We start from the raw sequence: 72,089 nt of genomic DNA, 5'->3' as shown, positions 1-72,089 counted from the left end.
GGCTATGCGTTTCTTGTTGACATGTCCAAGACGACAATGCCACAAGGATTCTTTATCCATACTAGTGGAAGAATCAATATTCAAAACATTATTTCCTAAGTTATCAACAATCATAACAGTTTCATATATTCCATTACATGGTATAGCTTCAAAGTAAAAGACACCATTTAGATAAGCCAAAATAGAACCATTCTCATTATTAAAAGAAAATCTAAATCCTTGTCTATATAGACCATGAAATGAAATGATGTTTCTAGCCATTTCTGGCGAATAGCAACAATTGTTCAAATCTAAAACTAAATTATTCCTAAGCTCTAATGAATACACTCCAATCTTGGTCACAGGCGATGATCTTTTGTTCCCCATGATTAGATTGATCCTTCCTTGCTCCACATCCCTACTTCTTCTTAGTCCCTGCACATTAGAACAAATGTGATAACCACAACCGGTATCAAGAACCCAATAAATAGCATGATTAGAATCATTAGATTTGATTGTGTATATACCTGCGAAAGATGGCTTGATCTTTCCTTCTTTGATTGCTTTCAGGTAATCTGGGCAGCTTCTATTCCAATGACCTATCTTGTGGCAGTGGTGGCACTCTGCCTCCTTCGGGTTAGGGAAGGGCTTAGCGGGATCAACTTTGGTCCCACTAGAAGAGGCACCATCTCGGGCTTTAACCTTGCGATGGTTCTTGGATGAGGCCTTCCTCTTCTTTCTCTTTCCTTGACCAATAGCCAAGACAGGAGCAGCAGGCAGATTGGGAGTTGGTGCAACAGACTTGTCTTTGAAGTTGCTCTCAGCGACCCTCAAGAGACCTTGGAGTTTGCTTAGGGTGACCTCCTCTTTGTTCATGTGGTAGGTCATCCTAAATTGGTTGCACATCGGAGGCAATGAGTGAATCACCATGTCGATCGCCAAGTGTTCTCCAAAGTCAACATTTAACTTGCGAAGGCGGTCGACATACCTTTGCATCTTTTGCAGGTGCACGGTAAGAGATTCTCCATGACCCATTTTAGCGGAAATCATGTTAGTGAAAATCTCATAACTCTCTTGTCTCGCGTTTTGGTGGTATCTCTCCAATAAGTCTTGGTGTATCTCGTACGGGTACATGTCCTCATAGGACTTTTGGAATTCGGAGTTCATTGTCGCGATCATGATGCAATGCGCTTTCGTTGCATCACGCTCGTGAGTTTCGAAAGCGGTGATTTTGGCGGGAGTAGCGATTTCGGGGTTGATTTTCTCGAGCTTCTCATCGAGGACATACTCCTTATCCTCATAGCGAGCAATGGTGCGAATGTATCTTATCCATTCGCTAAAGTTCGTTCCATCGAAGGTGACCTTTTGGCAAAGGCTCATTAACGTGAATGAACTAGCAGCAACGTTGTTAGCGTTCGATATCTACAAATAGAAAGGATAACGATATATTAGAATAAGAATCCCTAATTATCACCCAATAATAAAAATTAGGGCTAGGATCCAACAATAACATTTACATACTAGAAAAGGGATGCCGTAATCTAACATGCAAATAAATTGAGCTAGATGAAATGACTTATATTCTATTTTCTTGACAAATGAATCCATCATTTATGTCATATCATGAGATACAAAATTGAATACATGGTTAAGTCACTAGATGACTGTGAGAACATTCTAAGAGTACTTAAGAAGAGCTATGAGAATGTATATGAGATAATTAGTTTAGAACAAAATATTAATATAAAGAGTTGCATATGATTTTGATTTCTAAATAAATATAGATAATTATGAATTATATTTGGATTATGAGTTCATTTTGGAATGAAGAGTAAGTTTAGTTGGAATGAGATCCAAGCAAAACAAAATAGCTCTATCTACTAAATAAGAATACACTACTTTTTAGAAGTTGAAATCAAATATAATTGGATGAACTAGATCATTGAAAAACTAGGTTGAATCTTTCCATTTAGGGATAACCTAGAAATCTTTTATGAGTAATAGAGTATACTTAATCAAGCTAAGAAACTCTATTACATAAGAGCACCAATTATACTCTCCAAAATATTTAACTATACTTAGAGTAATGTCAAATATGGAGATGATTGTATTTGCAAAATTCATATAAATTAAATTTAGTCAAACCCAGTAATAAAGTCCATCTTTGAGCTAAGTAAGATTAGTCACACTTCAGCTATAGGACTTCATTATTCTAGAAATGGGATTTTGATTTGAATTTAGTATTTGGATATTGGAACATTGTAACAACTATTAGATAATGTTTTTATATACTGGGATATGATCATTACATTAATACTTGTTGTGTTTTATATTAAAATGTTTAATCCATGAATAATCTTATTATTCTAAAGGTTCATAGTCGGTCATGATTGTAGGATCAATTATGAAGTAAGACTAATATGAAATGGATTGATTGACTCTCATTAAATGAAAGTAGGCAAGTGGTTGTAACCAAGTTTCATAGGTACTTGTTAGAGAACTTGTACTTAACAGACCTGCATCAAGATCATCTCATAGATCACAGTTATGAGTGATACTTGATTAAAAGGTACTATCTGTGTGTCCTTAACACCTGAGACACATAGTGAGACTTAAGTGTAGGGAGTGTTGTGCTTTGATATGACCAAATATTGTTCCTTGATCGGACAGTTATAAAAGTCATATTCGGGTATAGTGTGAAACTATGCAAGAAGCTTATGTAGTTAAGATGGGATTTGTTCCTCTTATGTGTTGAGAGTTAGACATCTAACACGCGTTACCGAAAGTTGAATTATAAATGAGATTATTTACGATCCAAGGCTCATGTTCAACAGGATGTTTGTAACAAAGGGATAATTGATAAACTTACCTTAATACATCAATTGAAGTTTAGATCTTTTGGAAATTGGATGTTGATGAATGGCATTATTCGTCATATGTTATTGGGGGGAGTGAAATGTTGGTAGATGTTCACCACCGTCTATATCAATCTATGACGAGTCTTGTGCAAGTGGGAGATTGAAAGATCTTGTATGCCATAAAGTCATTATAGAATGATATTGCTAATAATATATGATCCCATAGGGTCACACCATATAGCAAGTTACCATTAATTGATTATTTATTAGTATAATTTGATTATTAATAAATATATCAACACTTGTATTTAATTGAAAAATTATTATTTCATGGAAATAATATTTTACTAATTGAGAATTTATTATTTGTGGAAATAATATTTATTGGAGAAATAACAACTTATGAAATATATCATAAAGTATGATTATTTATAATTTATATTTATATCTTAATAAACTAGTTCACTTTATATAAAATATAGTTTTATATAAAATAAGATATTTATATATGGCTAGTTATATATATATATATATATATATATATATATATATATATATATTGGGAAGATAAAAAATGATTGATTTTTCTAAAGATAAAATATATATATGTATATATATATATATATATATATATATATATAAGTAGTAACTAGCCATGAGACAACTTTTGTCTCATGGGAGACATCTTTTTTCGAAAATTTAAGGAAGGAGACAAGGTATACATGCCTTGTCTATTTTACATACCATGCTTGGAACAATATTGTTGAAACATCCCAAAAAATACAGTCTAAAAATTTTGTTTTTAAATCATTATTAAAACCATAAATATCATCACCATAATATAAAATCATAAAACATGTATCTCAAAATATCATAATATCTGTCAACATATCAAAATCTCATATCAAATATGAGAGTAAATTTCCTAGGCTAGATAATTGTGGTGTGTGCCATGCGATCATCCGGAGCCCTTTCTTGAAGTACCTGAAGCCAAACTGAAAACAGTAAGAACGAAGCTTAGTGAGCTCCCCCAAACTCCCACATACCATACATTAACATATAATAACACATACTTGGCCTTGCCCACTGTATCGGGCCCCGGCAGGCATCAGACGAATTCGGCATCGGGCCCCGCCCGACATCAGACCGAAATCCGGCATCCGGCCCCGCCCGTCACTGATGTCCGGTATACATATATCATAACAACAAAATGTAACACATAAACATATAACATATAACATGTAAAGCTTCCTTGGTCTTGCCTCGACATCAGACCGAAGTCCGGAACACATAACACATAACATATAAGCTAAATCTTCATTGGGCTTGCCTTGGCATCGGACTGAAGTTCGTCACCCTGGGATGGATGAAGAACCTGGACTTGTGGGCCTCACCCATAAGTATTTGTCGTACTCCTCCCCAATACGACATCCAGACCCTCCCATGCAAGGTCAATAACCCACGACTGTCGTAATCAAAGGAGGCCACCTGGCCTATAATCCACTCGCACTTCCGGCGCTCCTCCTTCAGGCTATCGACTTGCGCCTCTCGGATCTGCTCCAACAATGGAGTAATCACTGTCATCCTCAGACAGATGTCTTGGATCGGGGCCGCTACCGCTTTGCGGCTCATGGCGTCGGCCACTACGTTGGCCTTGCCTGGGTGGTAAAGGATCTCACAATCATAGTCCTTCACCACATCTAACCACCCGGCGTTGCCTCATGTTCAGATTTGGTTGATCCATGAGGTACCTCAATCTCTTGTGGTTCGTGTAAATGGTACAACGGACCCCTTAGAGGTAATGTCACCAAATCTTGAGGGCGAACACCACAACCCCCAACTTTAAATCGTGTGTAGGATAGTTAGACTCGTGAGGCTTCAACTGTCTTGAAGCATAAGCTATCACATGACCTCACTACATCAAAACTGCTCCCATGCCTGTGATCGAAGCATCACAGTAAACTACAAAATCATCTACACCCTCTGGCAGAGTGAGAATCAGAGCCTCGCACAACCGCTGCTTGAGCGTCTCAAAGGCTGTCTGCTGCTCACGTCCCCAATGAAAAACCACTGACTTCTTGGTCAGTCGAGTCAAAGGAACTGCAATCTTGGAGAAATCCTGAATAAATTTCCTATAATACCCTGCCAAAGCCAGGAAACTCCGAATCTCTGTTGGAGACCTCGAAATCTCTCACTGCATCATGACCATTATCTTAGCCGGATCGACCAGAATAACCTTTTGGTTGACAAGATGCCCAAGAAACTGCACCTCGCGTAACGAGAACTCACAATTGGAGAACTTTGCAAAAAGTCTCTCCCTTGTCAATGTCTCCAGCACCTCCCTCCGGTGCTCCTCATGCTGCTCCTGAGTCTTGAAGTAAACCAATATGTCATCAATGAAGACTATTATAGACCGACCAAACATCGGTCTACACACGTGGTTCATGAGGTCCACGAATGCAGCTGGAGCATTGGTGAGACCAAACGACATCACCACAAACTCATAATAACCATAGTGAGTCCTAAAAGCGGTCTTCTGCACATCATCGTCCCTGAATCGCATCTGGTGATACCTTGACCGTAAACCAATATTGGAGAAACCGTATGCTCCTTGAAGCTGGTTAAACAAATAATCTATCCTCAGAAGTGGGTGATGGTTCTTCATCGTTACCTTGTTCAACTCCCGGTAGTCTATGCACATGCGCTGTGACCCATCCTTCTTCTTTACAAACAGGATTAGGGCTCCCCATGGTGAACTGCTCGGCCTAATAAAACTCTTGTCTAGCAGCTCTTGTAGTTGCATAGAGAACTTCTGCATCTCTGGAGGAGCCAACAGATATGGTGCCTTGGCTATCAGATCCACACCGGGGACCAAGTCAATCCTAAACTCAACCTGTCTCTCCGGAGGTATCCCAGTTAAATCCTCTGGGAATACGTCTGGGTACTCTCGCACTACTGTTACATCATCAATTGTCGCCTTACTCTTATCCCCGGGTATCCATGACATAGGCGACGTATCCTGTGCAACCCTGCTGAAGGTGGCGCATCGCCCTCGTTGCTGAATAGAGAACCGGTCCGTGCTGTGGCCTCTCGCCATGGATCACTAACCCTACCCTACTAGGATTGCGAACCCTCACTAGTTGCTGCTCAAAATCAGTCACTGCCCCATTGGGGTTCAACCAATTCATGCCCACTATAACCTTATTCCCATGCAGGGGAATTGGTACAAGATCTACTGAAAACTGCTGATCGAATAACTAAAGAGTACATTCTCGGTGAACCCTAGAAACCCTGACGGTCCTATCATATGCTATCTCTACATCAAGTGGTCAATCCAGCTCCCCTGGAGCTCCTATAAATCACATGTTGAGCACGAGCGACACAAAAGATCGGGTGGCACCCGAATCAAACAATACCAAAGGTGATATACTGTTCACTAAGAATGATCCTATAACAAAACATATAAACACAAGTAACAATCAATATCAAATAATGGATAAGAGAAAGATACATACCCATCACCACGTCGAGAGCTGCTTGCGCCTCTTCGACCGTCGACTGAAAGACCATGCTCTTCACCACAGGCGTCTCACCCCGGCCTTGACGGTTATCCGCAATCCTCAATGTTGTAGGGGCGAGTGCTGCCACCTTCCCTGCCGATCAGCATAACTTTTTTGACGGCTTTGCGCGACTCGCAACCTGTTATGCACCCACTGAATCAACTTGGTGGTCTTAAGCACCACCTCAGTGCTTCCCATAACTCGATGTCCAACCTCCCTCCCCCTAAACAAAATGGAGTCCTACACCTTCGACCATACATTATCTCAAACGGGGGTCAATCGATACTAGCACGGTAACTATTATTATAGGAGAAATCTGCTAGAGGGAGGTAAGTATCCAAACTTCCCTCGAAATCCAATACACATGCTCGAAGCATATCCTCAAGCGTCTGGATTGTCCGCTCGCTCTACCTATCGGTTTGGGGGTGGTAAGCAGTATTGAAATACAATTGAGTACTCGACTCCTCATGAAACTTCTTCCAAAATCTGTAGGTGATACGAACATCATGGTCCGAGTCCACATATACCGACACCCTGCGCATGACCACCACCGCACATAAATGTCTGTTAATTTCTCGGTGGAGATACTCTCGAAAATCGGTATAAAATGTGCACTCTTGGTCAACCTGTCCTCAATAACTTAATTGGAATCCACAACCTGTGTCGTCTTATGTAGCTTCATGATAAAATCCATCGTGATCTCTTCTCATTTCCACATGGGAATAGGTAGCGGCCGCATCTTGCCGTGAGGCCTCTGATGTTCGGCCATGACCTTCCTGTAAGTTGAACACCACTCGACAAACCACACAACCTCCCGCTTCATGCAAGGCCATCAACAGCTTAATCTCAGGTCTCGGTACATCTTTTTCACCCCCGGATGAATAGAAAACTTGGACTTGTGCGCCTCCTACAAGACTCTTTGCCTCACACCTCCAGATGTTAGAACCCAAACTCTGCAACACTGAGTCAATAACCCTCGACTATCTAGAAAAAACAACAATTTGCCCCAAAATCTGCTCAATCATCCAGTTTTCCCTTTTTAAACCCTCCATATATGCCTCCTTAATCATATCCAATAAAGGCGAAATCACTATCATCCTCAAGAAAATATCTCGAATTGGGGCACTTGTTGTCTTACAGATCAAAGCATCAACTACCACATTGGCCTTCTCGGGATGGTACAAGATCTCAAAGTCATAATCTTTCACCACATCTAACCATCATCTCCAACACGTATTAAAATTCTGTTGATCCATCAAATACATCAAACTCTTGTAATCGGTGAAGATGGTATATCGTACCCCATAAAGGTAATGCCTCCAAATCTTCAGGGCAAAACCACTACCCTTAATTCCAAATCATGAGTGGGGTAATTTGCCTCATGAGGCTTCAGTTGCCTCGAGGCATAAGCGATCACATGCCCCCTCTGCCTCAACACAACTCCTAAACCTGAAATAGAAGCATTGCAATACACTACAAAATCATTCAGTCCCTCGAGTAGAGCTAGAATCGGGGCCTCACATAATTTTTGCCTCAATGTCTCGAAATCCGACTGCTGATCCTGATCCCACCAAAAGTTCACACTCTTCGTGATCAAATGGGTCAATGGTATAGCAACTTTGGAGAAATACTGGATGAAAATCTGATAATACCCTGCTAATCCCAAGAAACTCCTGATCTCAGATGCATTTTTTGGAACCTCCCAACGCATTATTGCCTCAATCTTGGCGAGATCCACCAAAATACCCTCTTGGTTGACTATGTGCCCCAGATACTGCACCTCACACAACCAAAACTCGCATTTGGAGAATTTGGCATAAAGCCTCTCCCTCCTCAAGGTCTCCAACACCTCTCTCAAATGTTGCTCGTGCTTCTCCTTGGTCTTAGAATAGACCTAAATATCATCAATGAAAACAATCACATACTGATCCAACATCGGTCTGTAAACCCGGTTCATGAGATCCATGAACGTTGCTGGAGCATTGGTGAGCCGAAATGGCATCACCACAAACTCGTAATGACCATAACGAGTTCTGAACGTCATCTTCGGTATGTATTCATCATGGATCCTCATCTGATGATATCCTGACCGGAGATCAATCTTGGAAAACCATGAGGTACCCTGAAGCTGATTGAACAAATCATCAATCCTTGGAAGCAGATAACAGTACTTCACCATTAGCTTGTTCAACTCCGGATAATCAATACACATCATGTACGACCCATCCTTCTTTTTCACGAACTGAATCGGTGCTCCCCAGGGGGAACTGCTCGGACGAATGAATCCCCGGTCTAGTAAATCCTGAACCTGCGTAAACAACTCCTGCATCTCAGGCGGAGCTAGACGATAAGGTGCCTTAGCTATCAGAGCCACACCATACACTAAATACATATGGAACTCCGCTTGCCTCTCAGGAGGCACCCCAGGTAACTCCTCTGGAAACACATCAGGAAAATCTCTCATAATCGGTACCCTGCTCATATTTGGCGTGGCTTCTACCCTCGTATCCGAAACGTAAGCCAAAAACCCAATACCACCCTACTGAAGAAGTCTCCTAGCCCTCACAGCGAAACAAAGAGATGTGCCATGTGAGGTTCTCTCTCCATGAATAACTAGTTCTCCCTTACTTGGGGTTCAAATCCTCACTAACTGCCGCTCAGAATCTATCATGTCCCCATTGGTCCCCAACCAATCCATCCTGACGAATACCTTCAACCCTCGCAAAGGAATCAAAACCATATCGAAAAGAAACCTATCCCCAAACATATTTAGAACACTCCTCCGAAATACCCTCACAACGCTTACAATGCGGTCATTCTCAATCTCCACTTCTAGTGGGGAATCCAAAGTCCCCGGAGCATCACAAAACTTCTTGCTGAGCGCAAGAGATACAAAAGATCAGGTAGCCCCCAAATATAAAAGAATCTGAGCCAAAAAACCATTAACCAAAAAGGTCCCTATATAAAATCATAACAACATAAGCGTAATAATAAAATAAATGAAACAGAAATAGATCACACACCAATCACGACGTTAGGTGATGCTCGGGCCTCCTTAGTAGTCAGCCGAAATGCGCGACTCTTCACTGCAGGAGTTTCCGCCTTGATCAGGCGGCCATCTGTAATCCTCATCGTGACGGGCGCAGGCACCACCACTGCACCTCTTCCTCTAACAAACCTTGGACGATCAGTCTTTTTATGACAAGTTTGGTTGCAGTGGAAACAAATCAAGCCCTATGCATGCAAGTTATACACAAAGAGAATCATATAGACTGTCAAATAAAGCTTCTACCCTAAACCACAACCAAAAAAGGAACATGAATAACACAGATCCCCTCATTCTAGGGCTATGAAATCCTAACATGTACTACTTTGAAAGCATACACTTAGCAAATAATCCATACGGAATTAATTTCCATATATACTATAGCATGGCTAAAACATTGGGAACACTTACATGAGCTCGACCGATTACGCGCATTGCATTCTCCCCTTTTTCTTAAAAAACTGTTTTCAGGAAATTTAACTTTGGTTTCTTTTTGAAAAGTAATTTGTTACCATTTCCCCAGTTTGAGTTCTTACATACCCAGAAGTGTGCCCGAATCCCTCAAACCAAGGCTCTGATACCAACTTGTAACAACCCAAATTTTTCAGAAAATTTTTAACTTTTAATTTCATAAACATCAACCATAAGGAGTACGAAAATCCCATTACATAGCACAAGCTTAGTGAGTTTCCCAAAACACACGAATCATATTATCACATAATACCATGCACAAATATATATATATATATATATATATATATATATATATATATATATATAAGTTTGATGTGGACTCTCTCCATGGTCTACATTGGAATGCCATGGGCCACCCCCAAGGTCTTGTATCCCTGAGCCATGGGATCCTCCCATGGTCTTGCCAAATGTCATGGGCTCCTCCCATGGTTTGCACATAAGTACACATATAAATCCAATAATAAGCAGTTACATATTCCCAAACGAATCATTACAAAATTAATATTGGGTTGGCCTTGGTGCGTTCGACCCATGAGTGTGGTGAAAAGACTCACCTCAAATACTGAATAATAGTTGACTAGGTCCCGACTCCAAATATCAGCTCTACATAGCCCCTAAGCAGAAACAATCCCTTAAATACAACTTAAAATGCCCTAAAACCCCTTAAAAGTCAAACTTGGTCAAAGACTAAAATCAAACGTCAAAGTCAAAGGTCTGAGTTGACCCAACTCGCTAAGTTATCCTTCAACTCGTCGAGTTTCACCATTAACTACACAAATCGGGAAAACTGGCATCAAGTCGCCAAGTTCACCTAATGAACCCACCAAGTTAGCTAGGAATCCAACATCTTAATGCATTAAGTTGTTTTCATCGAATCTAGGAGCTTTAATTCTCAGATCTCCTTCAAAATGATGTCTAGAAGGGTAAAGTTTCCAACTTTACCCTTAGGAACCATCCAAGTTGAGTCAAACCCAAACCCTAGACTCATTGGAGTAATGCTTGACCCATTAAACCCTTAACCTCTCAAAACAAAGCCGCAATATGCAGATCTGGTCCCCTAAGGTTCAGAAATCACGTAAAGTTTCCAACTTTACGTCTATGCATGCTAAAGGGAACCCTAGGACTCAGAATGGGTTTAATAAAGGACTTAATGCATTAATGGGATCTAAGATCTAGTAAAGTTTGCAATTTTAAGCTACATAAGGCCATAACATGGCTAGATCTAACGTGACTACCACTGGAAAACTAAACTTCTTGGGCAACTCAACCATGAGCCCAAAATATAGATAAAACCCCAAAATAATAGATATAAAACTGATGAGTTATGAGCACTACCTCAATCCTATGGTGCACATGCAAAACCCTAAAACTTTGGATCTAGGTTTATCTAATTGTACATGCAAGTTATCCAAAGCTCATAAACCGTAGATCTAACATACAATAATATAATTAACATATGAATAAGGGTTTAGATCTTTACCTTGATTTTTATATAGCCATAACAATCCCAAATCATCTTGTAATTGGCTTCAGAAAACTTAGTGCCTTAAGTGTTGCACCTCTAATGGAGTCAAAAACACCATGAGCAATAAGGATGAAGAGGAGAGGCACCCAAAAACATCTAGAAACCCTAAAGGATTGCTTAGGCAAGTTTTTGGGGGCTTATTGGGTCTCTATATATAGTTAGGCTATTAGGGTTTTAGCTGGAAACCCTAATATGACAGCTTAAGCCCTAAGCAGCCCATGGACTCCCTCCTTAGAAGCCTTGGACGAATTCTTATGGGCTTCCCCATATAATTCGTGCACTCCAACTTCTATGGAATCCATTAGCCCAATTGCAATTATCTTATAATTACAATATCAGTCCCCTACGTTTAATTAATCTATTTTAGCCATAAAATTAAATCTTAATTAATTATTGACTAATATTAATTAAACAGTATGATTTCTCCTTTAGTATATTATTCTCATAATATATTAATAAATCATAATTAATCCTCTCTCTCCATAATTCATCCTACAAGTTGCTATGGTGAAGGCAACCCAAAAGGACCATGCTCATAATCGGGTCAAGTACATCCTAAAATAGTTATGGACTTAGAAACTAATCCAACAATCTCCCACTTGGATAAGTATAATAACTATTTTGCATGACTTCAAAACCTGATCAACAATCGTAGCTTTCAAAATCCGCTATCAACTCTGATCTTATCAGATAGCGTGTCCTTTAGATAAGGGATCATATATTCCTCCATTCTAGATATCGTATAGACTGAGACATGGATTATAATCATTCTCTCTATCTATATATTGTTTCCTGACATCTGATTTATGACGACCGATAACAGACTGCAATTGAACACATCAACTTAGTCCCGACTTAGCCAAGCGCTTAGGGTGTCATCACTAAATCATCTAGGGGCCCACATATATCACTTTTATCCCACTTTGGGTAAAAGGAATGGATAAACTTCAACTCAAATGCTCGCTTGCATACTGATCGAATCACACACAACAATAAGTTTTATAACACCAAGTTATTAGTGCGTTTACTTATTATCAATGTGCACCCGAACAGCAAATAACAACTCACACGTCTTGGTTTCAATAATATATAATGTTATCGTCTCACTAATCACCCATGATAAATCCATGAAGTGATTCAAGTGAGCATGGGTTTAATCCAATACTTTAATCTTATCAAAGCACTCATGAACTCTGCAGCAAACTTGTGCTATGCCTAAACACTTTAGAAAATCTACAGACAGATTCATGACAGTCTTGCTTCATACCTACTTCCAACGTATGATCGATTGTGGAGGTTTGAATCACCTTGTTATTCTGAATAACCTTGTTATTCTGGAAGTGAAAACATGCAAAGTGAACACACAATGATAATACTTAATCCTATATGGTCCCAAACTTTTGAGTATAAATAAAACACATTTTATTTAATCACCATATTGATTACTCATTATTCATCGTTTAATGTTTCAGATAATCAACTTGACACTTGAATTATACTAACAATTTTCCCATGCTCCAAGCATGCACACTTTGTTTACCTATGGTTCATACTTTGTGAAATAGATTAATTGAAAAACTTTTTCCAACGAAACTCATTTCACAATCCCCAATCCTTATCGTTCGTGTAAGAATACCAAATTCTTGCCACTTTTAGAATATGTTAGAATCTAACATTTTATGCAACAATCCTTTCGTAATGTCACAGCACAAAGTCACCTAGACTCGGCCAATGAAATTACAAAGTACTCTATTGGATATCGTTACAAGAAAATTCCATAGTCGTGAAGTCTCACATTCAAAGTACATTCCTTTGAACATCCTTCTTGCATAAAAGTTTCTAATCTAGACATTTTTATTAATATCCAATTCCTATTTATGGAAACATTTCCATATTTTCCATGTGACAACTCACTCTAAATAGAATCTTATCTATTCATAATAATGTCAAGATGGTCCTTCCTTTATTATACTTCCAACTGCTCACAAGCAACAAATCCTTAGCGAACTTCAGATCGTCCTTTGACAGTTGTTCAATTATTTAGTCAAAACCAGTTCTAGTCCCTTTTCCCTCTTAATGCCCTAGGCATTTGGAAAATTTTAGAACGGTCAAATATTATAGCATATGCAATCGATCCTATACCCGAAGCCTTTGGGACACGATGCATAATGTCTCACATAAAGACATGATACTTTATCAGTCTTTTGCCATAATATTTTATGTGCCATGTTCTCACAATTCGAAATATGAAGAGGGATGCCATAATCATAAGTGAATTTCGAGAATGCACTATGTATCCTTGACTAAATTTTATTAAAATTTCTCGATCTAAGCTTTTATATTTTAAAAAGAAGTATAATATTCTCACCCTTAATTATAGCAAAAACAACTTTTCATCCCCTGCAACTTTGCAAAGTGAAACTTTGTTTTCTATAATTAATATTGCTAACTTGCAATCCTTAAAATAATAATCATGCTCCCACTAACATGATGATTATCTCTTTTAGCATAACACTTATGCTCCCACTAGCTTTGATATGTATTCAGAAAATAGTTGAACTACTAGAAAAACAATGCTTATTGAATTTCTTAAGTTCAAATTTCTGATACTTGATGCATTGATAAACGTTTATCTAAGCCTCTTAACCTCATACACCTTACCTTAGATAGCTTGAATGTGTGTCTAAACAATTCAGAACTTATAGCAATAAGTCCCAAATGTTTAGACTAATTGTCAAATCTCACAATTCGAACTATGAAAAGGGATGCTGTAATCATAATCGAATTTGAGAATACAATTTTCACAAATACTATCTCCCTAAAATCTCTCTTAGTGAAAGCATTTTCTCACAATCATTTTCATGAATGGAGTGAAACCTTATGACACTTAGATTTATCTGGTGTATGTGTTCCTATCCAAATCATATGGACTGAACTTTTTTATTCTTGATTTCTTGCCTTATGGTAGCACGAATGCCCACCATTGCTTCCAGGTTGTCAAGAAGCTCACCATTGATAGGGAGCCTTTCCTTTATGCAATTCAATTGAGAACTCATGGAACTCATATTGCATAGTTGAATTAATTTGGAATGGCACATAACCAAAATTATGTCAACACGATAGGTTGCAAACATCAAGTCGTGTGCTAGTGATTAACTATTGGTTTATTCTTGATTTGTTCTTGAACTTTTCAAGACCATTTAGACTCCCACTGACCTCTTGACATATATGATTCTCTTGTCAAGGAAGTTTCCTTGACAAAACAAATATTCAAGAGTTAGTGTGAAATCCTATCAAGACTAACACTTCACTTAATTGGTTCTAGTTGGTCTTTGTCTTCTTCAAGACATCACAACTTACCAATTTTAAATGTGCAAGAATAAGAAATTTCCTTATTCCACATTTTATAAGTGTTATAAACCTACAAGGTGTGTTACTGAATATCACAATCTTAACTCTAAGACTCGATATTGGAATGAAGTATGATTGACTTCTTGATTTAACCATTTCAACAATTTTCAATTCCTCTTCCTAGTCAGACAAATGCACTAAGACTCACTTAGAGGATTAATTTGAGATATGGTTCTTAATCATTAAGACGATCATAAAACATGATAGAAGGTACCCCCCCTTCTTCTTAGAATGGAGAAACTTTTATCTTTCTGCATTACCGATCCTTCTTATTCGTCCTACCTTTTATTGAGACCTTTCTAATGATGCAGAATTATACTTAAATTTGTAAGCATAACCATATTCACCGAGATTTTGGCAAACAATAACGAATCTATTATCTTTCTTTGTGGTGGACTAGACCATTGCACAGCATTGCAAACTTGATCTCTTAGTCATTCACTTGATTCTTTGTCAATGAATTAGTCTTAAATTTTCAAATATAAAGTTTCTCATTCATCACACAAACCAAGTTGCACGATTCCAAGTTTTTGTCCAATTGAAACTTGGGCAATGAGAATCTTTCCTAATTTGGCAAATTCTTGACATTTCCATAATTAACATAATTAAGAATCAAATCCATTATTGCTAACAATAGAAATATACAAACATCAATTTTTCATACATGCCATTGCAAGGATAAATAAATAAGACAAAATCAAATTTTATTTTATTGCGGAAAAAATTGTCCTTACAATGCAATTCAACTGAAAACTATGCTATTACATATTTCTTAGCAATCTATCCTAACTCTAAAGTAGCAGCTCACAAATCCGATCTTCGAATCCATGCGATCAAAATCCATTTCTTCATGATCAGATTCAACACGCTTCTTCCTTAAGCTTCCTTTCTTTTTTTCGATCCTACAAAACATCAAAATGTAATCTTATCACATCATTCCATAAGAATAAAAAAAAATAGGAACTTATAGAGTTAGTTAGTGGATTTACCTGAAGTAGAGCCATACGTTTTGACTCTCCCATCTCTTAGATCTCTCAGGTAGTCAGGACAACTTCGTCTCCAATACCCCTTCTTTTTAGCAGTAAAAGCAAATGGACTTCTTTGGCACAACACATGGGACAATCTCAGCCTTTTTTTGGACTTCCAATGTTGCCAATGTCCAATGAAGTTTGGGAGTTCGATTGACCAATCAAGTTTGCTTTACCATTGCGCCAAATCATTGTTGATTCGGTCGCAATAAGTAAATAGGTCAAATCCATGAGGGTCACGTCATGTTCCATCATATAGTACTCTCTTACGAAGTCACTATATGAGTCAGGAAGTGACTGAAGAACCCAGTCTACAACCATCTTCCTTGACAAATCGGCACCCAACATCCTTAACCTGTCAATATGTGACTTCATCTTTAAGATGTATGCACACACAGGTTGCCCATTTTCATGTTTTATTTCCATTAGGGCTTCAGTGAGCTTGAACTTTTCAAGCCTTCGATCACGTGGGTTAGGGAGAACAATAAGAGGAGATGGAGGAAGTGAAGCATGACTCTCATTTCCTTTATCGTATCTTGGAACGTCATCTTCATTTGGAAAGCTTGTTCCAAGGGATTTGGGAAGACCATTGTTAGATTTAGACATCTACAAAACGGGAGAAAATTCAAGTAAGTTGATAAGAATCCTTGATGTAACACCCAAATGAAACATCAAGGCTAGGATCCAACACAATACTCTGATGGGTTTTAGCCATAAGAACTTTCCTATGTGCGCATGCAAAACCCTAATGCCTGGATCTAGGCTTTCTAATCAAACATGATTTGAATCCAAGACTTCTAATGACTATTTAGGTGTAATAACAATATTAAAACAAATCTAGAATCATACATTTGAATTCCTTGTTGATCTTGTTGTCTTGGAGCTTCTAGAGTCACAATTGTCACTCCTCTAATGGCTTACAAACACCAAACAACAAGGAGGATGATTTGGGAGAGAGGAGAGGGGAGGAATTTGGCCAGAGTCTCTCTACTTTAGATGGGATGTCGAATTCCCTCAGCCATAGGATCTATTTATACTTGTAGACTCCTTAAGGGTTACAACTTAAACCCTAATTGGATAACTTAGACTTTAAGTTAATCCATATCCTTTCCTTGATAACCCTATGGACGATTTTGGCTTATCCTAGCCTTATAAATCGTCCAATCCTTTATCAATAAGGATTTACAGTCTAAAGTTTAACTATCAAGCAATTGACAGTTTATACCCTCTTATTTAATTAATCTCTTTAAGTTACCAAATTAATTCTAATTAATTCTATGACTTATATTAATATATTATTCTTTATATTATTCTCATAATATACTAATAATATTTACTCTCTCTTAATAAATCATCCTATCAAGTTGCTATGGTGAAGGCAACCCAAAAGGACCATGCACAATCGGGTCAAATACTTGCCTAATATAGTTGCAGCCATAGACACTATTCCAACAGTTTCCCACTTGGATAAGTCTAGTAACTATATGCACATGTACACTCCGATTTGCAATCGTAGCTCTCAAAGACGCTGTCAAACTCTGATCTAATCAATCTTTTCCTTTAGATAAGGGATCGTACAGTCCTCTGTTAGATATCATGCTGACAATACTATGGAATAGTTAGTCTAGCATTTGGTTTCTCGATCTCCGATTTATTTGACATAGAACTTAATCGAACACATCAATTCAGTTCTGACCGGGCCCGACACATAAGTCAAATCAAATCATCGAGCGGCCGAGATATCACTTTTCCCTTCTTAGGATAAAAGTTACAGATAAACTTCGACTTATATGCATTTACTTATTCATTAACCAACTACACACAACAATGTGTTTTATAACATCGAGTTACCAATGCGTTTTCGCATTATCAATGTACAATCAATTAACCAATAACAAACCATATATCTAGGTTTTAAGACTATATGATATTATCGTCTTGCAATCACCCATTTACTATCACATTCCATAAGGTGATTCCAGCAAGCGCGAGTTTGTCCCAATGCTCAAACCTACTTCATAAGCACTCATGAACGTTGCAACAATCTTTTGCTATGTCTAACACCATTTAGACACTCTACACACCTATTCATGACAATCTTCATTCATATCTACTTCCGACATATGAACGATTGTGGACTATTTGAACAAGACGATTATTCTTAATAAAATTATTATTCTGGAAGTCAAAACATGCAAAGTGAAACAATATTTAAACAATTAACATAAGATAGTAACATTACTTATAAATAAAACTCCTTTATTCAATCATCAAATGTTAATTACATTTATCTATTATATGTTTCTAATACTATCTAATCTATGCTAATATCATTCTTCAGCCCAATACTCCTAGCATGATGCAAACGTTTAACCCTACTCAGTCCCTTGTAAGCGGATCTGCTGGGTTATCTTCCGATGATATTCTGTTCACTACGAGTTGTCCTTCTTCTACATGATGTCTAATAAAGTGATATTTTCTGTCGATATGTCGTGATCTACCATGATCTCTCGGTTCCTTTGTCAAGGCAACCGCTCCCTCATTATCACAGAAAATCTCCATGGGCTCTTTTATGGCAGGTACAACTCCAAGATCACTAATGAAGTTCTTTATCCATATTGCCTCCTTCGACGCTTCGCTCGCTGCGATGTACTCTGATTCGCACGTTGAATCAACTACAGTTTCCTGCTTGGATGTAACATCCCGAAATATCAAGAGTAGAGTTGAAGGGGCTAAAAGAGTGAGTTGTGAAAGAGTGACTCGGCGAGTCCATGGATGGACTCGGCGAGTAGAGTCTCGACTTGGTCGCGTGTTAAGTAGCCGACTCGGCGAGTCAGTGAGATGGACTCGGCGAGTAGGCGCTGAGTGGAGAAAACCCTAATTCTCGGGGTTGAGCCTTATATAAAGATCATTATGTTTTCCTCCCAGCCTCTTTATCACCCCTTGAGCCCCAGAAAACCCTAAATCGCGGAGAAGCACCATTTTTGAGTGGATTGGAGCTTGGAGAAGTAATTGTTGAAGGAATTTTGGGAGATTGAAGGCTTGGAGCAAGGGGCGTTGCTTGGATTCCAATTACATTGCAGTTGGGGCATCTCTTAGAGGTAATATCTCGTTATTGGGCTGTTGTTATGTTGTTTCTTCATTTTGGGGTTTGTGGGAATTTGTCTATGGATGAAATGGGAAGTCTAGAGGTTAGATCTGAGGTTGCTACCACATATCTGGAAGGGAGAAGAATCAGAGAGCATGAAAGTCCCTGTGTTGGAGTGTTTAGTGAAGCTTACATGTCCCAAACCCTAGCCCAATGTGCAAATGGCCTAGATCTCTTTGGATTCACGTAAAGTTTGCCACTTTACGTGATGGATGAGTTGTGGGAGGCTAGACCTATGTTTTGGAGCAATTGCATGGCCTGGAATGCTTCTGAATGGATTCAGACCGGTGGTACTCGGTGAGTCACATGGGTGTACTCGACGAGTTGCTTGAAGATGAGTTGGGACTCGGCGAGTTGGAAGAACAACTCGGCGAGTAGGTTGATGATAGCCTTAGACTCAGCGAGTCTGTTCTTGGACTCGGCGAGTCTTGTCGAAGTGTCCCGATATTCTCTAGTTGAGTCGAGAATCGGTCAGTTGAGGGATGACTCGGTGAGTTGTGTGCGAGTGGACTCAGAGTTGTTGGACTCGGCGAGTCTCGGGGTGACTCAGCGAGTTAGGTCGCGGATTGAGTGAAGTTCTGATTATGGGAACTCGACGAGTCACAGGGTTGACTCGGCGAGTAGGGTCAGTCAGGGGTTGACTTTGACTGAGGACTTTGATTTTGACCAAGGGTTGGCCGTTGACTTTTAGGGTTTGGTCAGTGATGTGGCCTTTGGGCCAAGAGAGGGGTAAAATAGTCTTTTTCCCTTAAGAGGGTGCCATGAGAGGATTGATTCTAGTCTCGAGAGTTATATTCATGAGAGTATTTGCCTTACGTGTTAGGCGGTGGCGAGTTCAAGATTTAAGTGTGGGGATATCTTCTTTCTGCTTGCCAGGTGAGTCTTCTCACTATACCTTACCTCGAGTAGGTAACCAGAGTTATGTGATCAGAGTACTTGTATGCTATATGTACGTGATGTGTTGTACTGCATTACTTCTATGTGATTTATGTTGTGCATGTTTATAGAGTTGGAACCAGAAGGTTCCCAGAGTTATAACCTGAGGGTTCACAGAGTTTGGGTGCACGGACCCATAGAGTTATAGCCTCGAGTGGCTAATATGTGTTATGTGTGGTATTTTGGGGAACTCACTAAGCTTCGTGCTTACAGTGTTTTGTGTGATGTTTTTCAGGTTTCTTTCAGTATCACGGGACGACACCGGCTTGATTGTACACACCAGAGAAAGAGTCATATTTTGGAGGATCCTGATTTTCTATGCAAGTGAAAATGGAGTTATGTTTTGTAATTCGACTATGAATGAGATTTTAAACAAGCGTTTCTAAGAATAAAATGATTATTTTAAATGAAAATTTTGTCTTGAAATTTACGGTGTTACAAGTTGGTATCAGAGCCTTGGTTTGAGGGATTCGGATGCGCCTTCGGGTAAATCTGGAGTCAAACTGAGGAAGTAAGAAAAGTTTTTAAGGAAATAATTTTCTAAAAGTGAATAAGAGTTCAAAGAGAAAGCAAGAAAGAGCAGTGTGTACAATCAGCCAGAGCCCGAACGGTGATTTCCCAAAATACCCTTACTTTTGTGTTATGAGATATTTATGATGCACTTTATGAGATATTATTGCATGCTAGAGACAGGCTAGGTATTTCATATGTTAGGACTAGAGTGGCCTGATTTGTGATGCCTTAGCCTAGGACTCGTTGTTATATGTGTTATGCTTTTGAGTGTATGATGAGTGAGAGTATCCAGTTAGAACCCATGAGGGGTAGAGTTATAGAGTTCGGTGGTACTTTCGAGGATGAGCCGAGAAAGTGGAGTTATCACAGAGAGGGAGTCCTATGTATTCTTTGATGCTCGAATGTTGCTTGCTTTGTGATTTGTGGAACTCTCGATGATGGGAGTCAGCTACCAAGTGAATATGATGATATTCAGGAGGTAGATGGCTGGCATCATTAGGAGCTCTTCAGCAGCTGATAACAAAGAAGTGGGAGGACAATGGAAGAGCCTAGGGAATAACCCTATCCAGATGAGTGCGCTTGTAGAGTAGAGAATTTCGCTGGGGAGCGAGCACGCGCGATGGGATTGGTGAAAGAGCAGGTCGAGCAGCTACTTAGAAGCTCTGGGATGGTCCGTGTGGAAAGTATGGGTAGATGTGGCAGGTAGTATGGGCCCGTACTACTGAAAGCAGAGGACCCATACTTGATACAGGGAGTATTCTGAAGGTTCTAAGGAGCGGATTGAGGAGTGATGTTATGGTTCGGGTACCATACATCAGAGCAGATTGAAGAGTGATGTTATGGTTCGGGTACCATACATCAGAGCAGATTGAGGAGTGATGTTATGGTTCGAGTACCATACATCGGAGTGGATTGACGAGTGATGTTATGGTTCGAGTATCATACATCGCAGCGGAGTGAGGAGTGATGTTATGGTTCGAGTACCATACATCAGAGCGGATTGAGGAGTGATGTTATGGTCCGGGTACCATACATCGGAGCGGATTGGGGAGTGATGTTATGGTTAGGGTACCATACACTGGGGCATATTGAGAAGAGATGTCATGGAATGAGTACCATGGTTCGTAGTGACTGATGTTTGTGGTTCTCTGGTTATCCGGTCATGAGTAAGTTCGAAGAGGCGTCCCTTGAGAGGGAGATCGAGAGCCCCTCAGAGTATTTTAGTAAGGAGTCAATGAGAAGGGAGAGTTTCGATCTGAGTTGAGCGATCAATCGATGAAGGAGATGTCACCTCCTATGATCTGGGAGGTACTGATTATGTTCGTGTGAAAAATATGAGAAGCATGATGTTTTAGTTTTGGGTTTAGGGGTAAACCCTGCAGGTCGTCATTGATGATGATTTCCCACCAGAGTATCAGGTAGCATGTGTGCCGCGAGGCAGTGATTTATCATGAGCAAATAGTCAGTTGGGACTGAGATAGTTGAGGACCACACTACACCTATTTGAGTATAGTAGGAGGTATTGTAGTGGTATCAGTGGGGAGTTCAGTCGAGTTCAGCGGTGCAGAGAGTTTTCTATCCATGGGGTGTTGAATTTGGGAGTGGGTCCCTGTTCTTGGGATGATCCCGATGTTGGAGCGTTGGTTGATGAGTTGAGGTGAGGGGTACGATGATTTTATGGTTCAGTCTATGAGCCAGGGATGTTATTGAGTAGTTGATTTGTTTGGTACTAGATTGGTACGATATTTGGAACGACTAGAGGCAGACGTGACAAGAAGTTCTTGAGGAGTTCATCAGAGGTTCAGAGTATATGAGGTCGATTCATTTCCTTAAGGGGGATTATCGGGCGTTCTGTAGCACTTTCCGGGGGCAGGTGCGATTTTGCTGGAGAATATAGTTACGGGTTAGTTGTGTGCTATTTGGTGATGGTTCGAACCCTAAGTGGGGGAGAACCGGGTGCCGTATGTAAGAAAGCAAAGATTTGTCAAGAGCAGTTATAAGTGGAGTATAGAGATATGCGGTAAGAAATCATGAGACCAGAGATGTCGGTGATCGAGGAAAGGGGTCAGAGTGAGTTAATACGGGAAGTACTTGTTTGAGAAGGATGAATGTCTCCACGACAGGTGTTTATTGGTCAGGAATCTGGTATTGGTCAGTGTTGGGGCAAGTATATAGAGAATGATTGGGCAGCCAACTCCCGGGTCGGTATGCGTATCCTTGTTGGATTTTGAGCGGTGGGAAAAAGGGTTTCGGAGAATTATCAGCGTATTTCGTAGTGTTAGCGTTTTCTCGTATTCCAATTGAGAAATTGGATGCACCAAAGTTGCAATGTGGAAAAAAAATAAAAAAAATATGTCGATCTATTTCTGGGGTTCAGAGGAAATGTATTATTGTGTCTATATGATGCTTGGGGCAGGAGATCAGTGGTTGTGGCAGGATTTTGTGATGTTCTGCTGGGGTATTCCGAGTCATCCGGGTATGATAATCTTTATTTCAGAGTTACTCACGAATCTTGAGTTGAGACGACTTGTGGTATATCAGGTATCTATGGATCTAGTGAGAGCCCTTCGAGTATGGGCATCCAGGGAGATTATTTGAGAGAGTGGATCTTCGCAAGGGTGGGCATCTGTTATGTCGATTGCCTCTAGAGTCTGTGATGAATATTCGAGACGAGTATGGGTAGCCGCTTATGATAGTTTGCGGAGCACGAGCTAGTGGGGTCATAGGGTGTTGTGATACTACGGGGAGCCGTAGTACTCACTAGTCAGAGGGTGTTATGATACTGTGGGGAGCCGTAGTACTCACTAGTCAGAGGGTGTTGTGATACTGCGGGGAGCCGTAGTACTCACTAGTCAGAGGGTGTTGTGATACTGCGGGGAGCCGTAGTACTCACTAGTCAGAGGGTGTTGTGATACCGCGGGGAGCCGTAGTACTCACTAGATGGCAAGAGAGTGTGATGATGGAATGTTCTCCGATCAGTGTATGATGTGGAAGAGTTTTGGGCTTGAGTAGCCCTAGTATTGAGTTTTTGGAGCCTGGATGTTGGACCGGGGGCGAGACTGGGGTCCCCGTCTCTATCGGGAAATGCGGTGAGACGCGCAAGGGATATGCGCAGCAGAAACCAGAGATCAGAGTTGAGACGATCCTCGGTTGGATTGTATTTTCTCGCATAAGGAAAAGAGAATTTCGTGACTTGCATGTCACAGGGCCGGGATAGTGGTCACGGGGAGGAAGTTAGTGGGATATTTGGATCATGATATGGGTGACCTTTGGAGGCTCAGCTGTGGAGTCAAAAGCTGACCTGGTGCTCAGTCTCGAAGAGGGATATGAGAAATGAGCTAGAGCTTATCATGATGATGTCTGAGGACACCTCAGAGGGAGCGAACGATTTAGACGCTCAAAGACATCCTTCGGGCATGTGTATTAGATTTCGGAGGGAGTTGCGGCACGTATTTATCCTTGGTTGAGTTATCCTATATCAACAGCCATCATTAGTGCATTGGTATGCCACCCTTTGAGCTGTTGTATGGGAGGAAGTGTCGGACCCTCATTTGCTGGGGAAAGTGTTGATTCGCGGAAGTGGAAGTTGTAGTGAGAATGGATGATTTGGAGAATGGTGGTCGAACACTGTGTCTGTGATAGTGGTATGGAATGACATCATGATGGGATGTCTGATGAGGATGCGGAAGGGATTCCGCGGGTGTAGAGCCAAGAGTCTCAGGATGGATGCAGGGATGGAGTCTGGGACTCCCAGCTTGATTCTGATCCAGGGATGTGTGCGTAGTGGTGGTTTCTCCTGGGGATGTTAGAGATGTCATCAGTGTGACGGGTTTTCCTAACCCGAGAGTGCGAAGGTTGGTGCGGCATGGGTGTGTGATTGCAAGAAGAGGACTCATGGGAGTTGCTCTGGGATTGAAGAGTGGGTCTTTCCGTCGTCACGGATTGGATAGAGTGGGATTCGGATCGGGGATCCGATGGTTCATGGCTTCTAACCCTTATGGGTCGAGTGATTGTTGAGATTTGGGGCAGTGATGCTTCATGGGTAATTCTCGGATCGTTGAGTGTGGTTATCAGAGGGTACATCCGGTGCCCGGTTCGAGACAGTGGTCAGGACACCGTAAGGAAAGGGAAAGTGTGTTTGAGTTTCGATGGGTATGCCTTATGAGACCTGGTCCGATTAAGGTCAGGTGGCACGTTGTGGCAGTATTTTTGGAGTTGAGTTGCTGTAGGCTTCGAGGATGAAGCCTAATTTAAGTGGGGGAGAATTGTAACATCCCGAAATATCAAGAGTAGAGTTGAAGGGGCTAAAAGAGTGAGTTGTGAAAGAGTGACTCGGCGAGTCCATGGATGGACTCGGCGAGTAGAGTCTCGACTTGGTCGCGTGTTAAGTAGCCGACTCGGCGAGTCAGTGAGATGGACTCGGCGAGTAGGCGCTGAGTGGAGAAAACCCTAATTCTCGGGGTTGAGCCTTATATAAAGATCATTATGTTTTCCTCCCAGCCTCTTTATCACCCCTTGAGCCCCAGAAAACCCTAAATCGCGGAGAAGCACCATTTTTGAGTGGATTGGAGCTTGGAGAAGTAATTGTTGAAGGAATTTTGGGAGATTGAAGGCTTGGAGCAAGGGGCGTTGCTTGGATTCCAATTACATTGCAGTTGGGGCATCTCTTAGAGGTAATATCTCGTTATTGGGCTGTTGTTATGTTGTTTCTTCATTTTGGGGTTTGTGGGAATTTGTCTATGGATGAAATGGGAAGTCTAGAGGTTAGATCTGAGGTTGCTACCACATATCTGGAAGGGAGAAGAATCAGAGAGCATGAAAGTCCCTGTGTTGGAGTGTTTAGTGAAGCTTACATGTCCCAAACCCTAGCCCAATGTGCAAACGGCCTAGTTCTCTTTGGATTCACGTAACGTTTGCCACTTTACGTGATGGATGAGTGGTGGGAGGCTAGAACTATGTTTTTGGAGCAGTTGCATGGCCTGGAATGCTTCTGAATGGATTCAGACCGGTGGTACTCGACGAGTCACATGGGTGTACTCGACGAGTTGCTTGAAGATGAGCTGGGACTCAGCGAGTTGGAAGAACAACTCGACGAGTAGGTTGATGATAGCCTTAGACTCGGCGAGTCTATTCTTGGACTCGGCGAGTCTTGTCAAAGGGTCCCGATATTCTCTGGTTGAGTCGAGAATCGGTGAGTCAAGGGATGACTCGGTGAGTTGTGTGCGAGTGGACTCAGAGTTGTTGGACTCGGCGAGTCTCGGGGTGACTCGGCGAGTTAGGTCGCGGATTGAGTGAAGTTCTGATTATGGGAACTCGACGAGTCACAGGGTTGACTCGGCGAGTAGGGTCAGTCAGGGGTTGACTTTGACTGAGGACTTTGATTTTGACCAAGGGTTGGCCGTTGACTTTTAGGGTTTGGTCAGTGATGTGGCCTTTGGGCCAAGAGAGGGGTAAAATAGTCTTTTACCCTTAAGAGGGTGCCATGAGAGGATTGATTCTAGTCTCGAGAGTTATATTCATGAGAGTATTTGCCTTACGTGTTAGGCGGTGGCGAGTTCGAGATTTAAGTGTGGGGATATCTGCTTTCTGCTTGCCAGGTGAGTCTTCTCACTATACCTTACCTCGAGTAGGTAACCAGAGTTATGTGATCAGAGTACTTGTATGCTATATGTACGTGATGTGTTGTACTGCATTACTTCTATGTGATTTATGTTGTGCATGTTTATAGAGTTGGAACCAGAAGGTTCCCAGAGTTATAACCTGAGGGTTCACAGAGTTTGGGTGCACGGACCCATAGAGTTATAGCCTCGAGTGGCTAATATGTGTTATGTGTGGTATTTTGGGGAACTTACTAAGCTTCGTGCTTACAGTGTTTTGTGTGATTTTTTTCAGGTTTCTTTCAGTATCACGGGACGACACCGACTTGATTGTACACACCAGAGAAAGAGTCATATTTTGGAGGATCCTGGTTTTCTATGCAAGTGAAAATGGAGTTATGTTTTGTAATTCGACTATGAATGAGATTTTAAACAAGCGTTTCTAAGAATAAAATGATTATTTTAAATGAAAATTTTGTCTTGAAATTTACGGTGTTACATTGGAACTCTTCCAAGTTACTGCTCCTCCATTTAGGGTAAAGACCCATCCCGACTGCGAATGGTAGTTGTCCCTGTCGGTCTGAAAACTGGCGTCACTATACCCTCGCACCTTCAAGTCATCACTCCCTCCAAGGACTAAGAACCATTCCTTCGTCCTCCGAAGGTACTTAAGGATATTCTTCACCGCAACCCAATGGACTCTGCCAGGATTCCCTTGATATCTATTAACCATGCTCAATGCAAAGGCTACATCAGGGCGAGTACAAGTCATAGCGTACATGATTGAGCCAACTGCGGAAGCGTATGGAACTCGGCTTATTTCAGCTATCTCGGCTTCGGTACTCGGACTTTGAGTCTTACTCAACTTGGCATTGTTTTGTATCGGTAATTCTCCCTTTTTCGAGTTTTCCATACTAAAACGTTTTAGTACCTTCTCTAAGTAAGTGTTCTGACTAAGTCCTATTAGTCTCTTACTTCTTTCTCTTACTATCTTTATTCCCAAAATGTAGGAAGCCTCTCCGAGGTCCTTCATAGCGAAGCACTTCCCGAGCCACGACTTAACTTCCTGTAGAGTCGGGACGTCGTTTCTTATGAGTAATATGTCATCGACATATAGAACGAGAAAGCTTACTACACTCCCACTGGCTTTAACATATACACACGATTCATCTTCGCTTCGTACAAATCCAAACTCTTTGACTTTCTCATCGAAGCAAATATTCCATCTGCGAGACGCTTGCTTTAGTCCATAAATGGACTTCTCAAGCTTACACACTCTATTCGGATGCTTCGGATCCACACACCTTTCTGGCTGAGCCATGTAAACATCCTCAGCCAACTTCCCATTAAGGAAAGCGGTCTTGACATCCATTTGCCAAATCTCATAATCATGAAATGCGGCAATATCTAGCATCACTCTAATAGATTTTATCTTCGCAACTGGTGAGAAGGTCTCTTCATAGTCAACTCCGGGAGTTTGAGTAAAGCCCTTCGCAACTAATCGCGCTTTATACGTGTGTACCTTTCCATCCACGTCGGTCTTCTTCTTGAAGATCCATTTGCACCTAACGGTCTTACGTCCGGACACATTATCAACAAAATTCCAAACTTGGTTATCATACATGGATTGGATCTCGCTATCCATTGCCTCTTTCCATTTCGCAGACTCCGGGCCTGCCATGGCTTCCTTATAGCTATTAGGTTCATCATGATTTATTAGTGTACTATCACTAATATACGTGTCCCCTTCGGTAGTAATATGAAAACCATACAAGTGGGGTTGAAACCTAACTCTTTCGGAACGTCTAAGAGGTAATGATGTGTGAATCGGTTCAACCGGAGTTTCTTCCTCGGGTTGAGCACCAGCGGTTGAGGTTCCTTCATCTATCGACTCTTGAATCTCTTCAAGATCGATTTGCCTCCCACTGTCTCCTTGGCCTATGAGTTCTCGCTCTCGGAAAACTCCTCTCCTCGCGACAAAGACAACATTGTCCTTCGGTTTATAGAAGAGATATCCAAAGGATTTCTGCGGGTAGCTGATGAAAATACATCGCTCACTACGAGGTTCGAGCTTGTTTGAAGACATCTGAAGGAAGAGGACAAGATTAGTTTAGATATTAAGAGAGTCCTTAATAAAACACCCAAATGTAATATTAAGGCTAGTATCCAATCACAATATATTATAACTTAGAAGAGGTATGCCGTAATCCAAGCTATAACATAGTTGAAAGGTAGGTGAATGACGATTCACCAATTTCCACCACGAAAACCGAAATATTAGATATTAGGTTTTGATTGGTTCTTAGAAATTCCTAGATTCTTTGAGATTCAATGAACTTTTCAAAGGCATGTTTCAATCTCGAGTGTGCCCTCCAAGTTTTGTGACTGGGATACCGAGGATCACAAAACTAGGTGTGAAGTAACCATGCAAATCACTTGGTACCCTTAAAGTTTATCACTCAATCGATGTGCCGGTAAACCACACAAGCTCCATCGATACTATAATAAACCTTAAGTCACCCTTTACCTACCTTGTTAAGTCCAAGTTAGTGTGCCGGTTAACCACACACGCTCCACCAACGACTTAGACAAAGTGTAAAGTGTAATTTCATGGATTAACACCTTATTCACATTTTCCTAAAGTAACTAAGATTGGGAATTTAATAAAAATTTAGTTACTTTGTAATATTCATCCTACTTTTAATGAGAATTTATAAGTCCTTGTCCTACCCGTTCGGCTAACGACCCTCCACCAGTCAAGCGAGCGGTGGGTGAGAATGGACACCCATTAAGTTGCCATTTTACAAGCAACAACCTTATACCCACCTTATAGACCGGCTTCGTGAATGAGGCGTACTAGCAGTAAGACGACTTTGTTCTTATACATACATATATATATATATATATATATATATATATATACACACACACACACACCCATTAAGTTGCCATTTTATAAGCAACAACCTTATACCCACCTTATAGACCGACTTCGTGAATGAGGCGTACTAGCAGTAAGACGACTTTGTTCTTATACATACATACATATATATATATATATATATATATATATATATATATAATTATTAAATTATAATAATATAAGTATAAGGGTTGAATTTTAACTTTTAAAATTCTAAGGGTTGGAACCATAGTTTTAATAAGACTTTACTTGTTCCAAAACTTGAGGGCAAGTTTTGTAACTTTCAAAACTTTTCATTTCTTGTAACTTATGAGTTTAATAGAGTAATAAAATGAAGACTCTTCATTTTCCTAACTCTTGTGTTCTTTTAATGGTTTTAATTCAAGTGTGACTCTTGGTATTCCATAACTTGAGGACAAGTTATGGACTCCATTAAAACACATTATGATCAAGAATTAATCTACCACATAGGTTACAAATAATTCCTATGATCATCTAAAACATCATAAGAACAAGAACATGAATATGAACACATTCATAAATCAAAATTACACTTTAAACTTTGTAATTTTGATAACTAGTTGTTGTAAATGAATTAGCAAAGACATTACACCATCTAAAACAAGTTTTCAAGTACCAAAACAGTTTAGGGTAATGTTTCTAATCAATTTCCAGCAACTAAAGTCGAAAATCTGCACTCTGTCGACCCTACTCGCCGAGTGCATTAACCCACTCGACGAGTAGGTTGAAGATACAAGTGAAATCGACGAGTCCCCCCATGGACTCGACGAGTCCAACAGTCAGACAACAAGTTTTTCGACTTCCTTCAACTTTTTAGCACAAATAACAAACAAACAAGCCTAGGCTCTGATACCACTGTTGGGTTTTAAGCATTCTAACACTTCCTAAGTGTACATGCAACCCTAATAACCTTGGATCTATGTTTGTCTAATTATCATGCAAAGTTGAATTCCAAGGCTATATTCCTATCTAGCATACATGGGGAACAATTTTAACTTGAATGATAGATAGAATAACTTACCTTGTTGTTGCTTATGTTCCTTGAAACCTTATGAGCCTAGCACCCCAAGTGTGATGCCTCAAATGCTTCACACAACACCAAATGCTCTTGGAAAGACTTTTGAGAAAATGCACACTACTTGAAATCGGCCTAGCCCTCTTGTTTCACATGTGTAGCCCATTTTGGTGGAGAATATGATTCTTATATAGTGTTGACACATCTAGGGTTACACCATGTAAACCTTAATGTGTCATGACTCTTCATTTCCATGACCCATGGGTTTGTAACTCCCATGGAGCATCCAATGGGTGGAACCCAACTTGATAATCCATGGAGCCTCTTAGCCCACTATACAGGATATGAATGATTTACATAATCAACCCATATATTTAATTAGTTCTCTTTTGATCACTTAATTAATTCTAAATTAATTCTTGATCACACTAATCAAATAATATTATTAATATATTAGAACTTATAATATATTAATATTCTCCAAGTGTTATTTCTCTCATTTAGTCTATCCAATTGCATGGTGCCATGTAACCCAAATGGACCATGCCGGGTCGGGTCAAGTACATACCAGAAATAGTTATGGACTTAGACACCTTATCCAACAGTTTTCGCCCTCAAGATTTGGCGGCATTACCTCTACGGGGTTCGGTGTACCATATACACAGACCACAAGAGTTTGAGGTACCTCATGGATCATCCGAATCTGAACATGAGGCAATGTTGATGGTTGGACGTGGTGAAGCATTATGATTGTAAGATTCTTTACCACCCTGGAAAGGCCAACGTGGTGGCCGATGCGCTTAGCCGCAAGGCGGCGCCGATCAGGGATATGTGCATGAGGATGACTGTGGTGACTCCCCTGTTGGAGCAGATTCGGGAGGCTCAACAGGAGGCTATCAAGGAGGAACATCGGAAGAGCGAACGTGTGGTGGGTCAGGTTTCCTCCTTCGATTATGATAGTCGAGGACTATTGACACTACACCGCAGGGTGTGGGTGCCTATCACGGAGGCATGCACCAGATCTTGATGGAGGAGGCGCAGAAGTCCCGATTCTCTATTCGTCCCGGTCAGACCGAGATGTGCGATTCACTTCCAGATTTTGGAAGAAGTTTCATGACGAGTTGGGCACTCGTTTGCATTTTAGCATCGCCTTTCACCCGCAGACGGATGCTCAGAGCGAGCGGACCATCCAGACTTTGGAGGATATGTTGCGGGCATGTGTGTTAGATTTCAGTGGTAGCTGGGATACCTATCTTCCCATGGCTGAGTTCTCATACAACAACAGCTACCACACGAGTATTGACCGTCCCCCATTCAAGATGTTGTACGGGCGGAGGTGCAGATGCCCGATATGCTGGGGTGAGGTTGGCCAGAGGGTCATGGGGAGCACCGAGGTGGTGCTCGAGACGACCGAGAGGATCCAGCAGGTTCGGAGCAGGCTTCAGACTGCTCGGAGTTGGTAGAAAAGTTACACCGACAAGCGTCGATCCGACTTAGAGATCCAAGTCGGGGATATGGTTCTCCTGAAGGCGTCGCCTTGGAAAGGCGTCATTTGATTCAGGAAGCGGGGCAAATTGGGCACGAGATTTATCGGACCGTTCAGGGTTGTAGCCCGGGTGGGCAAGGTGGCGTATAGATTGGATCTACCGGTCGAGCTCAGCCAAATCCATAGCACTTTCCATGTTTCTCAGCTGCGGAAGTGCCTAGTGGATGATTCAGCAGTAGTGCATTTGGAGGATATTCAAGTTGATGACAGCCTGAATTACATTGAGCGCCCAGTCGCAATCCTCGATAGGAAGTCGAAGGATTTGAGGAACAAGAGGGTGGAGCTAGTGAAGGTGCAATGGCAGCACCGCAGGGGCTCGGAATGGACTTGGGAGCCAGTGGATGAGATGATGGAGCGTTACCCCGAGCTGTTCCAGGATTGAGCAGCAGACTTCGAGGACGAAGTCTAAAATAAGTGGGGGAGATTTGTAGCACCTGGTTCCTGGTATGTAAATATTAATTGAATATTTTTCCTTTTTAAGCCTTGGACTCGGCGAGTCATAGGTCCGACTCGCCGAGTAGGGACGGGACCCGGGACACGTTTAAGTTGGCGACTCGGCGAGTCCATATCCTGGACTCGGCGAGTCATCGCTGTTGGATGAAACCCTAAGTATCAGGGGTTTGCACCCTATTTAAGCTACACATCCGCCCCAGGCCAGCCCCCATTCACCCCCAGAGCTCCCAACCCTCGTTTAAGCTTGTTCTTTGAAGAGTTGAAGCATTTGTTGTGTTCTCTTGAAGGTTTTGAAGAAAAAGGGAAGTAGATCCAGAAGAAGGGAAGCCATCCAAGCACCATTGTGTTCTCTCAGCAGTTCCATTGAGGTACATCCCGTTTTTCCCCTGTTTCTATGCTTATTGCTTCATTTAAGACATTCTTGAGCCATTCCCCAAGATTGTATGTGCATAATATTTCGAAATAAGTTGATTGGTCTCTAGATCCAAGCATAGTTGAGCTCTAGGAGCTCAAATCCACTACCTTTATGAGTACATATTGCATATAAACCTTAGATCTACTCTTTTGGTGCATTTTAAACCCTAAAAACCCCATAGATGGATATTTACACGTAAAGTTGGAAACTTTACGTGTTATTCATGTTCTACGAGCCCAGATCTACGAATGACATGGATTGGATTCGAGCAAAATCACATTTTTAGCTCTTGCATGGAGCGGACTCGGCGAGTCGCTCATCTGACTCGGCGAGTCCAGTCGCGAGTCTCCGGGTTTGTACCCTTTTGTTATGTTGAGTCGTGTGGTGAGTCCAGGAGGGACTCGGTGAGTTGGAAGCCAAAACTCACCCATAGTGGAACTCGGCGAGTCAATTCCCAGACTCGGCGAGTTCAAGAAAATCTCCTTAGATCAAGATCAGACTCGGCGAGTTGTTCATACAAATCGGCGAGTCGCAATACAACTTGTTCATCAGATGAAGATGAACTCGGCGAGTTGTTCATACAACTCGGCGAGTAGGATGAAGGACTTGAACATCAGTTTGGAAGGAAAACTCGTCGAGTCGACGCCTAACTCGACGAGTAGAAACAGAATTCAGGACAGTCGTTTGGACATGGACTCAGCGAGTTGGCGAGCCAACTCGGTGAGTCGGGTCAACTGGAAGTTGACTCTGATTTTGACTTAGGGCATGATCAGGGGTAAAATGGTCATTTTACCCAAAGGTCAGTTAGCAGTTTTTGACTAAGTGTTTGGTGGGAATACAACCAGAGGATTTCTGGAACAGCAGCAGCAGCAGTCAGACTATTCCCACGAAGATCAGCAGCTACTCCGAGGTGAGTTACCTTGCAGTAGCGGTGGGTCTAAGGCCACAATGCCGGCCCACCAGTAGGAGTTGTATGTTAGATGATTGTCTTTGTGATATCATCTAGGTTTGCTACTACCTGATATGTTACGTGGTATGTGTTAGTAGTAGAGTTCGGTTGTTAGGACCGAAGGGTAGTTAGACACCCCAGATATGTCTAATATTACGTTTGTGTTATGATATATGTGATGGTAGTAGTAGGGGGTGAAATAGTCCCCGAGGTTCGGTTGTTAGGACCGAAGGGTAGTCAGCCCCCCAGAATAGCTTGACATGGGTAGGTCAGCACCCTAGAATGGCTTGACACGGGTAAGACGACACCCCAGAATGGCCGCACGGGTAGTCGGCACTCCAGAATTGCCGTACCGGGTAGTCAGGCACCCCAGAATAGCCTGACAGTATGTATGATATATATTGTATGGTATGTGGTATGATGGGGGAACTCACTAAGCTTTGTGCTTACAGTTTACAATTTTGGTTTCAGGTACCTCTTCATCGAAGGGGAAGGAGCTGGCTCGGTAGCGACACATCATGCACACACATTGGTTTTCACATTTACTAGATTTCCTTGGGATTTATACTCTGATGTTTCGATTGGTTGTATGACTTGACTTTTGAACATGGTTTATGTTGTGATGTAGTTTGGTCAAACAATGTTTTTATCTATTAACATTTTCTAAAGTAATGTTTTAAAAACGAAATTTTTGGATGTGAAAATTGGGTCGTTGCATTAACTCTCTTGTATAATCGATCGATAATTTATCCTCTCGATAACTTAACCGTCGGAGAGTCGTGTGGGATCCTCTCCCAGCTGACTTACTTACAGTTTATTTATAGTCTTCAGGTCAATCAACTAGCCTAGAAAGAACCAACCCTAGATTGAAAGATGGAAGACGGACCTGATAGTACATCAATATTGTAACTTAAACACTGACACATCATTGACACAATGACACGACTATCACATAACTCTAATCCCTTTACATTTACCTACATGTTAATAATGGTGAAATAGCCTTTACAACTATTTACACCATCAATCGTCATCCTACTCCCATCCTTCGGAACAAAATGCACATACAAACATCATAAAAAATTATGAACAATAAAAGATGACCCTAAATTATTCACGAATAACAAAGATGTACACTAATAAAGAGATTAACAATAGATCTTATCACTAGACAAAAAAATTATGGGGAAGAGTCTCAATTAACTTATATTTTCAACGAGCAGTGGATCTTGTATTTAAGGTTCATACAAAATATGTGATTTACTTATTATTTTGTTGGTTTTGAGGGTATTTCTTGCAACAATATAAGAAATTATAAAAATTAAAAAAGATTAATTAATCATTATAGTAGACAACAATGCACCACAACATATTATTGGGCCTAATTAAAGAGTCTAACAAATTTCCACAATAAGAAAGAATCAAATTGCTTAAGAAAACTAGCTATTATTTCTTTTGGTATAGTCCAATTCATGTATATTTTTTCTTTCTACGATAAGTTTTTGGTGTTTTTCGTCTTCTACAAAACAAACTTTTAAATAAAGAAAACCTTCAACATTATCCATTGATGAAGACAAAATGTATGTCTAACTTGTTAAGGTTATATGCAAAATTCTCAAATCGACCAAATACAAGACTTAGAATGATTTCGTGCATATTTCATTAATATATTGTTGGACTTTCCTATCAACTTATATCAAGTAATTTGGAATAAAAAGGGGTCTTTATTCAGAAAAACTTGGCCCAACATGAGTGAGGGGAACAAAAGGCAAGAAATGACCTAAAAGAGAAAAATCAATTTGCAACACTAAACACTCAAGGTTTTATTAATATATATATTTTTACTTTATAGTTATATAATATCATTTTATTTTAGATTTGTGCTCCTATCATTATTTATGTTTAAACTTAATTTGATACAAATATATAATAAATAAATATTACTTTTCAAAACTTACAATAATAAAAAGATATCAATACTTCCAAAATAACACAAATGTTGTATATCATGGTAGTTTCTTATGTATCTTAACTTCACTACGAATGAAAGCAAGCTTAAAAAGTTGATTAGTTTGGATAAACAAAATGCATAAACTACAATTTTAAGTACTTAAAATTTACATAAGTGTAAATGAATCATTTGAATATAGATCCAGTGGCTTTATCCATGTCATTGCAACTTTTTTTTTTTTTTTTTTTTTTTTTTTTTTTTTTATCAAAAGTTATACAAAAAGACCTATTTTTTCTAATAAAGGTTTGGGAATAAACCGCATATATATAAGTGTGCAAAGCATGTATAGTTTTCTAGATTAACAAAAATGATAATAAGAGATGTACCAAGTATCATAGAACAACCATATAAAAGCAATTTTGAAGCCTTGAAGCAAGTTATTAAGATAATTTGAGCCAAGGAGCCCATATCTACTATAGTAATCGGTAAAAGTCACGTAGAAGCGGTTACCATCCTTCGTGGTAGATCTAAATGGTCCACACACATTGGTATGTATGAGGTCTAATAGACCCTCACCCTTTCGCACGTACCAGCGAAGGGTGACTTAGTCATCTTTCCAAGTAAACAAGACTCGCATGTGTCATCTTCCCTAAGGTCGAATGACTCCAACACTCCATCCTTTTGGAGTTTGGCTATGCGTTTCTTGTTGATATGTCCAAGACGAAAATGCCATAAGGATGCCTTATCCATACTATTGGAAGAATCCAAGTACAAAACATCATTTCCTAAGTTATCAACAATCATAACAGTTTCATAAATTCCATTACATGGTATAGCTTCAAAGTAAAAGACACCATTTAGATAAACTAAAATAGAACCATTCTCATTATTAAAAGAAAATCTAAAAACTTGTCTAAACAAACCATGAAAAGAAATGATGTTTCTAGCCATTTCTGGCGAATAGTAACAATTGTTCAAATCTAAAGATAAACTATTCCTAAGCACTAAAGAATACACTCCAATCTTGGTTACAGGCGACGATCTTCTGTTCCCCATGATTAGATTTATTCTTCCATGCTCCACGTCTCTACTTCTTCTTAGTCCCTGCACATTAGAAAAAATGTGATAACCACAACCGGTATCAAGAACCCAAGAAGTATTGTGGGAATCATTAGATTTAATTGTATATATACCTGCGAAAGATGGCTTGATCTTTCCTTCCTTGATGGCTTGCAGGTACTCCGGGCAGCTTCTCTTCCAATGTCTCATCTTGTGGCAGTGGTGGCACTCTGCCTCCTTCGGATTAGAGCAGGGCTTAGCGGGATCAACTTTGGTCCCACTAGAAGAGGCACCATCTCGGGCTTCCACCTTGCGATGGTTCTTTGACGAAGCTTCCTCTTCTTTCCTTTTCCTTGTCCAATTGCCAAGACAGGAGCAGCGGGCGGATTTGGAGTTGGTGCAACAGACTTGTCCTTGAAGTTGCTCTCAGCGACCCTCAAGAGACCTTGGAGTTTGCTTAGGGTGACCTCTTCTTTGTTCATGTGATAGGTCATCCTAAATTGATTGTAGCTCGGAGGCAAAGAGTGAAGCACCATGTCGATCGCCAAGTCTTCCCCAAAGTCAACATTTAACTTGCGAAGGTAGTCGACATAGCTTTGCATCGTTTGCAAGTGCACGGTAAGAGATTCTCCATGACCCATCTTAGCGGAAATCATGTTTGTGAAAATCTCATAATGCTCTTGTCTGGCGTTTTGATGGTATCGCTCCAATAAGTCTTGATGCATTTCGTACGGATACATGTCCTCGTAGGACTTTTGGAATTCGGAGTTCATTGTCGCGATCATGATGCAATGCACTTTCGTTGCATCACGCTCGTGAGTTTCGAAAGCGGTGATTTCGGCGGGAGTAGCGATTTCGGGGTTGATTTTCTCGAGCTTCTCATCGAGGACATACTCCTTATCCTCATAGCGAGTAATCGTGTGAATGTATCTTATCCATTCGCTAAAGTTCGTTCCATCAAAGGTGACCTTTTGACAAAGGCTCATCAAAGTGAAAGAACTCGCAACAGCATTGTTAGCGTTCGACATCTACAAATGGAAAGGACAAAGATAGATTAGAATATGAATCCCTAATTATCACCCAATAAGAAGAATTAGGGCTAGGATCCAACAACAATATTTACACATTAGAAAAGGGATGCCGTAATCTAATATGCAAACAATTTGAAGGTAAGTGAATGACGATTCACTAATTCTCCACCATGAAAAACATAACTTTAAGTCCTAAATGTATTGAGAATTCCTAGGTTCGGATGAGATTCATTGAAACTTTTCAATGGCATGTTTAAATCTCGATATGCCCCTCTTGTTTGTGACTGGGATACCGAGGATCACAAAGCGGGTGTGAATTACCATACAAATTAATGTGGTGCCTTCATTGTAACGATCACCTATTCGATGTGCCGGTAAACCACACACGCTCCATTGAACTATGATAAACAATGAATCACCCTTCGCCACCTTCGCTTAGAACCAATTAGTGTACCGGTAAACCACACACGCTCCACTAACTTCTTAGCAAGGTGCAAAGTGTAATTTCATGGGATTGCATTAATTCACTTTTCCTAAAGTAACTAAGATTGGGAAATTTTAAGAAAACATGTAGTTACTTTGTATTTCATATTATACTTTTAATGAGAGGATGAGGTTGCCCTATCCTACCCGTTCAGATAACGACCCTCCACCAATCAAGCGAGCGGTGGGTGTGAGTGTACACCCATTAAGCGCCATTTTATAGGCTGCAACCTTATACCCACCTTATAGACCGGCTTCGTGAATGAGGCCTACTAACGGTAAGACTAGCATTTAAGTTATACATACATATATATATATATATATATATATATATATATATATATATATTAATCTTGTAATATTATATTAGTATAGGGTTGTATTTTAAACTTGTAAAATTCTAGGGTTTGAAATTTAAATTGTCTAAATTAAACTTTTAATCACAAAACATAAATTTCAAAACTTGAGGACAAGTTTTAAACATTTAAAACATAAAGGATCAAATAACAAATAATCTAAATCACATAATTATCTATATTTGATTAATAATTATCATATAAGGAAATCAAATATTTTATTAATTGATAATTATCTTCAATTAGATCAAAAATATAGTCATATATATCACAAAATCGGATTAGGGTTGATCTAATATGATTAAGGTAAGTTTCCATAAGATAAATATGAAAAAAAATCCCGTTTTTGGCTAATCCTGACGCTCGGACTCGCCGAGTACACAAAGGGACTCGCCGAGTCAGGCCTACTCGCCGAGTCCACTTTGGAACTCGCCGAGTCCATGACTCAGAAACATAAAAATCGAATTTTTCAGTTTAGTTTCATACAATCAAGCAACAATTCAACGAAAACCAAGCTAGTCTCTGATACCACTGATGGGTTTTAGCCATAAGAACTTTCCTATGTGCGCATGCAAAACCCTAATGCTTGGATCTAGGCTTTCTAATCAAACATGCTTTGAATCCAAGACTTCTAATGACTATTTAGGTGTAATAACAATATTGAAACAGATCTAGAATCATACCTTTGAATTCCTTGTTGATCTTGTTGTCTTGGAGCTTCTAGAGTCACAATTATCACTCCTCTAATGGCTTACAAACACCAAACAGCAAGGAGGATGATTTGGGAGAGAGGAGAGGGGAGGAATTCGGCCAGAGTCTCTCTACTTTAGATGGGATGTCGAATTCCCTTAGCCATAGGATCTATTTATACTTATAGACTCCTTAAGGGTTACAACTTAAACCCTAATTGGATAACTTAGACTTTAAGTTAATCCATATCCTTTCCTTGATAACCCTATGGATGATTTTGGCTTATCCTAGCCTTAGAAATCGTCCGATCCTTTATCAATAATGATTTACAGTCTAAAGTTTAACTATCAAGCAATTGACAGTTTATACCCTCTTATTTAACTAATCTCTTTAAGTCACCAAATTAATTCTAATTAATTCTATGACTTATATTAATATATTATTCTTTATATTATTCTCATAATATACTAATAATATTTACTATCTCTTAATAAATCATCCTATCAAGTTGCTATGGTGAAGGCAGCCCAAAAGGACCATGCACAATCGGGTCAAATAATTGCCTAATATAGTTACAGCCTTAGACACTATTCCAACATACTCTACAACCTATAACATGGATTCCGTAATCTAGTTGCAGAATATTTGAAGGTAGGTAAATAACGATTTACCAATTTCCACCATGAAAAATGAAAAAGAAATTTAAGTTTTAAATGTTTTGAAAACTTCTCGATCCATTGAGATTCATTGAACTTTTCAATGGCATGTATAATCTCGATTATGCCCTTCATTTGTAACTGGGATGCCGATGATCACAAATAAGGTGTGATTAACCATGCGAATGTACTTGGTGCACCCAATGTTATTATCACCTAATCAATGTGCCGGTTAACCACACACGCTCCATTGATCTATGCAAACATCGAGCCATCCTTTGCTACCAATGCCAATCCCAAATTAGTGTGCCGGTTAACCACACACGCTCCACTAATGTCTCGACAACGATACAAAGTGTAATTCCATGGAGTAGCGTACAATTTCACATTTCGCCCAAAGTAACTAGGATTTGGGAATTTGTAAAAGCGTTTAGTTACTTTGTATTCATTATACTTTATAATGGAAGATTGTGTCGTATCCTACTCGTTCGGCTAACGACCCTCCACTAGTCAAGAGTGCGGTGGGTAAGAGTGGATACCCATTCAACCGCCATTTTATAGGCAATTTCCTTAAACACCCCTTAGAGACCAGCTCCGTGAATGAGGTCTACTAATGGTAAGACTGTCAATTTACTCATTCATATATATAATATTAGATTTTTAATGTTATATATAGTATATAATGTATTTTATACTCTTAAAATGCCACGTGGTTTAATTTAATAAATTATACTTTTAATTTAATTTAATGTAAAAAAATATCTTTATGGATTTATTAACTCTCTTTTAATTATACACTTAACTTAATAAAACCATAAGGGTGTAATTTTTAACTTTTCAAAATACTAGGATTTTAGAATTTAATATTTCAAAAATTAAACTTTTAATCAAAAAGTTTAAATTCCAAAACTTGAGGGCAAGTTTTGAAACTTTTCAAAACTATCTAGATCCAATTACAAATAATTAAAATTAATCAAATAATTGGAATTATATAAATTTAACCTAATTCAATTTCTTGCAAGATAATTCAAATCAAATAATTCAAATAATTAGGGTTTATCAACTAAAGCAATATTTATCTAATTAAACGACACTTATCTCTAATTTTGACAAGGATAATCATAACAAATTAATAAAATTCGGATTTTATCAATCAAAAGCAATTTTGGTAATTATCCAAGCTCAAAATAGGTCAAGATCCCAAGTTTTCTGCCATCTGAACCGACACCACCTCGTGGTGATCAGGCAGAAGCAAAAAAACGAAAAAATTTCTGCTTTGAAAACATAACTTTTGCATTAAATACATTAGAAAACCATCCTAGGCTTTGATACCACTGATGAGTTATGAGCACTACATCAATCCTATGGTGCACATGCAAAACCCTAAAACTTTGGATCTAGGTTTATCTAATTGTACATGCAAGTTATCCAAAGCTCATAAACCCTAGATCTAGCATACAATAATCTAATTAACATATGAATAAGGGTTTAGATCTTTACCTTGATTGTTATATAGCCATAACAATCCCAAATCCTCTTGTAATTGGCTTCAGAAAGCTTACTCCCTCAAGTGTTGCACCTCTAATGGAGTCACAAACACCATGAGCAATAAGGATGAAGAGGAGAGGCACCCAAAAACGTCTAGAAACCCTAAAGGATTGCTTAGCCACGTTTTTGGGGCTTAGGGGGTCTCTATATATAGTTAGGCTATTAGGGTTTTAGCTGGAAACCCTAATATGACTGCTTAAGCCCTAAGCAGCCCATGGACTCCCTCCTTAGAAGCCTTAGACGAATTCTTATGGGCTTCCCTATATAATTTGTGCACTCCAACTTCTATGGAATCCATTAGCCCAATTGCAATTATCTTATAATTACAATATCAATCCCCTAAGTTTAATTAATCTCTTTTAGCTACAAAATTAAATCTTAATTAATTATTGACTAATATTAATTAAACAATATGATTTCTCCTTTAATATATTATTCTTACAATATATTAATAAATCATAATTAATCATCTCTCTCCATAATTCATCCTAAAAGTTGCTATGATGAAGGCAACCCAAAAGGACCATGCTCATAATCGGGTCAAGTACATCCCAAAATAGTTATAGACATAAACACTAACCCAACAAAAACAATAACAAAGCAAGGTATAAACTTTATACCTCCAAATTACTGAAAAAGGGTGGGGAGATTCTGGATCCAAGTCTTCTCTTCAAGCTACTTCAACTTCAAGGATCCTCCAAAAGTGTGCAAAATATCAACTCTTAAGTCCCTTCACAAGCTCACACACTCTCAAGGACGATGATACACTCTTTTAGGGTTTTTTGGACAGAGGAGGCTGTCAAGGAGGCCAACCAAGAGACTTAAGGTCTTTAAATAGGGTGCAACACCCTAAAAATTAAGGTTTCCTTCCTAACCGCCAACTAGTCGAGTTGAGGCACCAAAACTCGTCGAGTTGGTCCATTAATTCTTGCGGCCAAAATCCACTCAACACGTCGAGTTGAAGCATTCAACTCGCCAAGTTAAATAGGAAAATTCACAATTTAAGAAAATAAATTCATACTGGAACTAAGCGTTACAGTAACTTAAACATCAACACATCATTGGCACACATTTTTGACACAATGACATGACTATCACACAACTCTAATCCCTTTGTAGTTACCAACATATTAATAACTGTGAAATAGCCTTTACAAATATTTACACCATCAATCGTCATCCTACTCCCATCTTCCAAAACAAAATGCACATACAAGCATATTTTATCATAAAAAATTATGAACAATACAAAGATGACCCTAAATTACACACGAATAACAACAATGTACACTAATAAAACGATTAACAATAGACCTTATCACTACACAAAACAATTATGGGAATAGTCTCAATTAACTTATATTTTCAATATGTGATTTACTTATTGTTTTGTTGGTTATGAGGGTGTTTCTGGCAACACTATAAAAATTATAAAAATTAAAGAAGATTAATTAATCATTAGACAACAATACACCATAATATATTCTTGGGCCTAATTAAAGAGCCCAACAAAGTTCCATATAAGAAGGAATCAAATTGCTTAATAAAACTAGCTATAATTTCTTTTGGTATGGTCCAACTCTACAATAAGTTTTTGGTATATTTGATCTTCTATAAAACAAACTTGTAAAAAAAGGAAACCTTCAACATTGTCCATTCATGAAGACAAAATACATGTCTAACTTGCTAAGGTTATATGTAAAATTCTCAAATCGACCAAATACAAGACTTTGAATGATTTCGTATATATTTTAGTAATATCTTGTTGGACATCCCTATCAACTTATATCAAGTAATTTGTAATAAAAAGGGATCTTTATTCATAAAACCTAGGCACAACATGGGTGAAGACAACAAAAGGCAAGAAATTACCTAAAAGAGAAAAATCCATTTGCAATAATGAACACTCAAGGTTTTATTAATATTGTTTTTTTACTTTATAGTTATATAATATCATTTTATTTTAGATTTGTGCTCCTATCATTGTTTATGTTTAAACTTAATTTGATGTAAATATATACTTTAATAAATAAATATTACTTTTCAAAACTTACATTAATAAATATATAGATCTCAATACATTCCAAAATAACACAAATATTGTATGTTATGGTATTTTCTTAAGTATCTTAACTTCACAAAGAACAAAAGCAAGCTTAAAAAGTTTATTAGTTTAGATAAATGAAATGCATAAACACATAATATGAACTACAATTTTAAATACTTAAATTTTAAATAAGTGTAAATGAATCATTTGAATATAGATTAGTGGCTTTATAATGCATGTCATTGCAACTTCTTTTTTTTTTTTTTCAAAAGTTATAAAAAAAGACCCATTTTTTTCTAATAAGGGTTTGGGAATAAACCTCATATATAAGCGTGCAAAACATGTATAGTTTTCTAGATTAACAAAAATGATAATAAGAGATGTATCCATAGAACAACCATATGAAGCAATTTTGATGCCTTGAAGCAAGTGATTAAGATAATTTGAGCCAAGAAGCCAATTTCTATCATAGTTGGTTATCGAATAGGAATCTTGCATTTCTATGATAAAGGCAAAACTTTAGCAATGGGAAAACATATCTATCAAGGCAAACCTTGCTCTAATAAGCCTAATCAATTACTATTTGTAGATGATGGTGTAACAATATATTTCATTGTGTGTTTTAACCATTTATAATTAGTTTGTTAGAAATTAATTATCCCTTAACAAATTCTAAAGAAAATGTCACTTTCTATGGGTGCCCACTTGAAATACGAAGCCACTGATGATCATATACATTCACGACTAAAATGCTCTATATATACTTGTTAAGAATAACGAAAGAGAGACATCCTTCAACTCTTTCACTTTTATCCCTAGCAAGAGATAAGAAATGTTGCCAATTATTTCTTATGTGTTGCTTCTCACTTGCACCACCATCTTCAATGTCTCTCCCACCATGGCAGCTGATAATGAACTCAAAACCTACATTGTTCAGTTAACTTCACCCCAAGGCCAAGACTTTTCTCAACCTCAAGATCGTGAAGAGTGGTACAAATCACTTCTATCAGAAAGTGCCTCCATCTCAAATGAGAAACCGATCATGGTTCATATGTACCACCACGTAATGATAGGATTCGCTGCAAAAATGTCGGCGCATCATGCAAAGGTGATGAAGAATATGAAGGGAGTTTTGTCTGTAAGACCTGAGAGAGTGTATCAGTTACACACAACTCGTTCCCCACAGTTTTTGGGCTTACACCAAAACTCAGGGTTTTGGACGGATTCAAACTATGGGAAGGGAATGATAATTGGGATTATAGACACCGGAATCACTCCTGGGCATCCTTCGTTCAATGATGAAGGGATCCCACCTCCATCGTCTAAATGGAAAGGCAAATGTGAAGTAGCAGGGTGTAATAACAAGCTAATCGGGTTAAGGAACTTTGATCCCTTTAGTAAAACGCCAGTCGATGAACACGGCCATGGAACTCACACTTCAAGTACTGCAGCAGGAAGTCATGTACACAACGCGAACGTATTTGGAAATGCCAATGGCACTGCCATTGGAATGGCACCATTGGCACACGTGGCCATGTATAAAGTGTGCAGTTTTGGCTGTTCAGGAAGCGCCATTGCAGCAGGCATGGATGCAGCTATTGAAGATGGTGTTGATGTGCTTTCACTATCACTTGGTGGAGCTTCGGCCCCCTTCTACATCGATATTATTGCTATAGGTGCCTTCGTTGCCATGCAGAAAGGGATCTTCGTGAGTTGTTCAGCAGGTAACAGCGGGCCTCGTAGTTCATCATTATCAAACGAAGCCCCATGGATCCTTACAGTTGGAGCTAATACGATTGATAGAAGAATAAGAACAACGGTGTATCTGGGGAACAAAAAGCTGTTCGACGGAGAGGCAATAAACCAACCTAAAGATTTCGATCATAAGCTTCGGCCCCTTGTTTACCATGCAAAAGACTCGATCTCAGCAGCATATTGCTTGAATGGATCACTAGACCATATTGATGTCAAAGGGAAGGTGGTATTGTGTGATCAGGGTGCAAGTACTGCACTTGATAAGAGCAAGGTAGTAAAGGCTGCCGGAGGAGCTGCCATGATCATTGCTAATCACAGAATTTTTGGCGAGACTACAATCATAGAGCCTAATGTTATTCCTGCATCAATTGTCGGTTATGCGGAAGGAGTTGAGATAAAAAAATATTTGAATTCGACTACTTCCCCTGTAGCAACCATCCTCTTTCGTGGAACTGTAGTCGGCATAGATACAGCTCCAGAAGTGGCTTCTTTCTCTTCAAGAGGGCCTAACTTGGAAAGTCCTGGAATCCTGAAACCGGATATTATTGGTCCCGGGGTTAACATTCTCGCATCTTGGCCTATATCGATTGATAACAATACAAAGACCAAAGCAGCATTTGACATAATATCGGGCACATCAATGTCTTGTCCTCATCTCGCCGGCATAGCAGCACTGCTAAAAAGCGAGCATCCAGATTGGTCGCCGGCTGCAATCAAGTCTGCAATGATGACCACCGCAAGTCAGGTAAATCTGAAAGGGCATGCCATTGTAGACCAAAAAGACGCAAGATTCCTCCATGCAGACGTCTTTACCATTGGCGCAGGTCATATAAATCCATCAAAATCCAACGATCCAGGGCTCGTGTTTGATATCCAACCCAGTGATTACATTCCGTATCTGTGTGGGTTAGGTTATACTCCCATACAAATCGAATTGATCACTAAAAAGAAAGTTTCATGCTCAAAAACTATACCTGAGGCACAGCTAAACTATCCTTCTTTTGTGGTTTCACTTAAAAAAGGTGATACAAAAACATACTCAAGAACAGTGACTAACGTTGGTATGGCAAACTCGACTTATACCATCGGGGAAATTTCTGTACCACATGGGGTAAAAGCTGAGGTTGGTGGTTCTTCTCAAGAACTCATGTTCACAGCAGTACACCACAAGTTAACATACAATATAACTTTTACTCGGGATAGTACGGTCGAGGTGAAGGCTCAATACGGGCAAGGGCATATGACTTGGGTTTCCGCTAAATACTCGGTTAGGACCCCATTTGCGTTCAAGTTTGAATAAGTTTGTTTGATGTTAATTTTAAGAATATAAATTATAATATTATATGCAACTTTCGTGTACGTGATCATCGATCTTGTACTGATTCTTTATATCATAACGTGTTATCAGAAATGAAATAGAGAAAGAAAGAGATTGTAATGATCCGGATTCATTAATTGTCAAAGAAAGATATAGATACATGTTCACAGCACTACACCAAAAGTTAACATACAATATAACTTTTACTCGGGATAGTTCGGTTGAGGTGAAGGCTCAATACGGGCAAGGGCATATGACTTGGGTTTCCGGTAAATACTCGGTTAGGACCCCATTTGCGTTCAAGTTTGAATAAGTTTGTATGATGTTTTAAGAATATAAATTATAATATTATATACAACTTTCGTGTACGTGATCATCGATCTTGTACTCATTCTTTATATCATATTGTGTTATCAGGAATGAAATAGAGAAAGAAAGAGATTGTAATGATCCGGATTCATTAATTGTCAAAGAAAGATATAGATACAATGTATATACAAGAAGAAATAAAAACTTCAACTACTTAACTGATACACATACAGACTAAACAACTAACAAACTAACTAACAATGAATAGTTAAATTACTAATTTGCCTTTGGTTAGTTCTAACACCCCATGAAATAGAAAAAAAAAAGAGATTGTAATGATCTGTCTTCATTAATTGTCAAAGAAAGATACAAATACAATTTATATACAAAAAGAAATAAGAACTTCAACTATTTAACTGATACAGATTAATCAACTAACAATTTGCCCTTGATTAGTTGTAACAACCCCCCCTCCCAATCTGGAGGGTGCAAAAGAAACCCCAGATTGTTAATAACTTCTTGATGTTTTGTCCACGATAAAGACTTAGTAAAAACATCAACAAGTTGATTGTTAGTTGATATATGAGATAGCTGAATGAGTCCTTCTTGTAGTAATTCACAAACATAGTGACAATCAATATCGATATGTTTGGTTCGCTCGTGGTAAACCGAATTCTTTGCAATATGAATAGCTGCTAGACTATCACATTTCAAAGGTATAGGTTGAAGATTCGAAACTTGAAGATCATGAAATATCCTTGTTATCCATGCTAACTCAGCACAAATGCGTCTCATTGATCTACACTCTGCCTCTGCTGAAGATACAGAAATCGTAATTTGTTTATTTGATTTCCAAGAGATGGGAGTGTAACCGAATAGAATGAAATAGCCGCTAACAGATCTACGAGTAACTGGACAAGATGCCTAGATGCCTAATCTGAGTCACAATATGCTTCTAGATTGAAAGTCATATGTAACACACATTACCATAAAGCGATTGCCCAAACGAAAATCAAATGGATTTAGAAAATATATTTACATAATGAAAGTATGTTGCATTTTCCATTATTCGGATTTCAGGTTCCACATGAGACTAGATTGGGTAACAACAATCTTGAAAATTATAATCCCCACTTTCTTTTACATCTAATGTTCTTTAGAACGAACGTTCAATGAACTCTTTATCTATATCATGTCGTTGATATGAATGTAGTACATAAAGGCTATTGTGTGCAACATCTACAACTACCAAAGTCAAAAGCTACCCATACATAAATCCTAAATCCAATTAATTATCCCAACATTATAAATAACTAAATACGTATAAACTGAAAATTAAAACTTATTGTGCTAACATTCAAGGAATGGTTTAAGATCTACAAGTGTAGTGTCACTTTCAAGAGCATTACCACTCACAAATATCTAGTTGCAACTCTTGATAGCTTGCATAAGATCTTATGCTATGATTTCCATCCAATATATAAACAACAAGCTCAACATACTCCAATAAGTAGGGGTGAACATGGTGCGGTTTGGTGCTGTTTTAAGGACAAAGCGAATCGCAAACCACAAAGAGAGTTTTTTGTATTCTTAAAACCGTTGGGTGGGGTTTTCCAATGGTTCGGTTTTTCGGTTTCTAAATGCGGTTTCGGTTTGTACGATGCGGTTTCAGTTTTAAACTAATTCTAAAATTTGGTGTGTTCTTTGATGTTTTTTGGAGTATTTAAAAAAAAAACACGATAACAATGTGCATGTAAGCTTGTGTGGTGCAATTTTTTTCACATTTTGAAACCATTTATTTGTAAAGGTTTATTTTCAGTACAAAATAAATTATATAAATCAAAAGCTGTAAGTAACTTTATATATACAATGGTTGATTAAAAAAAAAAAATTTGAATTTTGGTTTACTTGTTATAACCTTATAACATATGGTTAATTAGTGACCTACTTTGTTGTGGTTTTAACTATAAAAATAAAAGCAAAATAGAAAATAAGTTTGTAAAATGATTTGGAATCCCGATTAAATGGCTAAAACCAACTATCAAAGTCTAAAGTCCAAATATAATATGTATTAATATTTCTTAGTATTTTAAAAAATATGTATATATTGTAAAATATAAATATAAATTAGTGATATTTTATAAATCTTTGGTGCGGTTCGGTTTTGATGGACTGGTTTCTTGGTAAAAACCGTACCGACCCGCAGACCTTCGGTTTTTGCAAAAATGAAATCCGCACCATTGGTTTTTGCATCGGTTTCGTTTTGTTGGTTGTAGTTTGTTGCGGTTTTGTCAGTTTATTTTTAGTCGGTTCGGCTTTTGCTGACCCCTACCAATAAGAATTTAAAAAGGTGAGGATTAAACACACAGTGAGGAGTGTGAGGACAATTTTCCACCATCTATTTATTCAAGAGTGATAAACTAAATCAACATGACTTCTGTGTGCACATAGTTATAATTTTATTTTTTAAATGAAGCCAAACAACTTAATATTGAACTCTTTCCACATTATTTTATATCTTTTTTTTTCGAAATATGAAAAACTTATCAGGAGAACGAGGGAGAAGTGCTCTATTTGGGAGCAAGTGATTATGGAGAGTTAGGGTTTTTTTCAAATAAGAAAATCATTCCAAAAAAAAGAGGCGGGCAATATTGGCGCCTGCTTTTACATAAATTAAAATTTTAAAACGTAAAGACAATGTTACAAAGAAAATATGTGCCACTAAAGACAATTTATAGTGGCACAAAAATAATATGCCATTAAAAACTTCAGCCACTAAATGTAAGTTTTTGTAGTTTGGGTACATCTCGTGGTTAAGCATGTAGTACATGAACCAGATGAGTAACCCAAATAATTTTTGCATCAACATTAGTCATAGCACGATATTTTGACTCGAGACAGTGGGTTGCTTCTTAGCACTCCATGAGACAAGACTAATGAACCTAGTCTGTATTAAAGTATCCTAGTAATGAAGTGGACTTAGGATACCGGAAATGCAAACCATAATAAATAGTGCCTTTGAGATGTCTCAAAATTCGTTTAACTGCTTGAAAGTGATCATTAGTGGGAGCATAAAGAAAGTAGCTAACTTGGTTAACTGCATGTAATAGATATGGGCGAGTTTGTCAGATATTGAATGTAAGAACATGAAATTTAAAGAAAGTTGACTATTAGTCAAATATTGACTAAAATGGCTAAATTGCCAGATATGAGAAAATATGAGATTATAAAGTTATGACTTCATGAAAATGGTCAAGAAGAGCTTAAGTCACTTAGAAGAGGTTACATGAGTTCGTTCAAAAAAATGAATGCATGAGAAGATGCATTTTGGCCAAAACAGTAAAATGGGGATTTTATGTTTTCTTGGCCAACTTTGCTACTTAATAGATTAATACCCGTTTTGAGTCAGTGAGAAGTGGCTTAACAGATTTGGAGTATTTTCCCATATCCGCGTGGATAAAAAGATCATAGAAAACGGATAAGAAACGAAGAAGATATGTGCATTAGAAGTTGGGACAAATTTTCCTAAAGCCGGAATGGAATCAACAATGCACTTTGTTGATCTCCAGGTGTCGCGGCACGACAACATGTTCTCGATGGCACGATGGTGCAAAGTAGACTGCCATTGACCACGAGTCAATTGGTCACTACAATGCAGTAAATAGACCACCACGTCGAGGTGTTGCAATGTGACAATTGGAAAATTTCCATCATCAACAATCACTAGAGATTAGCATTGACAAATAATAACAATAAAGCCCTAGTAAACATGGTGGTCGATGCCAGGGCTTATGATTTCAGGCTATTCCTAATGGTTCATGTCTCTGGTCGAGAGCATAAACCAAAAAATTCCGCCGGGACATTTTGCCACATCAATCCGGAAAACTATTGTCTGAGTTGTACTATCGCAAGGAGCTTATGGTTTTGCATCTTTGTGATATGCGTAAGACTTTTTTTCTGCCTCACAAACGTTCTACTTTTCCATTCACATCATCTTTCATAGAAGATTCAGACTAGACTATTTGTCAATCAGGTAATTTTACTGAATCCAAAGAGCTTGGTATATTTTTAGGTATTTCCAAATCGTTAGGTACCGCTCTCTGTACATATATTTTGTTGAAAGTTTGTATATAGATCTGATTTGAATCTTTGCTAGTTGGTAATAGTCAGGTTACCACACTAAACCATAGCTAAATTACTCATGCTTTAATGTGATTATAGTTCCATTTTGGATTTTCTTTTCGATCTGCGCATGCTTCGAGATTTGGTGACTTCTTTTGTTTGATTAATTGATTCACCATATAGTTTATTAGATCGATAAGTATTCACGATTACTCTACTAGAAAAAATGGCAAATAGCCCCAAATTAGATTTTGTATGAGAAAAAAACATAAATGCTTTAGAAGTTTTTGGTGTATTTCGTCTTCTACAAAACAACATAAATGCTATAATTTCGTTTGGTATAATCCAACTCATGTATATTTCTACTTTCTACAATAAGTTTTTGGTGTATTTCGTCTTCTACAGAACAAACTTGTAAACAAAGAAAACCTTCAACATTATCCATTGATGAAGACAAAATGCATGTCTAACTTGCTAAGGTTATATGCAAAATTCTCAAATCGACCAAATACAAGATTTAGAATGATTTCGTGCATACTTCATTAATATATTGTTGGACTTCCCTATCAACTTATATCAAGTAATTTGGAATAAAAAGGGGTCTTTCTTCAGAAAAACTTGGCCCAACATGAGTGAGGGGAACAAAAGGCAAGAAATGATCTAAAAGAGAAAAATCCATTTGCAACACTAAACACTCAAGGTTTTATTAATATATATATTTTTTACTTTATAGTTATATAATATCATTTTATTTTATATTTGTGCTCCTATCATTATTTATGTTTAAACTTAATTTGATATAAATATATAATAAATAAATATTACTTTTCAAAACTTACAATAATAAAAAGATGTCAATAGTTTCCAAAATAACACAAATGTTATATATCATAGTGGTTTCTTATGTATCTTAACTTCACTACAAACCAAAGCAAGCTTAAAAAGTTGATTAGTTTGGATAAACAAAATGCATACACACATAATATGAACTACAATTTTAAGTATATAAAATTTAAATAAGTGTAAATGAAGCATTTGAATATAGATCCAGTGGCTTTATGCATGTCATTGCAACTTTTTATTTATTTATTTCTTTACTATTATTATTTTTTTTATCAAAAGTTATACAAAAAGACCCATTGTTTCTTATAAAGGTTTGGGAATAAACCTGATCATATATATATATATATATATATATATATATATATATATATATATATATATATATATATATATATATATATATATATATATATATATATATAAAAGTGTGCAAAGCATGTATAATTTTATGGATTAACAAAAATGATAATAAGAGATGTACCCGTATCATAGAACAACCATATAAAGCAATTTTGAAGCGTTGAAGCAAGTTATTAAGATAATTTGAGCCAAGGAGCCAATTTCTATCATAGTTAGTTATATATATATGGAATAGGAATCTCTGTGTTTCTATGATAAAGGCAAAACTTTAGCAATGGGAAAACATATCTATCAAGGCAAACCTTGCTCTAATAAGCCTAATTAATTACTATTTGTAGAGGATGGAGTAACAAGATATTTGATTTTGTGTTTTAACCATTTATAATTAGTTTGTTAGAAATTAATTATCCCTTAACAAATTCCAAAGAAAATGTCACTTTCTATGGGTGCCCACTTGAAATACGAAGCCACTGATGATCATATACAATATTCACGACTAAAATGCTCTATATATACTTGTTAAGAATAACGAAAGAGAGACATCCTTCAACTCTTTCACTTTTATCCCTAGCAAGAGATAAGAAATGTTGCCAATTATTTCTTATGTGTTGCTTCTCACTTGCACCACCATCTTCAATGTCTCTCCCACCATGGCTGATAATGAACTCAAAACCTACATTGTTCAGTTAACTTCACCCCAAGGCCAAGACTTTTCTCAACCTCAAGATCGTGAAGAGTGGTACAAATCACTTCTATCAGAAAGTGCCTCCATCTCAAATGAGAAACCGATCATGGTTCATATGTACCACCACGTAATGATAGGATTCGCTGCAAAAATGTCGGCGCATCATGCAAAGGTGATGAAGAATATGAAGGGAGTTTTGTCTGTAAGACCTGAGAGAGTGTATCAGTTACACACAACTCGTTCCCCACAGTTTTTGGGCTTACACCAAAACTCAGGGTTTTGGACGGATTCAAACTATGGGAAGGGAATGATAATTGGGATTATAGACACCGGAATCACTCCTGGGCATCCTTCGTTCAATGATGAAGGGATCCCACCTCCATCGTCTAAATGGAAAGGCAAATGTGAAGTAGCAGGGTGTAATAACAAGCTAATCGGGTTAAGGAACTTTGATCCCTTTAGTAAAACGCCAGTCGATGAACACGGCCATGGAACTCACACTTCAAGTACTGCAGCAGGAAGTCATGTACACAACGCGAACGTATTTGGAAATGCCAATGGCACTGCCATTGGAATGGCACCATTGGCACACGTGGCCATGTATAAAGTGTGCAGTTTTGGCTGTTCAGGAAGCGCCATTGCAGCAGGCATGGATGCAGCTATTGAAGATGGTGTTGATGTGCTTTCACTATCACTTGGTGGAGCTTCGGCCCCCTTCTACATCGATATTATTGCTATAGGTGCCTTCGTTGCCATGCAGAAAGGGATCTTCGTGAGTTGTTCAGCAGGTAACAGCGGGCCTCGTAGTTCATCATTATCAAACGAAGCCCCATGGATCCTTACAGTTGGAGCTAATACGATTGATAGAAGAATAAGAACAACGGTGTATCTGGGGAACAAAAAGCTGTTCGACGGAGAGGCAATAAACCAACCTAAAGATTTCGATCATAAGCTTCGGCCCCTTGTTTACCATGCAAAAGACTCGATCTCAGCAGCATATTGCTTGAATGGATCACTAGACCATATTGATGTCAAAGGGAAGGTGGTATTGTGTGATCAGGGTGCAAGTACTGCACTTGATAAGAGCAAGGTAGTAAAGGCTGCCGGAGGAGCTGCCATGATCATTGCTAATCACAGAATTTTTGGCGAGACTACAATCATAGAGCCTAATGTTATTCCTGCATCAATTGTCGGTTATGCGGAAGGAGTTGAGATAAAAAAATATTTGAATTCGACTACTTCCCCTGTAGCAACCATCCTCTTTCGTGGAACTGTAGTCGGCATAGATACAGCTCCAGAAGTGGCTTCTTTCTCTTCAAGAGGGCCTAACTTGGAAAGTCCTGGAATCCTGAAACCGGATATTATTGGTCCCGGGGTTAACATTCTCGCATCTTGGCCTATATCGATTGATAACAATACAAAGACCAAAGCAGCATTTGACATAATATCGGGCACATCAATGTCTTGTCCTCATCTCGCCGGCATAGCAGCACTGCTAAAAAGCGAGCATCCAGATTGGTCGCCGGCTGCAATCAAGTCTGCAATGATGACCACCGCAAGTCAGGTAAATCTGAAAGGGCATGCCATTGTAGACCAAAAAGACGCAAGATTCCTCCATGCAGACGTCTTTACCATTGGCGCAGGTCATATAAATCCATCAAAATCCAACGATCCAGGGCTCGTGTTTGATATCCAACCCAGTGATTACATTCCGTATCTGTGTGGGTTAGGTTATACTCCCATACAAATCGAATTGATCACTAAAAAGAAAGTTTCATGCTCAAAAACTATACCTGAGGCACAGCTAAACTATCCTTCTTTTGTGGTTTCACTTAAAAAAGGTGATACAAAAACATACTCAAGAACAGTGACTAACGTTGGTATGGCAAACTCGACTTATACCATCGGGGAAATTTCTGTACCACATGGGGTAAAAGCTGAGGTTGGTGGTTCTTCTCAAGAACTCATGTTCACAGCAGTACACCACAAGTTAACATACAATATAACTTTTACTCGGGATAGTACGGTCGAGGTGAAGGCTCAATACGGGCAAGGGCATATGACTTGGGTTTCCGCTAAATACTCGGTTAGGACCCCATTTGCGTTCAAGTTTGAATAAGTTTGTTTGATGTTAATTTTAAGAATATAAATTATAATATTATATGCAACTTTCGTGTACGTGATCATCGATCTTGTACTGATTCTTTATATCATAACGTGTTATCAGAAATGAAATAGAGAAAGAAAGAGATTGTAATGATCCGGATTCATTAATTGTCAAAGAAAGATATAGATACATGTTCACAGCACTACACCAAAAGTTAACATACAATATAACTTTTACTCGGGATAGTTCGGTTGAGGTGAAGGCTCAATACGGGCAAGGGCATATGACTTGGGTTTCCGGTAAATACTCGGTTAGGACCCCATTTGCGTTCAAGTTTGAATAAGTTTGTATGATGTTTTAAGAATATAAATTATAATATTATATACAACTTTCGTGTACGTGATCATCGATCTTGTACTCATTCTTTATATCATATTGTGTTATCAGGAATGAAATAGAGAAAGAAAGAGATTGTAATGATCCGGATTCATTAATTGTCAAAGAAAGATATAGATACAATGTATATACAAGAAGAAATAAAAACTTCAACTACTTAACTGATACACATACAGACTAAACAACTAACAAACTAACTAACAATGAATAGTTAAATTACTAATTTGCCTTTGGTTAGTTCTAACACCCCATGAAATAGAAAAAAAAAAGAGATTGTAATGATCTGTCTTCATTAATTGTCAAAGAAAGATACAAATACAATTTATATACAAAAAGAAATAAGAACTTCAACTATTTAACTGATACAGATTAATCAACTAACAATTTGCCCTTGATTAGTTGTAACAACCCCCCCTCCCAATCTGGAGGGTGCAAAAGAAACCCCAGATTGTTAATAACTTCTTGATGTTTTGTCCACGATAAAGACTTAGTAAAAACATCAACAAGTTGATTGTTAGTTGATATATGAGATAGCTGAATGAGTCCTTCTTGTAGTAATTCACAAACATAGTGACAATCAATATCGATATGTTTGGTTCGCTCGTGGTAAACCGAATTCTTTGCAATATGAATAGCTGCTAGACTATCACATTTCAAAGGTATAGGTTGAAGATTCGAAACTTGAAGATCATGAAATATCCTTGTTATCCATGCTAACTCAGCACAAATGCGTCTCATTGATCTACACTCTGCCTCTGCTGAAGATACAGAAATCGTAATTTGTTTATTTGATTTCCAAGAGATGGGAGTGTAACCGAATAGAATGAAATAGCCGCTAACAGATCTACGAGTAACTGGACAAGATGCCTAATCCGAGTCACAATATGCTTCTAGATTGAAAGTCATATGTAACACACATTACCATAAAGCAATTGCCCAAACGAAAATCAAATGGATTTAGAAAATATATTTACATAATGAAAGTATGTTGCATTTTCCATTATTCGGATTTCAGGTTCCACATGAGACTAGATTGGGTAACAACAATCTTGAAAATTATAATCCCCACTTTCTTTTACATCTAATGTTCTTTAGAACGAACGTTCAATGAACTCTTTATCTATATCATGTCGTTGATATGAATGTAGTACATAAAGGCTATTGTGTGCAACATCTACAACTACCAAAGTCAAAAGCTACCTATACATAAATCCTAAATCCAATTAATTATCCCAACATTATAAATAACTAAATACGTATAAACTGAAAATTAAAACTTATTGTGCTAACATTCAAGGAATGGTTTAAGATCTACAAGTGTAGTGTCACTTTCAAGAGCATTACCACTCACAAATATCTAGTTGCAACTCTTGATAGCTTGCATAAGATCTTATGCTATGATTTCCATCCAATATATAAACAACAAGCTCAACATACTCCAATAAGTAGGGGTGAACATGGTGCGGTTTGGTGCTGTTTTAAGGACAAAGCGAATCGCAAACCACAAAGAGAGTTTTTTGTATTCTTAAAACCGTTGGGTGGGGTTTTCCAATGGTTCGGTTTTTCGGTTTCTAAATGCGGTTTCGGTTTGTACGATGCGGTTTCAGTTTTAAACTAATTCTAAAATTTGGTGTGTTCTTTGATGTTTTTTGGAGTATTTAAAAAAAAAAAAACACGATAACAATGTGCATGTAAGCTTGTGTGGTGCAATTTTTTTCACATTTTGAAACCATTTATTTGTAAAGGTTTATTTTCAGTACAAAATAAATTATATAAATCAAAAGCTGTAAGTAACTTTATATATACAATGGTTGATTAAAAAAAGAAAAATTTGAATTTTGGTTTACTTGTTATAACCTTATAACATATGGTTAATTAGTGACCTACTTTGTTGTGGTTTTAACTATAAAAATAAAAGCAAAATAGAAAATAAGTTTGTAAAATGATTTGGAATCCCGATTAAATGGCTAAAACCAACTATCAAAGTCTAAAGTCCAAATATAATATGTATTAATATTTCTTAGTATTTTAAAAAATATGTATATATTGTAAAATATAAATATAAATTAGTGATATTTTATAAATCTTTGGTGCGGTTCGGTTTTGATGGACTGGTTTCTTGGTAAAAACCGTACCGACCCGCAGACCTTCGGTTTTTGCAAAAATGAAATCCGCACCATTGGTTTTTGCATCGGTTTCGTTTTGTTGGTTGTAGTTTGTTGCGGTTTTGTCAGTTTATTTTTAGTCGGTTCGGCTTTTGCTGACCCCTACCAATAAGAATTTAAAAAGGTGAGGATTAAACACACAGTGAGGAGTGTGAGGACAATTTTCCACCATCTATTTATTCAAGAGTGATAAACTAAATCAACATGACTTCTGTGTGCACATAGTTATAATTTTATTTTTTAAATGAAGCCAAACAACTTAATATTGAACTCTTTCCACATTATTTTATATCTTTTTTTTTCGAAATATGAAAAACTTATCAGGAGAACGAGGGAGAAGTGCTCTATTTGGGAGCAAGTGATTATGGAGAGTTAGGGTTTTTTTCAAATAAGAAAATCATTCCAAAAAAAAGAGGCGGGCAATATTGGCGCCTGCTTTTACATAAATTAAAATTTTAAAACGTAAAGACAATGTTACAAAGAAAATATGTGCCACTAAAGACAATTTATAGTGGCACAAAAATAATATGCCATTAAAAACTTCAGCCACTAAATGTAAGTTTTTGTAGTTTGGGTACATCTCGTGGTTAAGCATGTAGTACATGAACCAGATGAGTAACCCAAATAATTTTTGCATCAACATTAGTCATAGCACGATATTTTGACTCGAGACAGTGGGTTGCTTCTTAGCACTCCATGAGACAAGACTAATGAACCTAGTCTGTATTAAAGTATCCTAGTAATGAAGTGGACTTAGGATACCGGAAATGCAAACCATAATAAATAGTGCCTTTGAGATGTCTCAAAATTCGTTTAACTGCTTGAAAGTGATCATTAGTGGGAGCATAAAGAAAGTAGCTAACTTGGTTAACTGCATGTAATAGATATGGGCGAGTTTGTCAGATATTGAATGTAAGAACATGAAATTTAAAGAAAGTTGACTATTAGTCAAATATTGACTAAAATGGCTAAATTGCCAGATATGAGAAAATATGAGATTATAAAGTTATGACTTCATGAAAATGGTCAAGAAGAGCTTAAGTCACTTAGAAGAGGTTACATGAGTTCGTTCAAAAAAATGAATGCATGAGAAGATGCATTTTGGCCAAAACAGTAAAATGGGGATTTTATGTTTTCTTGGCCAACTTTGCTACTTAATAGATTAATACCCGTTTTGAGTCAGTGAGAAGTGGCTTAACAGATTTGGAGTATTTTCCCATATCCGCGTGGATAAAAAGATCATAGAAAACGGATAAGAAACGAAGAAGATATGTGCATTAGAAGTTGGGACAAATTTTCCTAAAGCCGGAATGGAATCAACAATGCACTTTGTTGATCTCCAGGTGTCGCGGCACGACAACATGTTCTCGATGGCACGATGGTGCAAAGTAGACTGCCATTGACCACGAGTCAACTGGTCACTACAATGCAGTAAATAGACCACCACGTCGAGGTGTTGCAATGTGACAATTGGAAAATTTCCATCATCAACAATCACTAGAGATTAGCATTGACAAATAATAACAATAAAGCCCTAGTAAACATGGTGGTCGATGCCAGGGCTTATGATTTCAGGCTATTCCTAATGGTTCATGTCTCTGGTCGAGAGCATAAACCAAAAAATTCCGCCGGGACATTTTGCCACATCAATCCGGAAAACTATTGTCTGAGTTGTACTATCGCAAGGAGCTTATGGTTTTGCATCTTTGTGATATGCGTAAGACTTTTTTTCTGCCTCACAAACGTTCTACTTTTCCATTCACATCATCTTTCATAGAAGATTCAGACTAGACTATTTGTCAATCAGGTAATTTTACTGAATCCAAAGAGCTTGGTATATTTTTAGGTATTTCCAAATCGTTAGGTACCGCTCTCTGTACATATATTTTGTTGAAAGTTTGTATATAGATCTGATTTGAATCTTTGCTAGTTGGTAATAGTCAGGTTACCACACTAAACCATAGCTAAATTACTCATGCTTTAATGTGATTATAGTTCCATTTTGGATTTTCTTTTCGATCTGCGCATGCTTCGAGATTTGGTGACTTCTTTTGTTTGATTAATTGATTCACCATATAGTTTATTAGATCGATAAGTATTCACGATTACTCTACTAGAAAAAATGGCAAATAGCCCCAAATTAGATTTTGTATGAGAAAAAAACATAAATGCTTTAGAAGTTTTTGGTGTATTTCGTCTTCTACAAAACAACATAAATGCTATAATTTCGTTTGGTATAATCCAACTCATGTATATTTCTACTTTCTACAATAAGTTTTTGGTGTATTTCGTCTTCTACAGAACAAACTTGTAAACAAAGAAAACCTTCAACATTATCCATTGATGAAGACAAAATGCATGTCTAACTTGCTAAGGTTATATGCAAAATTCTCAAATCGACCAAATACAAGATTTAGAATGATTTCGTGCATACTTCATTAATATATTGTTGGACTTCCCTATCAACTTATATCAAGTAATTTGGAATAAAAAGGGGTCTTTCTTCAGAAAAACTTGGCCCAACATGAGTGAGGGGAACAAAAGGCAAGAAATGATCTAAAAGAGAAAAATCCATTTGCAACACTAAACACTCAAGGTTTTATTAATATATATATTTTTTACTTTATAGTTATATAATATCATTTTATTTTATATTTGTGCTCCTATCATTATTTATGTTTAAACTTAATTTGATATAAATATATAATAAATAAATATTACTTTTCAAAACTTACAATAATAAAAAGATGTCAATAGTTTCCAAAATAACACAAATGTTATATATCATAGTGGTTTCTTATGTATCTTAACTTCACTACAAACCAAAGCAAGCTTAAAAAGTTGATTAGTTTGGATAAACAAAATGCATACACACATAATATGAACTACAATTTTAAGTATATAAAATTTAAATAAGTGTAAATGAAGCATTTGAATATAGATCCAGTGGCTTTATGCATGTCATTGCAACTTTTTATTTATTTATTTCTTTACTATTATTATTTTTTTTATCAAAAGTTATACAAAAAGACCCATTGTTTCTTATAAAGGTTTGGGAATAAACCTGATCATATATATATATATATATATATATATATATATATATATATATATATATATATATAAAAGTGTGCAAAGCATGTATAATTTTATGGATTAACAAAAATGATAATAAGAGATGTACCCGTATCATAGAACAACCATATAAAGCAATTTTGAAGCGTTGAAGCAAGTTATTAAGATAATTTGAGCCAAGGAGCCAATTTCTATCATAGTTAGTTATATATATATGGAATAGGAATCTCTGTGTTTCTATGATAAAGGCAAAACTTTAGCAATGGGAAAACATATCTATCAAGGCAAACCTTGCTCTAATAAGCCTAATTAATTACTATTTGTAGAGGATGGAGTAACAAGATATTTGATTTTGTGTTTTAACCATTTATAATTAGTTTGTTAGAAATTAATTATCCCTTAACAAATTCCAAAGAAAATGTCACTTTCTATGGGTGCCCACTTGAAATACGAAGCCACTGATGATCATATACAATATTCACGACTAAAATGCTCTATATATACTTGTTAAGAATAACGAAAGAGAGACATCCTTCAACTCTTTCACTTTTATCCCTAGCAAGAGATAAGAAATGTTGCCAATTATTTCTTATGTGTTGCTTCTCACTTGCACCACCATCTTCAATGTCTCTCCCACCATGGCTGATAATGAACTCAAAACCTACATTGTTCAGTTAACTTCACCCCAAGGCCAAGACTTTTCTCAACCTCAAGATCGTGAAGAGTGGTACAAATCACTTCTATCAGAAAGTGCCTCCATCTCAAATGAGAAACCGATCATGGTTCATATGTACCACCACGTAATGATAGGATTCGCTGCAAAAATGTCGGCGCATCATGCAAAGGTGATGAAGAATATGAAGGGAGTTTTGTCTGTAAGACCTGAGAGAGTGTATCAGTTACACACAACTCGTTCCCCACAGTTTTTGGGCTTACACCAAAACTCAGGGTTTTGGACGGATTCAAACTATGGGAAGGGAATGATAATTGGGATTATAGACACCGGAATCACTCCTGGGCATCCTTCGTTCAATGATGAAGGGATCCCACCTCCATCGTCTAAATGGAAAGGCAAATGTGAAGTAGCAGGGTGTAATAACAAGCTAATCGGGTTAAGGAACTTTGATCCCTTTAGTAAAACGCCAGTCGATGAACACGGCCATGGAACTCACACTTCAAGTACTGCAGCAGGAAGTCATGTACACAACGCGAACGTATTTGGAAATGCCAATGGCACTGCCATTGGAATGGCACCATTGGCACACGTGGCCATGTATAAAGTGTGCAGTTTTGGCTGTTCAGGAAGCGCCATTGCAGCAGGCATGGATGCAGCTATTGAAGATGGTGTTGATGTGCTTTCACTATCACTTGGTGGAGCTTCGGCCCCCTTCTACATCGATATTATTGCTATAGGTGCCTTCGTTGCCATGCAGAAAGGGATCTTCGTGAGTTGTTCAGCAGGTAACAGCGGGCCTCGTAGTTCATCATTATCAAACGAAGCCCCATGGATCCTTACAGTTGGAGCTAATACGATTGATAGAAGAATAAGAACAACGGTGTATCTGGGGAACAAAAAGCTGTTCGACGGAGAGGCAATAAACCAACCTAAAGATTTCGATCATAAGCTTCGGCCCCTTGTTTACCATGCAAAAGACTCGATCTCAGCAGCATATTGCTTGAATGGATCACTAGACCATATTGATGTCAAAGGGAAGGTGGTATTGTGTGATCAGGGTGCAAGTACTGCACTTGATAAGAGCAAGGTAGTAAAGGCTGCCGGAGGAGCTGCCATGATCATTGCTAATCACAGAATTTTTGGCGAGACTACAATCATAGAGCCTAATGTTATTCCTGCATCAATTGTCGGTTATGCGGAAGGAGTTGAGATAAAAAAATATTTGAATTCGACTACTTCCCCTGTAGCAACCATCCTCTTTCGTGGAACTGTAGTCGGCATAGATACAGCTCCAGAAGTGGCTTCTTTCTCTTCAAGAGGGCCTAACTTGGAAAGTCCTGGAATCCTGAAACCGGATATTATTGGTCCCGGGGTTAACATTCTCGCATCTTGGCCTATATCGATTGATAACAATACAAAGACCAAAGCAGCATTTGACATAATATCGGGCACATCAATGTCTTGTCCTCATCTCGCCGGCATAGCAGCACTGCTAAAAAGCGAGCATCCAGATTGGTCGCCGGCTGCAATCAAGTCTGCAATGATGACCACCGCAAGTCAGGTAAATCTGAAAGGGCATGCCATTGTAGACCAAAAAGACGCAAGATTCCTCCATGCAGACGTCTTTACCATTGGCGCAGGTCATATAAATCCATCAAAATCCAACGATCCAGGGCTCGTGTTTGATATCCAACCCAGTGATTACATTCCGTATCTGTGTGGGTTAGGTTATACTCCCATACAAATCGAATTGATCACTAAAAAGAAAGTTTCATGCTCAAAAACTATACCTGAGGCACAGCTAAACTATCCTTCTTTTGTGGTTTCACTTAAAAAAGGTGATACAAAAACATACTCAAGAACAGTGACTAACGTTGGTATGGCAAACTCGACTTATACCATCGGGGAAATTTCTGTACCACATGGGGTAAAAGCTGAGGTTGGTGGTTCTTCTCAAGAACTCATGTTCACAGCAGTACACCACAAGTTAACATACAATATAACTTTTACTCGGGATAGTACGGTCGAGGTGAAGGCTCAATACGGGCAAGGGCATATGACTTGGGTTTCCGCTAAATACTCGGTTAGGACCCCATTTGCGTTCAAGTTTGAATAAGTTTGTTTGATGTTAATTTTAAGAATATACATTATAATATATGTACGTGATGATCAATCTTGTAGTACTGCTTCTTTATATCATAATGGGAAATAAAAAAGAGGTTATTAATACCTTTCAAATTCTTCTTAATTTTACGTTCAATATATCTTAATTAAACTTTCGGTCGTTGGGCACTTAGGCTATATGGTATCTGTAATTTATAAATTTTGTGATCAAGGCTTGAATTGTTGGTAAAAGGAAGACGGTTTTGAGATTTGTTAAATTTTTTTTTTGGACTTTTATCCCATGATACACCCTTTATGCCATACCATTAATATAAGCTAGTAGAAAGGCTAGGCTCGGCCCCATATCACCATAATATAAGTGAAGATATTACATCAATTAGTTGAAGATATTAAGCACAACGGTCATATGTAACGTACATTATCATAAAACAATTGCCCAAACGAAAATCAAATTGATTTAGAAAATCTATTCACATAATGAAAGTACGTTGCACTTTCCATTATTTGGATTTCAGGTTCACATGAGATTAGAGTGGGTAACAAGAATCATGAAAAATTATAATCCCAACTTTTTTTTACATCTAATGTTCTTTAGAACGAACATTCAATGAACTCTTTATCTATATCATGTAGTTGATATGAATGTAGTACATAAAGACTATTGTGTGCAACATCTACAACTACCAAAGTCAAAAGCTACCCATGTATAAATCCTGAATCCAATTAATTATCCCAACATTATAAATAACTAAATACGTATAAACTGAAAATTAAAACTTATTAAGCTTACATTCAAGGAATGGTACAAGATCCACAAGTGCAGTGTCACTCTAAGAGCATTATCACTCACAAATATCTAGTTGCAACTCCTGATAGCTAGCATAAGATCTTATGATATGATTTCCATATATCAACAATGGGCTCAACATACTTTAATAAGAACGTAAAAAGGTGAGGATTAAACACATAGTGAGGAGTGTGAGGATAATTTTCTACCATCCATTTATTCAAGAGTGACAAACTAAATCAACATGACTTCTGTGTGCACATAGTTATAATTTTATTTTTTGAATGAAGCCAAACAACTTAATATTGAACTCTTTCCACATTAGTTTATATCTTTTTTTTTTTTCGAAATATGAAAAACTTTATTGTTATTATTTGTCGATGTTAATCTCTAGTGATGGTTGATGATGGAAAATTTCCAATTGTCACATTGCAACACCTGGACGTTGTGGTCTATTTACTGCGTTGTGGTGACCAGTTGACTCATGGTTAATGGTAGTCTACTTTGCGCCACCGCGCCATGGAAAACATGTTGTCGTGCCGTGAAACCTGGAGATCAACAAGGTGCATTGTTGATTCCATTCCAGCTTTAGGAAATTTTGTCCCAACTTCTATCGCACATATCTTCTTCGTTTCTTATCCGTTTTCTATGATCTTTATATCCATGCGGATATGGGAAAATACTCGAAATCTGTTAAGTCACTTCTCACGGACTTAATACGGGTATTAATCTATTAAGTAGCAAAGTTGGCCAAGAAAGCATAAAATCCGCATTTTACTGTTTTGGCCAAAATGTACCTTCTCATGCATTCATTTTATTGAACGAAATCATCTAACCCCTTCTAAGTGACTTAAGCTCTTCTTGATCATTTTCATGAAGTCATAACGTTATAATCTCATTTTTTTCTCATAATTGGCAATTTTGCCATTTTAGTCAATCTTTGACTAAAAGTCAACTTTCTTTAAATTTCAAGTTCTTACATTCAATATCTGACAAACTCGCCCATATCTATCACATGCAGTTAACCAAGTTAGCCAATTTCTTTATGCTCCCACTAATGATCACTTTCAAGTAGTTAAACAAATTTTGAGACATGTTAAAGGCGCTATTTCTTATGGTTTGCATTTGCGGTATCCTAAGTCCTCTTCATTACTAGGATACTCTAATGCAGACTAGGTTCATTAATCTTGTCTCATGAAGTGCTAAGAAGCAACCCAGTGTCTCGAGTCAAAATATCGTGCTATGACTAATGTTGATGCAAAAATTATTTGGGTTACTCATCTGCATCATGTACTACATGCTTAACCACAAGATGTACCAAAACTACAAACAAACTTACATTTAGTGGCTGAAGTTTTTAATGGCATATTATTTTTGTGCCACTATAAATTATCTTTACTGGCACATATTTTCTCTATAACACTGTCTTTACGTTTTAAAATTTTAATTTATGTAAAACCAGGAGCTAATATTGCCCGCCTCTCTTTTTTTGGAATGATTTTCTTATTTGAAAAAAATCCTCACTCTCCATAATCACTTACTCCCAAATAGAGCTCTTCTCCCTCGTTCTCATGATCCCTAGTAAACATGGTGGTCGTTTCTAGGGCTTCTGATTTTAGGCTATTCCTAATGGTTCATGTCTCCGGTCGAGAGCATAAACCGAAAAATCCCGCCGGGACATTTTGCCACATTAATCTGGAAAACTATTGTATGAGTTGTACTATCGCAAGGAGCTTATGGCTTTGCGTCTTTGCGATCTGCATAAGACTTTTTTGTCTGCTTCCCGAATGTTCTACTTTTCCATTCACCTGGTCCTTTGTAGAAGATTCAGACCAGACTATTTGTCAATCATGTAATTTTACTGAATCCAAAGACCTTGGTATATTTTTAGGTATTTCCAAATCGTTAGGTACCGTTCTCTGTACATATATTTTGTTGAAATTTTGTACATAGATATGGTTTGAATCTTTTCTAGTTGGTAATAGTCAGGTTACCACACTAACCCATATCCAAATTACTCATGCTTTGATGTAATTTTCGTTCCATTTTGGAGTTTCTTTTCGATTAGTGTATGCTTCGAGTTTTGGTGACTTCTTTTGTTTGATTAATTGATTCACCATATAGTTTATTAGATCGATAAGCATTCACGATTTCTCTAATAGAAAAAATGACAAATAGCCCCAAATCAAATTTTGTATGAGGAAAAAACATAAACGCTTTAGAAGACTAATCAAGACTGTTATATCGTAATTTGTATTTATAATTTTTTTTTTCTGATTTTTCATGTGAAAAATTTGATGATTTTGATATTCATCTTTATCCCTATATGATTGATTGTTCAAATATGAGAGGTATTATTTATTTAGTTGATTAATGAAGGTAAAGATAAAGAACACATAATCCTATTAATGAATTGCATTTATTGTCTTATGTACATATGTTGGGGAAGACTAGGCCATCAATTACACTTTTTTACACTCTTCGTGAAGGATTTGATTGAAAGCCAATGGTGTGGAAGGGCATAGTTGTAACTCCCACCAAACTAGTAAGCAACGGGGAGGCAAAAATAAAGAAATTGATGGGTTAACTGCATAAATGATCCATCAAAGGTATTATTTTTTTAGTCATTTAATAAATACATACATTCTACAAATATACTTTATGTGTGTGAAATGACAACAAAAAAGTGTTACTTGTTTTGTTTGATAGTTATCTGCCTGTGATTTGTTGATGCATCTAATCATCAATTTCATGATCCTAAAATTCAAATTTACTTCATTAGGTTAACTATTCTGTTACATTGTATGGGAGTGTCTTTTATGGGTCACAATTATATTTTAAGGTTAGGTCTTTAATGTACTACAATAATAGGATTTATGATATTATTAAAAAACATTTTTAAGAACACATTCCTATTTTAAGGTTAGGTTAAATGTTATGCGAATATGATACTCCACCATCAAGATTTACCATGTCATTACCTATTCGTAGAATCATTATTCTATTGTCAATTCCATTCATATGATAGTTTTTACTAATGATATTTTGTGCCATTTTGCTTTTTGCAGCCACAACAATAATAGGATCATACTTTACTGTAATTGTACTAATAACGTTAATAGAATTATACTTTACAAAACTTTAAGCACTAATAGGTTTAATATGTTTTTGGTAGAATGTTCAACATTACAATGTTTTTATAAGTCATAAGTCTTTTATTTACTCAATTATCCTTGGTATATATGTTTCTTATTTGACACAACTCACAACTCTTTATTTTTGGTAAGATGTTAGCATTAATATGTTTAACGAGAATGAAACAGTTAATAGTTTGAGTTAATAGTTTGTTGAAAGTAGAGATATATTACATAAATGGTCCCTGTAGCAATAATATATTGAAGAGATAGTCCTTGTGGCAAGTAATTGTTACAGAAATGGTCACTATCATATGAAAAGCATGACAAAATAGTCCTTTTAAGAATCTATTATAGAAATAGTCCCTTTGAAAGGTAATTAATTAATGATTCTTCTAGTATTACCTTGCGTGTTTGTGATAATATTTGTGTGTTTGTGACAATATTATTCTACATTTGTTTCAGGTTTTGATAGTTTTTCTGTGGTTCCTAATAACTCTCCTATAAGATTTCAAAGGTCCTCATTTGAAAGTCATCATAACAATGGTAAGTATTTTTACTTAGTATAACCAAGTGATCTATGATTCTTTATTTTTTGTGATTATTGGTGATATTCTTACATATTTTTTGTCGATTTATTATGGTTAAATTCTAGGCATATGTTCGTAAGTTGGATAAACAAGAGGAGCAATTATTCAATCTTCATCTCCATGTCAACTTTTTTGTTTCTTGGTGCACTTGTAATTAGTTTGATAGTTTAATATTTTAAGTAATTACTAGCATAATATTTAGACTTATTAAGCCTTTTGGAAGATATTTTTGTTTTAAATATTAAGAATATTGTTGTAAACAAGTTAGGTTTTAATTTAAATTATGTTTTTGTGTTTTGAATTAATTATCTTAATTGTTTTTCTATTTTTTTATATTCCATTTAAATTTATAAAATAATTGAGTTTATTTCTAAATATAAAAGTTTTATGGTAAAAAAGTATCGTTAAAACCATCAAAATTGGTTTTTTAATAGTTGTATAGTGGCATAAAAAAGTGCCACAAAAGCTTAAAGTGCTATAATGACATAAAATAAAAGTGTCACTAAAACCCAAAAGGGTTGTAGCGACAAAAGCAAAAAGTGTCACTAAAGGCCTTTAATGTCAGTGCTTTTAGTAGCACTTCTTTTTTGTACTGCTGATTTCCAAAGGGGTCTTTAGTGTCACTTTTTTGGTTTTTAGTTCACTTTTTCTGTGCTACTAAACGTCGTTTTATTTGTAGTGCCACTCTCCTTTGTGATAACAAGAGTGCTTTATTTCTGGGTCAAAATCCCTTCTCTCATAAATAGGCTAAACATATTAACATTGATTATCACTTTGTTTTTCCTACTCATCTTCAACTAGTCGATATCTTCACCAAGAGTCTTCCTCGACCCTTTTTTTGAGCAATTCATTGCTAAGTTTCGTGTTGGTCCACCACCATTCAGCTTGAAGGGGGGGGGGGGGGGGTACTAGAGATAAAATTGAAAATATTTGTTTTATTTTTTAAATCCATGTATATATGGCTAGAGGTAAAGGAATGCGGATGCCATGCACGTACACGCGACGTACGAGTGGGTACGTGTGACGTACATGTCCAAACCCCAAAACCCTAATATTTAGGGTTCACTATTAAAGAACATTATGTCCCAAGGATCTTTTCTATCAGCCTCCATCTAAGTTTCGAAGTCATTTCCAAAGGAGCACTCAAGGCCGATAACCTCCATTCTTCCTCCTCAAAAACCGATCAAGCCCAAGGTAAGCTTTAATCCCCTTGTTTTCGTGATTTTTTTCTTTAGGGGGGAGAATACAAGCTTAGTTTTGTGTAAAATCTTAGTATTTACGCTTGTATGTGTATATTTTTATGTTCTGGTGTGTGAAATGCCATGAAATCTTGGTAAAAATCCATGAACTCGAGATTTCATCCAAGTTTTGAAGTTATTAGGAAATAAGTTACCTTATGTAACTTCTTAAAATGATTATTTTTGATAAATATGAGCCTTTTATGTCATTTTTGGTATTAAAGGGCTAAAATTGACATTTTTGATAAAAATGGGCCTTTTATGTCATTTTTGGTATTAAAGGGCTAAACTGGTTATTTTTGATAATTATGGGGCTTTTATAACATTTTTGATATTAATGGGCTAAAATGGTCATTTTGGATAAAAATGGACCTTTATGACATTTTTAATTAAAATGGGCCAAAAGGAACTATTTAACAAACTTGGGCCAAATATGATATTTTTATTTAAAATGGGTAGAAAATGGGCTATTTGACAATCATGGGCCATTTTTGAATACTATTGTAAAAATGGGCCTTAAATGAATACTTTTATAAAAATGGGCTATTTTTGACAACTCTAGTAATAATGGACCATTTTTGATATCCTTAAAGATAATGAGCCACTATTAACACTTTGGATAGTATTGGGCCTCATATAGTGTAAATTGGATCTTATGTGATAATTCCATTTTATTGAGCCTTTAGTAATAATAGTTATAACAATGTGATATTTTAACATTTTCGGTAAAACGATTATATTTGATCACTTATGATTTGTAGTCAAAATGTATCCTATCAACATTATTTATTACATTAAATAATGAAACTGAAAATTAATGTAAGTTCCGTTAAGGCTCTTGTAAGACGCACATTCACCGTACCTATCTTAGTGTACACCGTAAACCCTGTAGTTATAACTAGAGTCTCTGGGAGGGAGAATGAGAATTTGTGTATAGATCTATACGGGGTTGACACCCCTCACCTGAGCTGCTCGCTGCAGCTAGGCAGACCACTCTAGGGTGACAAATGTCTTCTCAAAAACTAATGCTTGAAGAACGTTAAGACAGGCACTCCGTCATATTAATATGGTTATAAAGACTCACATAGAGAATAACAAAACTATTACAAGATTTACATTGAATATACATACCACTTAGTTTTGCAAAGTACAAACATTGTGTTGACTATTTTGCACTATCCACATCACTCTGGTCTTAGGGTTTAAGACCACAATTTCTCATAACACAGAAAATACAGAATTTTCTGGGAATCACTCTCTATATATTTTCAAACAATATAAAATAGGAATACACATGCTATAATACAATGTTTGATACAAAACGCACAAACTATTTTTACAGAAAATATCGGATTTTCTGGAGTTTACAAACTAATGCAAAGTTTTCATAGAGATATGCTTATGAACTCACTAACATTCTATGTTGATGCTTTTCAAAATAAATTGTATTCTCATGAACTCACTAAACATGTTGGTAGCTAAGGAACTTCGACATTTGTTGTATTTTTTTTACCATACACTTGTTATTTTTGGGATGAAATTTTATGTACAAACAAAATGATGTAAAACATGTATGTTGTTTCCTTATATGTACGATGATGATGATGTCTATATTTCATTTATATACACTTGTTATGATATTACAAAATGAAGTCACTCACCCTTGGACGTTTCCGCCATCCTGGTTCGGGGGTGTGACATTAGATCTAGTTCTAGCTTGGTTTTGGTTAACTTTTGGTTCCATGAGAGAGATTTGGTGGCTTAATGCAATTTCGGAAGTTATGAGTTGCCCCTCTTGATGTTTTGAGGTTTCTAAGCTATAATGTAACGACCCAATTTTTACGTCCAAAAATTTCATTTTTAAAGCATTACTTTAGAAAACGTTAATAAATAAAAACATTGTTGATCAAACTACATCACAACATAAACCATGTTCAAAGTCAAGTCATACAACCAATCGAAACATCAGAGTATAAATCCCAGAGAAATCTAATAGATGCGGAAACTAGTGTGTGTGCATGATGTGCCGCTACCGTGCCAGCTCCTTCCCCTTCGATGAAGAGGTACCTGAAACCAAAACTGTAAACTGTAAGCACAAAGCTTAGTGAGTTCCCCCATCGTACCACATACCATACAATACATAACATACATACTGCTAGGCTATTCTGGGGTGCCTGACTACCCGGTACAACCATTCTGGGGTGCCGACTACCCGTGCGACCATTCTGGGGTGCTGTCCTACCCGTGTCAAGCCATTCTGGGTCGCTGACCTACCCATGTTGAGCTATTCTAGGGTGCTGACTACCCTTCGGTCCTAACAACCGAACCTCGGGGACTATTTCACCCCCTACTACTACCATCACATATATCATAACACAAACATAGTATCAGACATATTTGGGGTGTCTGACTACCCTTCGGTCCTAACAACCGAACTCTACTACTATCACATACAACATATCATGCCAACACATAACATATCAGGTAGTAGCAAACCTAGATTATATCACAAAGACAATCATCTAACAAATAACTCCTACTGGTGGGCCGACATTGTAGCCTTAGACCCACCGCTACTGGAAGGTAACTCACCTCGGAGTAGCTGCTGATCTGTGTCGAAATAGTTTGTCTGTCTGCTGCTGCTGCTCCAGAAATCCTCCAGCTGTAATTCCCACCAAACACTTAGTCAAAAACTGCTAACTGTTTTTGGGTAGAATGACCATTTTACCCCTGATCATGCCCTAAGTCAAAGTCAGAGTCAACTTCCAGTTGACCCGACTCGCCGAGTTGGCTCGCTAACTCGCCGAGTCCATGTCCGAACGACTGACCTGGATTCTGTTTCTACTCATCGAGTTAGGCGTTGACTCGACGAGTTCTCCTTCCAAACTGATGTTCAAGTCCTTCATCCTACTCGCTGAGTTGTATGAACAACTCGCTGAGTTTATCTTCATTCGATGAACAAGTTATACTGTGACTTGCCGAGTTGTATGAACAACTCGCCGAGTCTGATCTTGATCTAAGGAGAATGCCTTGAACTCGTCGAGTCTGGGCATCGACTCGTCGAGTTCCATTATGGGTGAGTTTTGGCTTCCAACTCACCGAGTCCACCCTGGACTCACTACGCAACTCGACACAGCAAAAAAGGGACAATCTCGGAGACTCACGACTAGACTCGTCGAGTCAGATG

At 37.7% G+C, this 72,089-nt stretch overlaps 3 pseudogenes; all 3 read left to right on the top strand.

Annotated features, from left to right (window-relative positions):
- The first annotated feature begins 44,030 nt into the window (after window positions 1-44,030).
- Window positions 44,031-46,273, top strand: LOC145001588 (subtilisin-like protease pseudogene; annotated as a pseudogene).
- Window positions 46,274-52,481: 6,208 nt separating this feature from the next.
- LOC145001571 (subtilisin-like protease pseudogene) lies at window positions 52,482-54,729 on the top strand (annotated as a pseudogene).
- A 6,168-nt stretch (window positions 54,730-60,897) lies between these two features.
- Window positions 60,898-63,228, top strand: LOC145001530 (subtilisin-like protease pseudogene; annotated as a pseudogene).
- The last annotated feature ends 8,861 nt before the right edge of the window (window positions 63,229-72,089 follow it).

This window comes from Lactuca saligna, chromosome 6, assembly GCF_052625555.1.
Source record: "Lactuca saligna cultivar CGN05327 chromosome 6, ASM5262555v1, whole genome shotgun sequence".
NCBI lineage: Eukaryota > Viridiplantae > Streptophyta > Magnoliopsida > Asterales > Asteraceae > Lactuca > Lactuca saligna.
The sequence above is the reverse complement of the archived record's forward strand: the minus strand, read 5'-3'. Positions and strand labels throughout refer to the sequence as shown.